General features: G+C 48.4%; 1 long non-coding RNA gene across 1 annotated transcript; it reads right to left on the bottom strand.

The window, feature by feature from the left end:
- Positions 1-13,546: 13,546 nt before the first annotated feature.
- On the bottom strand, positions 13,547-54,584 carry LOC141974308 (uncharacterized). Its single transcript, XR_012635725.1, has 4 exons — positions 54,424-54,584; positions 38,161-38,278; positions 18,223-18,291; positions 13,547-14,051 (listed from the first exon to the last, which is right to left on the bottom strand). It is a non-coding gene; the product is annotated as an uncharacterized LOC141974308 (long non-coding RNA).
- Positions 54,585-72,089: the final 17,505 nt, after the last annotated feature.

A 72,089-nucleotide genomic window follows, 5' to 3' on the forward strand; every position in this document is an offset into this window, starting at 1 on the left:
ATGTTGGAGAAGCAGCCATGGGAGGGATTTACACCTTCTTCAGGAACTAACATTCTGGACTTAGTAACCAACCTACAAAACACCCTCCGAAGCTCTTTAGCCCTTGCTAAAGAAAAACTACAGGATGCTCAAAAAGAGCAAAAAGCCTGGTATGATAAACATGCCAGAGAGCGTTCCTTCAAAGTAGGAGACCAGGTCATGGTCTTAAAGGCGCTCCAGGCCCATAAAATGGAAGCATCATGGGAAGGGCCATTCATGGTCCAGGAGCACCTGGGAGCTGTTAATTATCTCATAGCATTCTCCACCGCCAACTGAAAGCTTAAAGTGTACCATATTAATTCTCTAAAGCCATTTTATTCCGGAGAATTAAAGGTTTGTCAGTTTACAGCCCAGGGAGGAGATGACACTGAGTGGCCTGAAGGTGTCTACTACGAAGGGAAAAGTGCTGGTGGTGTGGAAGAGGTGAACCTCTCCATGACCCTTGGGCATATGCAGCGACAGCAGATCAAGGAGCTGTGCGCTAGCTATGCGCCGACGTTCTCAGCCACCCCAGGACTGACTGAATGGGCATACCACTCCATTGACACAGGTAATGCTCACCCAATTAAAGTCCAACCTTACCGGGTGTCTCTTCAAGCTAAAACTGCTATAGAACGAGAGATCCAGGATATGTTACAGATGGGTGTAATCCACCCCTCTGGCAGTGCATGGGCATCTCCAGTGGTTCTAGTTCCCAAACCAGATGGGGAGATACGTTTTTGCATGGACTACCGTAAGCTAAATGCTGTAACTCACCCACACAGCTATCCAATGCCACGCACAGATGAACTATTAGAGAAACTGGGACAGGCCCAGTTCATCTCTACCTTGGACTTAACCAAGGGGTACTGGCAGGTACCGCTAGATGAATCCACCAAGGAAAGATCAGCCTTCACCACACATGTCGGGCTGTAGAATTTAATGTACTCCCTTTCGGGCTGCGAAATGCACCTGCCACCTTCCAAAGACTTGTAGATAGTCTCCTAGCGAGATTAGGAGAATATGCAGTCGCCTACCTTGACGATGTGGCCATATTTTCGGATTCCTGGGCAGAACATCTGCAAAAAGTCTTTGAGCGCATAAGAGAGGCAGGACTAACTGTTAAGGCTAAGAAGTGTCAAATAGGCCTAAACAGAGTGACTTACCTTGGACACCAGGTGGGTCAAGGAACTATCAACCCCCTACAGGCCAAAGTGAAGGCTATCCAAAAGTGGCCTGTCCAAAAGTCAAAGAAACACGTTCAATCCTTCTTAGGCTTGGCCGGTTATTACAGGTGATTTGTACCTCAATCCAGCCAAATCGCCACCCCACTGACAGACCTAACCAAAAAGAAACAGCCAAATGCCGTTCAGTGGACCGAAGAGTGTCAGAAGACCTTTAACCAGCTTAAAGCGACACTCATGTCTGACCCTGTACTAAGGGCCCCAGACTTTGACAAACCGTTCCTAGTAACCACAGATGCGTGCGAGGGTGGTGTGGGAGCAGTTTTAATGCAGGAAGGACCGGATCAAGAATTCCACCCTGTAGTGTTTCTCAGCAAAAAACTGTCTGAGAGGGAAAGCAACTGGTCAGTCAGTGAAAAAGAATGTTACCCCATTGTCTACACTCTGGAAAAGCTACGCCCATATGTTTGGGGACAGGGTTTCCACCTGCAAATCGACCATGCTGCACTACGGTGGCTTCATACCACCACGGGAAATAACAAAAAACTTATTCGGTGGAGTTTAGCTCTCCAAGATTTTGATTTCGACATACAACACATCTCAGCAGCTTCTAACAAAGTGGCTGATGCACTCTCCCATGAAAGTGTCCCAGAATCAGCTGGTTAAAATCATCCTTTAGATGTGGAAAATATTGTTAGTCTTTATGTACTTGATAGTATATTTAGAGGTGCATGTGTCTTATTAACTCTGTTTTTTCCTAGAGCTCCAGGAAGAAATCCCAGCCAGCGTTTCACCCTAGCTGTGATTTGGGGGGGCGTGTCATAAATATAAAGGGAAGGGTAAACACCTTTAAAATCCCTCCTGGCCAGAGGAAATCTCCCCTCACCTGTAAAGGGTTAAGAAGCTAAAGGTAACCTCGCTGGCACCTGACCAAAATGACCAATGAGGAGACAAGATACTTTCAAAAGCTGGGAGGAGGGAGAAAAACAAAGGGTCTGTGTCTGTCTGTGTGATGCTTTTGCCGGGGACACAACAGGAATGGAGTCTTAGAATTTAATAAGTAATCTAGCTAGATGTGCGTTAGATTATGATTTCTTTAAATGGTTGAGAAATTAAGCTGTGCTGAATAGAATGGATATTCCTGTCTGTGTGTCTTTTTGTAACTTAAGGTTTTGCCTAGAGGGATTCTCTACGTTTTGAATCTAATTACCCTGTAAGGTATTTACCATCCTGATTTTACAGAGGTGATTCTTTTTTACTTTTTACTTCTATTAAAATCCTTCTTTTCAGAAACTGAATGCTTTTTCATTGTTCTTAAGATCCCAGGGTTTGGGTCTGTGGTCACCTATGCAAATTGGTGAGGATTTTTACCAAACCTTCCCCAGGAAGTGGGGTGCAAGCGTTGGGAGGATTTTGGGTGGAAAGACGTTTCCAAACAACGCTTTCCTAATAAATAAACCCAGATAAACGTTTGGTGGTGGCAGTGGAAGTCCAAGGGCAAAGGGTAAAATAGTTTGTACCTTGGGGAAGTTTTAACCTAAGCTGGTAAAAGTAAGCTTAGGAGGTTTTCATGCAGGTCCCCACATCTGTACCCTAGAGTTCAGAGTGGGGAAGAAACCTTGACAAAGGCTAACAGCATTTTGGGCTCTATAAGTAGGAGCATTGCCAGCAGATTGAGGGACGTGATCATTCCTCTCTATTCGGCATTGGTGACGCCTTATCTGGAGTACTGTGTACAGTTCTGGGCCCTACACTAAAGGAAGGATGTAGAAAAATTGGAAAGAGTCCAGCAAAGGGCAACAAAAATGATTAGGGTGCTGGAGCACATGATTTATGAGGAGAGGCTGAGGGAGCTGGGATTATTTAGTCTGCAGAAGAGAAGAATGAGGGGGGATTTGATAGCTGCTTTCAACTACCTGAAAGGGGGTTCCAAAGAGGATGGATCTAGACTGTTTTCAGTGGTAGCAGATGACAGAATGAGGAATAATGGTTTCAAATTGCAGTGCGGGAGATTTTGGTTGGATATTAGGAAAAAACTTTTTCAGTAGGAGGGTGGTGAAGCACTGGAATGCGTTACCTAGGGAGGTGGTAGAATCTCCTTCCTTTGAGGTTTTTAAGGTCGGGCTTGACAAAGCCCTGGCTGGGATGATTTAGTTGGGGCTTGGTCCTGCTTTGAGCCGGGGATTAGACTAGATGACCTCCTGAGATCCCTTCCAACCCTGATATTCTATGATTCTATGTTTACAGGCTTTCTAAATCTCAGCGACTAAGCGTGGCACCAACATAACTCACCTATAAATAGATGCAATCTGGGGAAAGCAAAGGTGGTTGTGATTCTTCAGCAGCATGTGCAGACACTCCCATCCCATGAGCCAGGGCCTGCCCCGCTCTTTTCCTTTTTATTTCTGTGTCTGACAAACCCCCTCCCTTGCTGTGACATGTTGAGCTTCTAAATGCAGGAGAAATGCTGCAGGTAACATTCTTCATCCAGTATATTTGTTTAAAGCAGCTGGGAGGGAATAAGTCTCTGACTAATTCAATACAAATAGGTGAATATTCTAAAGAATGCCATTATGGTGAAGAACAAATATTTAAATATCTGAGACACATGGAGCTAACATTAAAGTACAAGCAGTATTTCTGGGGGCAGCTCAAGGTGACTTGGCCCCACAAGGCCCATTCTGTTTGCACCAGGGGCTCCCTTAGCAAGGTTCCTGAATAAAATCCAGCATTTCTAGTCCCAAAGGGATGACCTTCTCTTCTCTGTAGGTCTTTATACAGTGGTCATCACCATAGTATCTCAGCGCCCTCCAATAATGCATTAAAGAACATGACTACACATGTAATGTGTTTGTTCTCTCATCCTCTCCCCAAGTGGAGAAATATGTGGAGTGGAGTGTCTTGTTTTGGTAGAGTTGATTTTTTTGCTTTGTGTGTGTGTGTTAACTGTACCTATTGCTATGTGTTTATATTAGAGAAGGCAAGGTCAAAGAAATGTGCCTTGCACTTGGAGTGGCAAGTGACGAGGTTTGTGATAGTCCTTAGTTCCCTGGGGCAATTCATTTCAGTCTCAAACCACCTCTGGAGAAGGTTCTGTCTCCTGCACTGATGAGCTTTATCCCTAGAGTTCCATTGTGCCAGAGGACCGAAGTTGTCAGTCATGACAGTATTTGTCCCAGAGTTTTAAATGGTCTTGTAAGTTTCCTGGCCCAGGCAATGGAATGCTTTGCAGATAAGGACGGGGCTTCCTGGTTGGACTACATCTCCCATGATGAGCCATGGGCAGGGACTCCCATGATGCAGCCTCTTCCCCTTTTCAGGAGGGGAGATCATGGGAGATGTTGACTGGAAGCCCAACCTATACAGGAGAATGAGAACATGAGGCACCAGAACTACAACTCCCATAATGCATTTCCAAATCAAAATACAACCACGCTGCATAAATCATGTGACATTTTTGGGCTGAACGTTTCCAGTTTTCAGCCAATATATTTCAGCATTCAAATTTTCACAGTAAAAATGAAATTTTCCACGGGGGGCAAAATATTCTGACCTGCTCTAATAACCTGTCTCAATCAGGTCCTCAGTGATATTCATAGCGTGGGTTAGCAAAGTAAACAGAGTTGCTCTATGAACTCCTGCATGGTGTATTGTGGGAGACCTTATGGGCACTGTACTTTCTGAGCACATGGACTGAAGTGGTATTAGTCCAGCAACTGTAAATTAAAATGAAATTAAAATTATGTTTTAATGTTACACAAATGTTACACACCCCTGTGTGGAGAATGGGAGGTATACATATTATTTTTACAAACATTACATGTTCCTCTGTTATCTGATTGTTATTCCACTGTTTGTTACATAGTTCAAAGGGTTAACTCCTACAAGAACTCACTGCAAGTCTCCAGGAAGACAGACATTGCTTTAGATAACTTTAGATAACTGGTACATAACTGACAATACAGGTGCCAGTCTCTGTCTATTTCTGACGATGCTGTGCCTAACATCCCTGGGGTGGAATAGGAGAGAGGGTCTGCAGGGAGGAAACCTGAAAAAAAGAACTCCAGGATAAATAAAAATCTGAGCCGTGAGCTCAGCAGGGGACAGGGTGTGTTTTTAGGGCACTGACATACACGGCTAGACCTTGTGGAATGGGTCTTAAACAGCTGAGCCTGCCTAGGTTTTGAGGGAAATGCTATGCTTTAGATAAGCCATATGTGTGTAGACCTTTTGTTGTTTTAACTCTTCTCTCTGATTGTGATGTCCTTATGGATAAATAAATAGCATTTTGTTTTGAAGAAGCTATTTTGAGTGAGTTACTGCATTTACCTACTTGTCACAACTCTCAAAGGGAAGTCTCTTTCAGGTGCCAGACCCAGTTGGACCTGCTGTGGAAATATGGGGGTAAACAGGGTGCTGTAGCCTGGGAACCCAACCCATGAATGGGAGAATCACAGGATTCCACCCTGACAGGAGTGAAGGTGCAGGAGCTGCCATGTGAAAGGCTGCACTTGAGAGAGACAAAAGAGGGCTCAACGGGGCGGTTAATCCTGGGACTGTGACACCCGATGACTCTCATTTTGGAAAGAGGAGGCTGTTGCAGGGCACGAGATGTGGTGGCAGGCATTTGGGCAGTGGCTAGTCGTTATGAGAAAGCAACAGCATTCATGCAGAAGTGGAGGAGTGGAAGGAGCTGCGGAATTGTGGGAAGGCTTTGGAGGACTAGAATCACTTGAGTGGTGCTAGCCTGCATCTACACTGCAGAGTGGCCATGTTAGCTGCAGACAAGTTGTGCTCACTTCTGTTTTAGCTAAAATCCCTCTTGGGTCAATCAACCTAAGTTGAGAGCACCACTGTGAATCAGAGTGAGGGTTTTTTTGTGTGTGCACAGGACTTGTGTTAGGGGCAACATTTGAGTTATAACTTGAGTTAACTTTGTAGTGAAGAAAAACACTGAGAGTGGAGAGAGGTGTCCCTAGCCTCTGTTTGCCAGAAGCTGGGAATGGGTGACAGAGGATGGATCACTTGATGATCACCTGTTCTGTTCATTCCCTCTGAAGCACTTGGCATTGGCCACTGTCAGAAGACAGGATACTGGGCTGGATGGACCTTTGGTCTGACCCAGTAGGGCCGTTCTAATGTTTGGCCCCAGGAGGCCAAACTGCAGCCGGAAAGATTTAATATTAATAACTGTGAGGGGAGTGGGAGAGGGAGCTGGTGATGTCTGCTGTGACCCTGGGCTCCAACTCATACAACTGTAGAGAACTGGGAGAAACTCCAGCTGATTGGAGGGTGGGGGAGACTGTGCAGGGCACAGGAGTGTCCAGTTGTGCATGTTGGCAAATACAGCCTGAGCTCCCCATTAGCACTGTTGGGCTCGCAGCTCCTGGGATCTTCTTAGGAAAAGGCATGGGAGTGGTGGGTGTGAGTCATCTGTCTGGTGCCCAGCAGCAGCTAAGCGAACCAAGAGATGGTTTGGGGACATTAGAAACAGGAGAGAGAGGAATAAACTTATTGTAGCACTGTGAAATCACACAGCTGGTGCTGCCGTTGGGCGCCTCACGCTACAAAAGACCTAGCGGAGAGAGTTGTCGTGAGAATGGTAGCAAAGAATCAGGGATCTGAGCAGAGCTGAGGATTATTTGGCCACCAGACAAGGAGGATGACAGAACATGATTTAAACAAGGCAGTTGAGATTCTGAACAGTCCAGCAAGCCCAGATGAGTCTCCCAGGCGAGTACTGTTCCTGGGTATGAGAACAAGGGGTCCTACCAGGTTCTTGGAGGGCAGTGAAAGAAGGAAATGCTGCTGCCCACAGCACAATGGTAGCCTGTGGCATCTGTTGCTGCTGGGACCATTGAGTTAAATGCAATGGCCAGATTAAAAAGTCCTGTATGATTTGCTGAGACCACTGAAGACAAGCCACTGGTGAACCATGAGTAAGAGGATGATACTTGCATCTCTCCCCCACAGTGCAGTCCACAGCAGAGACATCCTCGACCAAGAGGCCTCCATATCAGAGAGCGGAGCATTTACCACACACCCTGATGCTGTCACATCCTGTAAACGGCTGGGGCAGTACGTAGATGAGGGCCCTGCGGTGTGCTGCAGGTGTTTCTGATACTGGTGGTTTGAGAGGTGGTGCTCTCCCCTGGGAGTCAGTCCTGAACCAGGGCCCCATCAGCTGCCCCCGAAGAAGGGTAAGCAAGTCCTGGGCTCAGGTCTTGGCCATTTTTACCATAGACAATTACATTTGCCCTATAATGTCCACCTGCACTTTCTGTAGGCTGCCTGTAGAATTCATTGTCCTGTCCTGCTCTAGAGGATGAGGGTTGCTGGGGTCAGGTGTTGACAGTGATGTGGGGTTCAATAACAGAGCCCTACATACGGAGTTGCTAGAAGCAGTGTAATTCTTCTGATGCCAGCTACACATTACTCCAAGACAGCAGACCAGTAGTTAGAGACCCTGGGATTTTGGACCTGCTCCACACGGGCACAGTCAGCCGCAGATGGTTACAGGAGCTTTAAGCTGCCGAACAGATAACTGGACCTGCAGAAATTCCAGGAAGCCTGATCCTCCTGGAACATAGATCCTATTCACATCGTCTGTAACCTGAGAGCAGCTCTCCGGAGCTGGGATTAGCAAAAGTATTTGGCTTCACCTGCCCCGCTCATACAGAGCTCGTGGGCCAGTGCTAACCCAACTGCCTCTGCCAGTGCCCAGCACAGCGCAGGAAATGTGCTTCAATGCAATAGCTGTCTGCAGGCTCAGCTACGGGCACGTACTAGGGGGCAGGCTCTGCTCCTGTTCCTGTTCCTGAGGCTAACTCCCACTGAAGGCAAGAGAGGGTTTACCAGGAATTAACCCATTGTTTATAACCATGGTATAAAATCTTCCTTCCTCTCTCATCATGCAACATACACATGCTCTTGCAAAGACACACGTGTGCATTCCCGCACAGGCCTGCATGCACACATGCCTGTGCACATACACTCTCTCTCACTTCACTCCCTCACCTCGGCCCATCTCCTCCAAAATGCCGACGCAATGACCTGTTCACTTGCTCATCACTGGGGCTCTGCCCAGCCCCTCTGAATGCACCTCACACCCACACCTGCCTCACCTCAGCTTTGGCTCTCTGGACCACAGCAGATGTTGCTGGCTTTTGGAGAGAGGCTTCCTGCCCCTGCTCCAGCTCCCCAGACTCCCCTTAGGGTCTTTGGCTGGCTGCCGTGGTGCACACAGCCAATAGCTGAGACCTCTTAGCAAATCACCCCCACAGAAAACAGCCTGTTTGTGCAGCTCCTTTGCTCATTTCTCCTGCCGCTCCCTGGATTCTCCGATTTGAGTCTCACTGGAGTCTCTGCATAATTAACTTGGCTCATCTGATTTGCTCAGTTTGTTGCTCTCGCAGCAGCTTAACCGCCACATATCTAATCTGCTGCGAGGTAATTAACTGTTTATCTCCTAGCTAGTCGCTTATTCTCCATCTGATCATCTGCAGTCCTCACTGGCTGATTATCTGCCCTAGTCACCTAAAGAACGATCATTTGCTTAACTAGGTAATTCATTGCTTCCTCACCACCCTATCTGAGCCCATCATCACGCTCCTCAGCTGCCTTGCTCCTGCCCCATATTCACTTCCCATTTGCTTCTTTCCTTACCTCTCCCCTCCATGCCTTTCACTGCCTCATAGAATCATAGAATCCTAGAATATCAGGGTTGGAAGAGACCTCAGGAGGTCATCTAGTCCAACTCCCTGCTCAAAGCAGGACCAAAGCCAACTAAATCATCCCAGCCAGGCCTTTGTCAAGCCGGGCCTTAAAAACCTCTAAGGATGGAGATTCCACCACCCTAGGGAACCCATTCCAGTGCTGCACCACTCTCCTAGTGAAATAGTGTTTCCTAATATCCAATCTAGACCTCCCCCACTGCAACTTGAGACCACTGCACCTTGTTCTGTCATCCACTACCACTGAGAACAGTCTAAATCCATCCTCTTTGGAACCCCGCTCAGGTAGTTGAAGGCTGCTATCAAATCCCCCCTCACTCTTCTCTTCTGCAGACTAAATAACTCCAGTTCCCTCAGCCTCTCCTTGTAAGTCCTTCTCACCCCCTCCCTCATGCCACCTCAGCCTGTCCATACCTGGCTCCGCATTGTCCTCTGCATTCTCCTTTCAGCTGGTAGCATTTCCTCCAACCGTGGCCCTCCCTGTGGCATGTCATAGCCAATCACACCCTTCCCCCCTCCCATCGCATCCCTGGGACCCCACAATTTTCTGCCTCAACCCATTCCCCACCCCTTCTATTGCTCCCTGTGGAACGTTCACTCCACACCATTCAGACCCTTTGCACCTCTCTCCTTGCACTCACTGAAACCAGGACCGCTGCCCCACACTGCCTCTCCACCTGCTCTTCCTTAAGCAGTCTGTCCTTGCACATATCCTGCCTTGAGATATCCCCACAGGACCATTGGGGAGGTGTGGGACTTCTCCTGTCCTGGTGCTTCCAGTCTCCATTCCTTCTCCTCCTTTGAGCACCACACCATCCAAAACTTCTCTTCTCTGCCTCCACACAGCCATCAGCACTGTCCCCTGGACTCCTCCTCACCCATCTCTGAAGACCTAAGAACACAGAAACATAGGAACTGCCAGACTGGATCAGACCCAAGGTCCATCTAGTCCAGGACCCTGGCTCTGATATTGGCCAGCACCAGATGCTTCAGAGGAAGGTGCAAGAACCCTATGGTTAGTCGATCCCCCAGGGATAGTTTCCTCCTGACCCCACTAGCCAGAGGTCAGCTCACACCCTAAAGCAGGAGGGTTTAGATCCCTGCCAAAACTCTTGGTTATTTTAAATATTTATTAATATAAATCTGGATATTCATAAAATCATAGAAATGTAGGATTGGAAGGACCTCGATAGGTCGTCTAGTCCAGTCCCCTGCACTGAGTCAGGACTAAGTATTATCTAAACCATCCCAAGAATAGGTTTGCCTAACCTATTCTTAAAAACCTTCAATGCCAGAGATTCCACAACCTCCGTTGGTCATTTGTTCCAGTGCTTAACTACCCTACTAGTTCAGAAATGTTTCCTAATGTCTAACCTAAATCTCCCTTGCTGCAATTTAAGACCATTATTACTTGTCCTATCCTTATTGGTTAAAGAGAACAGTTTATCACCCTCCTCTTTATAACAATTTTTTGCATACTTGAAGACTGTTATGTCCCCCCTTGGTCTTCTCTTCTCCAGACTAAACAAACCCATTTTTTTCAATCTTTCCTCGTAGGTAATGTTTCCTAGACCTTTAATTATTTTTGTTGCTCTCCTCTGGACTTTCTCCAGTTTGTCCACATCTTTCCTGAATTGTGGCACCCTGAATTAGACACAGTACTCCAGATGAAGCTTTATCAGTTCTGAATGGAAGAATTACTTCTCGTGTCTTGCTGACAACACTCCTTCTAGTACATCCCAGACGGATAGTTGCTTTTTTTACAACAATATTACATTGTTAACTTTTATTCAGTTTGTGATCCACTCTGACCCCCAGATCCTTTTCTGCAGTACTCCTTCCTACGCAGTCATTGCCCATTTTGTATTTGTGCAATTGATTATTCCTTCGTAAGTGGAGTACTTTTCATTGAATTTCATCCTATTCATTTCAGACCATTTCTCCAGTTTGTCAAGATCATTTTGAATTTTAATCCTGTCCTCCAAAGTGCTTGCAACTCCTCCTAGTTTGGTATCTTCCTCAGACTTTATAAGTGTACTCTCTGTGCCATTATTCAAACGATTTATGAAGATTTTCAATAGAACCAGACCCAGGACAGATCCCTGTGGGACCCCACTTGATATGCCCTTCCAGCTTGATTGTGAACCATTGACAACTATTCTCTCAGTATGCTTTTCCAAACAGTTATGCACTCCCCTTATATTTAGTTCATATGGAGTGGGCTATATTTCACTAGTTTGTTTATGAGAAGGTCATGTAAGATAGCATCAAAAGCCTTATTAAAGTAGAGATATATCACATCTACTGATTTACCCCAACTGCAAGGCGGGTTACCCTGTCAAAGAAGGATACTAGGTTGGTTTGACATTATTTGTTCTTTACAAATCCATTTTAGCTGTTACTTATCACCTTATTATCGTCTCGGTGCTAACAAGTTAATTGTTTATTTGCTCCATGATGTTTCCGGGTACTGAAATTAAGCTGACTGGTCTATAATTTCCTGAGTTGTCCTTATGCCCCCTTTTATATTTGCCCTTTTTCTGTCCTCTGGGATCTCGCCTGTCCTCCACAAGTTCTGAAAGATAATTGCTAATGGCTCAGAGATCTCTTCAGCCAATTCCTTAAGTATTCTAGGATGTATTTCATCAGGTCCTGCCGACATGAAGACATCTGTCTTGTTTAAGGTCACGTGTATATGTACAGCACTACAGCAATACTGCAGTACATCTGGCGAAGATGCTCTGTGCCGATGGGTGAGAGCTCTCCGGTCAGCATAAAAAAACCCACCTCCATGCGTGGCAGAAGCTATGTCACTGGGAGAAACTCTCCCGCCCACTTAGCACTGTGCATACGAGCCCTTATATCAGTGTAACTTGTGTCTCTCAGGGGTTTTTCACATCCCTGAGCACCATAACCTATGCCAACATAGGCGATGTGCACACTACAGCCTTAGTAATTCTTGACTTGTTCTTTCCCTACTTTAGCCTCAGATCCTACCCCGTTTATACTGATGTTCACTATGTTAGTTGCGTGAGCACTGCTACACTTTTTGGTGAAAACTGAAACAATAAAAGCATTCAACAGTGCTGGGTTTTCTGTTATTGTCTTTCCCTCCTCATTGAGTCTTCCTCTTGTTTCTAATGTATTTGCAAAATGTTTTCTTGTTACCCTCTATGTCCCTAGCTAGTTTCATCTCGTGTTGTGCCTTGGCCTTTCTAATTTTGTCCCCACACGCATGTGTTTTTTTAATATATATTCATCTTTTGTAATTTGACCTAGTTTCCATTTTTTGTAGGACTCTTTTTTGAGTTTCAGATCATTGAAGATCTCCTGGTGAAGCGAGGGTAGCCTCTTACGATACTTCCCATCTTTCCTATGCATTAGGGTAGTTTGCTCTTGTGCCCTTAATAACGTCTCTTTAAAAACCTGCCAACGCTCCTGAACTTTTTTCCCTTAGACATACTTCCCTTGGGATCTTACTGGCCAGTTCTCTGAGTTTGCTGACGTCTGCCTTCTCGAAATTTATTGTCTTCATTCTGCTGTTTTCCTTTCTACCATTCCTTCGAATTGTGATCTCTTGTCATTTCATGATCACTTTCAGCCAAGATGTCTTCCACCTTCAAATTCTCAACCAGTTTTCCCCTATTCATTCGAATGAAATCTAGAACTGCCTCTCTCCTAGTTGCTTTCTTCATCTTTTGCAATAAAATGTTGTCTCCAGTGCCTCCCAAGAACTTGTTGGATAATCTGTGCCCGGCTGTATTATTTTCCCAACAGATATCTGGGGAGCTGAATTCCCTTATCACCACCAAGTCCTGTGCTTTGGATTATTTTGTTAGTTGTTTAAAAAAGCTGCATCCATTTTTCTTCCTGATTCAGTAGTCTATAGTAGACCCCTACCATGACATCAACCTTGTTTTTATCCTTTTATCCTCACCCAGAGACTGTCTCCCATCAAGTCTGTCTCCCACTTCTATCTCAACCTCAGTGAAAGCATATACATCTCTGATATACAAGGCAACACCTCCTCCTTTTCCCCTGCCTGTCCTTCCTAGGCAAGCTGTACCCTTCTCTCCCAATATTCCAGTCATATAAATTATCCCACCAAGTTTCTGTGATGTCAAATATATCATAATTGTGATTATACATAGTATTTCTAGTTTTTCCTGTTTATTTTCCATATTTCTTGCATTAGTATTAGACATTTGAGATGTTCATTAGATTTCCCCTCTATAATCCCTCTTGTATCTCCTTTGTCCCTGCTGTGGTTGTCCAGATTACCCACAGATTCTGACCATTCTCCCAGGTTTCCATGTTTTGGACTTACCTGCAGACTTTTGTCTCCTGGCTCCATCGAACCTAGTTTAAAGCTTGCCTCACTAAGTTAGCCTGTCTGTTATGTGATACACCATGGCCAGAAGGCAGCAGGAGAGTGTTTTTTTTTTTTAAGCAAAAAAGATGTTTTTATTTGCATAACACACTTACAAAACAAAAACAACAGCATATGTAATGTGTAACACAGCAACCAATCACAATTGTTTTCTCATTAGCTTCAGGGGAGGGAAGTGTTCAGGCTTGCCTGGGCCCAGGGCGGGGGGCTTCCTCGACTCTCGTGGTCTTCCACCCTTCCGAGTTACCTTGTGCCCAGAGCGAGGGGGCTTCATCGACTCTCAACGTCTGCCACCCCCTCGAGTTACCTGGCGCCACGCCCAGTGTCACCAACAATTCCCTCCTTTCAAAGCACCCAACAAGAGGGGCAGGCTGTGGGGTGGACAATCCGGGGCGGGGGCACGTGCACCCACGTGTGAAAGGACCCCTCTAAGGTGGTGGTGTCCGCAGCAGCAATGGCTGGGGCTGGGGTCCCTTACTCTCTCCCCCAATCAAAGGGTCAAACAAAGGGAACCGGACGGGGACACCGAGCAGAGAACCTTGGACAGGGCCCACCGCTCCTCAAAAGCATCAAGGGAGTCGGTGGACGCCGCCCAGAGGAACTCCGCCCGGATACGTGAATGGACCGAGGATCGGAAAACGGCCCCACAGTCACAGGAAACTCCATCGGCCAACCTCCTCTCTCTGGTTTTATCAGCAGGATAGTGTTAGAAGGGAGCCTTATTTCCTGTAGAGGGAAGAAAGTTTGCTATAGATTAATTAAAGCACCTGAAGCCAATTAGAGCACCTGAAGCCAGTCACCTGATAAAACCCCCCTGCTTCAATCAGACAAGGAGATGAGTTGCAGCAGAGTGGATTGGTGTTGGAGCAAAGAGCAGTTTGGAGGGAAGCCGAGAAGAGTTTGAAGAAGTGCTGTGGTGGGCTAAGAAGACCAAGACCCTAGGTAAAGGGACACCTGGTTTGTGCAGGGGGTGGGGGGGCAGGAAGCCCCACAAGCTGAAGGGCAGGAGAGGGAAGTAGCCCAGGGGAAGGAACTGCTAGTTCAAGCGGTTTACTGCTATCCCTAGGGCCCCTGGGCTGGGACCTGGAGTAGAGGGTGGGCCCGGGCCCCTCCCTCTCCACTCCCCTCCTCTAGGACACTAGTGGGGCAGTTAATACCCCAGTTCAGGGGCGAGAAACGGTGCCCTGAACCCTCCCCAAGAAGACAAAGTGCGAGACCCATCAAAGTAGTGCCGGCAATTTGCCACGGTACCCAAAAATACTCTTCCCCTTCCTTGACAGGTGGACCTCATCTCTGCTCAGCAGTTCTTCTTGGAACAGCATCCCATGGTTGAGGAAGCCAAAGCCCTCCCTGTGACACCATCCACACAGCTATGTATTTACCTCCAGGATGCCTCTGGGCCACTACCCTTGATCGGAAGGATCGATGAGAACACCACTCCCTAAGCCCTATAGTCACTTCTGATCTGCTCAGGGTCATACCTTGCAGTATCATTTTGCCCACATGGATGAGCAGCATGGGGTAGTTGTCAGAGGACCCGGTGATCCTAGGCAATCCTTCTATAATGTCCCAGATATGGGCCCTTGGCAGGCAGCACATCTCCTGTTGTGCCAGGCTAGGCCAGGACAGAAAATGGATGCCTCTGTCCCCCTTAAAATGGAGTCACTGACTACTAACAACCTTTGTTTCCTTTTGGGAGTGGTGGCCACAACCCTCCCAGCCTTGGGGGTATATGGCTTCTGCTCCTCCACCTTTTGGAGAGATTCTTCATCCCTTGTTACCAGGGCAGCAGATTAGTTTTTTTTATTTCTATGGATGCTGGGTTGGGAGCAGAGATGGAGCACTACCTGCTGCCAGGAGTAACCAGCAGTCAGCTTCCTCCCTGTGCAGGAGCGGTTTACTCCTCCCCTGGTGGTGCTACTCCCATGCGCTCAAGCTGGATTACTTCCTCAGCCTTGGAGGTCTCCATATGCAGGTTTTCAGTGAATTCCTTGTGTGCACAGAGGCTCCCCAGATCCACCTCCTCCCCTAGCTCTCCCACCTGCTTCCTGAGAGAATCTACCAGCAGGCACCTCTCACACTGGATGGTCTCCCCAGCCTGGCTTTCTATGATGGGGAAATGCAGGCCACAGTCTCTGCAAATCCACACCAGGACCTGGGTAGAGGCATCCATGGTCTGGTTCTCTGTCTGGACACAGGTGCAAGTGGAGGAGCCAGGAGCAGTGTTGGCATTGGCAATGAGGCCTGTCTGAACCATGATGATTTTATTCTTTCTCCCTCCTACAAACTCCATCTCCAACTCTCCTGTTTGCTGCCACCTGCTTGCTACCTCCCCTTGGTTGCTTAACGTTTGGCTTTTAAGCCTTTCTGTCCTATGTCAGCCCTGCCTCCTCAACACACAGGGGAAGGGTGATTACAAGTATGATTAAGGGTGATCAAAAATCAAGGGCTCAAAGGACAGGAGGTTAGAGCCTTGATAGTGCACACTCAACTAGCAGGCCTCTGGCCCCCACTCTCACATAGTCCCTAAACACACAGTCCCCAACAGACCAGACTGTAAACTTTAAGCAAGGCAAAAGGAAAAAAACAAAAACAAAAAACCACAAACAAGCATGCTCACTCACTCCAAGAATTTGTGCTCACTCCAAGAATTTGTGCTCACTCCTTCTTCACCCTAGAGACTAACAAATGTATTAGAGCATAAGCTTTCGTGGGCTACAGCCCACTTCATCGGATGCACAGAATGGAACATATAGTAAGAAGATATATATATATACATGTAAGCAGAGTCAGGATGAGCTCCACCCTGACATCTGGTGGTGAGGTGTGGCAAGTGTGGAAAAGAACTTCAGGGGCTGACCTCATTTGCATAGGCACACCCACCCCGCCTAGAATGAGGCCATAGCTGCCCAAATGGTCACTTTGGCTGCTGTGGGATCCCCAGTGTCTCTATTATTGGGGCAGGAGGAATAAATTGTTATTACCCTGATTATGGGAATCAAGGACAGTGGAACTGCACTTGGCCTTTTGTTATGATGGAGGGACTCACCATCAACTAAGTAGCACTCACTAGGCAAGGGACATGGGTTCCAAAACTGTGAATTGAGAGAGGCTGGGAATAGGTATTAATGCTTGGTGGTATAGACACACCCCCCCCCCCCTCGCCGGGTGAGGGCCTTACATGCTAATTGTACTGCCTCCTCTCTCCAGTGTGGAATATCAGAGCTAATTTTGATTCTATTAGGAGTCTAGTTACAGGCTGCTGAGCTGAATTCACTTTGGGCTAATGGTGTACCAGCACTGAGGCTCTCCTACTACAAGCTGAAATCACTGAGTGTTGTGTTAAGTAGTGGGGGAGCCTGAAGCTATATGGTAGAGCAGTTTGCGGGGCGGTGAGCGGAGCGGCTGGTAGAGAAGAGCAGTTTGTGGGACAGTGAGTGGAGTGGCTGGTGGAGCGGAGCCCCATGGAGAGGTGGGGCCATCAGTGTTGGACCATGTAAGATGCCCCTTAACCCCTCCCCCTCAATCTCTGCCCAGGTTGGGAGGTAAAACTCTGCAGATAAACTTTTGAACTCTGGGGCTGCCCTGACCAGGGACAGAGACTTTTGGGTCATTGGACTTTTGGGACTTTGGGTGATTTGGGGTTGCTGGACTCAAGAACCAAAGGGAAAGGATGTGCCCCAAATTTGCTTGGGGTGGGTTTTGCTCATGGGTTGTGTTATGAATCCTGTTGGTGGTGTTTCCCCAACATAATGCCACATTGTTTCTCTCTGTTATTAAAAGGCTTTTTGCTACACTCAGACTACAGTGCTTGCGAGAGGGGAAGTATTGCCTCTTGGAGGCGCCCAGCGGGGGTGGTATATATTTGTCCCAGGTCACTGGGTGGGGGCTCGAGCCGGTTTTGCATTGTGTTATTGGAATGTATCCCCTAGATACTGAACCCAGCCCTTGTTGCTGCCAACTCTGACAGGCAGAAGGGTTACATACATACATATAGCTATAGCTCATCTTCATTAATTAGCCTCTTACAGTTTGTATGGCAACTTCCACCTTCTCTGTATGTGTGTGTGTATATCTATATCTATATATAGATATATCTTCTTACAATATCTTCCATTCTGTGCATCTGATGAAGTGAGCTGTAGCCCACGAAAGCTTATGCTCTAATACATTTGTTAGTCTCTAGGGTGCCACAAGTACTCCTGTTCTTTTTTCAACCTTTAGTTACTGTTGTAATTATTCATGCCATTTCTGCTCCCAATGCCCAGTGTTGCCTGGAGGTCTTGGGCAGAATCTCATTCCCAGCCTCTGAAAGTGGCTTGAGGGGAGAAGCTGGCACATGCCCCTGGCTTTATCCTTGCCCCACCCAGCTATTAGTAACATGCAGGGAGCTGGCACATTCACCCTGGAGCCTGCTTGGATCCCTTCATCTAGTTGCAGATGTTTTTGCTGCACAGAATTTCCCCATCACTCTGACATCTCCGTGCGTCAAAATTGAGGGTCTTGTCACTGCCTTCAAAGTACAGCATGTCTCCGTCCCTGCAGTTCACCAGCCCTTGTCTCATTTCACATCATCCCTTCTGCTCCACCAACTACACCAGCCTTGTCTAAACATTTTTCAGTTTGTCACACAAATGGTTCCATGCCTTCTCCTATGCTGCCCCCAATGAATGGGATTTCCTCTCTGAGCTCATCTGTAAGACCACTGCCTTCTCCATGCCAAAGACCCTCCTTTCTTGGAGACTCATCTCTGTAGAATGCTGATGGGGGACCGACCTCGATCTATCCATCCCTATGCACATCCTTCTGTCTGTCTGTCTATCTACCCAACACATTGTGGGCACTACTGGAAATAAATAACAATCCCCATTTTATATATAGCTATACATCTACTTACATGGAGAAGAGAGTTCTTACAGCAGAGGTTCCTTAATCTAGCAGACAAAGGCAGAACAAGATCCAGTGGCTGGAATATGAAGTGTAACAAATTCTAATGAGAAATCAGGGGTCCATTCTTAGCAGAGAGGGTGATTAACCACTGGAACAATTTATCTAGGGACATGGTGGATAATCCATCACTTGGAATCTTTAAATCAAGCTGGATGTCTGTTTCTAAAAGATCTGCTCTAGCTCAATCAGAAGTTACAGGCTGATGCAGGAATCCCTGGGTGAAATTCTCTGGCCTGTATTAAGCAGGAGGTCAGAGTAGATTACCACAATGATCCTTTCTGGCCTTAAAATTGATGACTCTGTATAAATACATGTACACAAGCACATACACAGAGAGAAGCCAAGATGGTGTGGTACAAAGGTTGCATAAGCAAAACCTTTATCCCACCACTACGTAAATTCTGAAAATGCCACAATTCCAGAGAAAGTAGTTTTAGAATTGCTTTCCAGTTTAAAAACAATGGCATTGGGATGTTTTCCTGTCCCTCTGTCTGCAAAGCTGGGCTTCCTTTGCTACATAGAGGCCACAGAAAGAGAGAGCAATAAAACAATTAACATTTTTGAAACCTCTAAAAGAGAATGCAAGTAGCTTTGTCATGCAGAATAACGCTGTCATTTTAAGAGCCACTATCCTGGGAGCTTCCTGCTCTAGAGACAAACGCTGGGTGATCCCCCAGCAGGTAAGCTGGGAATCTCCCTTCCCATTGGTACAAAGTCCCTGTTTGTAACCCTAAAGGATAATGAGATCTGACCTCAGACCTTAAATCTGTCAGAAGTCCAGACTGGGTCTTACCCATCCTGGGCTTGAGGCCAGTGATATTCCGGGGAGAAATGTCACATTTGGGGGAGCAAGAAGGAGACATTTCTCTGGCACGTTGTTTTAACAAATGATAGCTGCTATTGGAAGGTGCCCAAGCGTTTGCAATGTTCAGACAAGTCTTGCACAGGCCTCCCAACTGTCGAACCTGGAATGCGGGGCAAATGGCTGAGATGTGGAATGCCTCTGTTTTGCTGTGCACCACGCAGTAGATCGAATATACTTCGACTTCACTAAAGCACACACGGCACCACAGGGAAAATTATTAGTTAAATTAGGGAAGATGGGGATCAGTACAAGCATTGTAAGGTGGCTAAGGAACTGGCTAAAGGGGAGAAGCCAACGGGTTGTACCGAAAGGTGAATTATCAGACTGGAGGGAGGTTGCTAGTGGAGTTCCTCAAGGATCAATCTTGGGATTAACCTTATTCAATATTTTTACTCAATGTCCTTGGCAAAAAGAGTAGGACGTGAGCTAATGAAATGTGCTGCTGATATGAAGTTTGGAGGCATCGTCAATCCAGAGGAGGATCGGAATATTACACAGAAGATTTGGAGGATCTTGATGACTGAAGTGACAGAAATGGCATGAAATTTAATAGTACAAAATGCAAGATCATGCACTTAGGGTCTAATAATAAGATTTTTTTGTGATAAGCTGTGGGCTCATCAGTTGGAAGTGACAAAGGAGGAGAGAAACCTGAGTGCATGGGTTGATCACAGGATGACTATGAACCACCAATATGTTGCTGCTGTGAAACAGGCAAATGTATTGCTAGGACGTATCAGGCGAGGCATTTCCAATAGAGATCTCTATCTCTATTAATGCCATTGTACAAGGTACTGGTAAGACCTCATTTGTAATACTGTGTACAATTCTGGTCACCCATGTTCAAGAAAGATGCATTTAAATAGGAACAGGTGCAGAGAAGAGCTACTAGGATGATCAGGGGAACAGAGAGCCTGTCTTATGAGAGGAGACTGGAAGATCTTGGCTTGTTCAGTGTAGGAGAAAGAAGGCTGAGAGGGGATAGGATTGCTCTCTATAAACATTAGGAGAGTAAATACCTGGGAGGCTGACGAGCTATTTAACCTACAGAACAATGCTGACAAAAGAACAAACAGATATAAACTGGCCATGAACAAATTCAGGCTGGCAATTAGAAGGTTTCTAATTATCAGAGGAGTGAGGTTCCGGAATAGCTGCCCAATAGGAGTTGTTGGGGCAAACAATTAATTTTAAGAAAGAGATGGACAAATTTATGAATGTGATTGTATGATGAGGCTGTGATGGTGGGGGCAGGGCTCAGCAGCTCTGGGACTCACTTCCTGTTTATGTCTTATGCTCCTAAAGCACATGCTTCAGGGTTTTGGTTGGCCACTGACAGAGGTCAGGAAGGAATTCTCTCCCTCAATGCATTCTGGGAGAGTTTTTTAATTTCCTTCCTCTGAAGCGTCAGGTATGGCCATAGCTGGAGATGGGACATTGGATGAGGAGGGCCAGGCTCTGAGGTGGCACCGAGCATTCTCCCTCTCAGGTGCTTCGCTGGCTGGTTCTTGCTCAGGGTCTAACGCTCACCATTGTGGGGTCAGGAAGGAATTTCCCCCCAGGTCAGTTTGGCAGTGAACCTGGCGGTTACTCACCTTCCTCTGCAGCATGTGGGTGAGGTTCACTTGCCAGGAGACCTGTGTTGCGAACTGGAGGGTTCAGGTCTCAGACCCAGCTGATGATCCGCAATGACAACCCTTACTTGTGCAAAGGATGGAATTTGTTTTTTCAAACTGATTTATTTAATTCACACAGTGAGAAAATAGCTTTCACCTCTTGCAAGCCCTTCCTTTTCACTTTGGGAGTGTCTTTGTTCCGGTGGTGATAGTGAACTTGATGTGAAAGCTAGTGGCTGTCCCTTTTGAAGGAGTGTTCCCCCAAGGCCTGTCTCACCGAAGAGGTATGGCTCTTTGTTTACTCTGTAGTATTTCAGCTTTCATATGTGTGATGGTAACATCATGTTCATACTGCATTGTCCTCAGGACTTTGCACACATCCAAGGAGCTTGGAGGAAATTTTGTCAGATAGTTTACCAGTCCTAATAACAGGTTTCAGAGTAACAGCCGTGTTAGTCTGTATTCGCAAAAAGAAAAGGAGTACTTGTGGCACCTTAGAGACTAACCAATTTATTTGAGCATGAGCTTTCGTGAGCTACAGCTCACTTCATCGGATGCATACTGTGGAAATTGCAGAAGACATTATATACACAGACACCATGAAACAATACCTCCTCCCACCCCACTCTCCTGCTGGTAATAGCTTATCTAAAGTGATCATCAAGTTGGGCCATTTCCAGCACAAATCCAGGTTTTCTCACCCTCCGCCCCCCCCCCCGACAAACTCACTCTCTTGCTGGTAATAGCCCATCCAAAGTGACCATTCTCTTCACAATGTGTATGATAATCAAGGTGGGCCATTTCCTGCAGAAATCCAGGTTCTCTCACCCCCTCACCCCCCTCCAAAAACCACACACACAAACTCACTCTCCTGCTGGTAATAGCTCATCCAAAGTGACCACTCTCCCTACAATGTGCATGATAATCAAGGTGGGCCATTTCCAGCACAAATCCAGGTTTTCTCACCCCCCTCCCCACACACTCACTCTCCTGCTGGCAGTAGCTCATCCAGTAATAGTCTTTGACCTGATCTAATAGCTCTAGCTGTGGGCATCTGCTATATTGCTTTTACCTTCTCAGGGTCAGGTCATAGCCCTTGGGAGGTCAGCCAGTGTCCCAGATGTGGTGCTGCAGTCAACTGCAATTTTATCTTTTAGATTTACTTCCCTGGTTCTTTCTAGCTGACAGATGAGGCTGTGGTCATGATCTTCCCTGACTTTTGCCATGCTGTCGCCGTGTCTGTACACCAGAATGTCACCAGTTGTGGCACTGATTTCTGTGAGTCTGGTTTGTACATCTTGCTGTGGCTGCTGGTATTCTTCTGCAGCAGGTTTGGTCCCAAAGGGCATCTTCAGCCATCTGTATCTACCTGCTGATGTCCTAAATGTGGCGAGGTGGCAGCTTTACTTATCCAGTAGCACCTTCCAATTATCATCTTTGGCATCAAATGCTGGGAATGGTTGTGTTTTTGCCAAATCAGGTCATATTTCTTCAATTGTAGGAATTTGGTCGTGGGCTCTTTTAAGTGGTTTGTTTAAGTTGCTTGGGTCTATGCAAATTCTCAGTGGCTGCCTCGCTGCTCATCCAACTTATGGGCTCTGTGAATTTAACAATGAGGCCTAGTTTTTCCATTGGCTTTATTGCCCCCATTAGTTTTTGTCTTAATGCAATGGGTATTTCTGCAATGCTTGTGCGGTCCTGGCTGAATCGTTTTCTCTGTTTCCAGGTGTAACATGCCTGGGAGACATCCCAGTCCTTCCAAAACATCCTGGTAATTTTTAGCAACTTTTCTGCAGGGATGTCACAGGATATTGTCTGATCGGGATATGGTTTTGCTTTTGCCTTTTTGTTTATTGTGTGACTCATTTGTCCCAGATTTAGAGTCATTAGGTTCATGAATTTACCTTATGTTTTAGCTGAAAGAGTGGCTTCTCTATTGTCTGTACTACCTGAAATTTCAGCCTTTATACTTTCACTTGGTATTCGGCTTGTCATTTACATTGCTTTAGTGGTATCATGACTGTATCATCATATAATTTTAATTTGGCTTTGCTCGGTTGCAATTTCACTTTCTTCTCTTGCATAATGTTGAGGAAATATTTGTAGCTTAACATATTCCCTGCCTATTTGGAATCCTAGTTGTTCTCAGGTGCTGTCTTGTCTTTGCAGGGACTACTTGTCTGAGCTTTACAATTCATTTATTTTTGCTATTTTGCACTGCATTAATCTCATATATGTGCTTGCTTCCTCAATAGGGAGCATTTGTTATTTTGTTTTTCTTGTCTGGAAGCTTTGGCATAACGATTTATCTTGCCAGAGTTATACAGTGACTCCATACACAGGGCATTTTCCATTATCATGTTTTTTCCACCCAGTACCCACAGGCCTTCCTTTGCATTTTGTTTGTTGCCTCTGCTTTATATTTGTGCACTGGCTTTTGCACACACTTTGGTGTATTTTTTCCCTGTATTTTCATGCTTTCTCTGTACTCTGTGGTGTATTATCTCTGTGCCTGCTTCGCTTATGCTCTGCATTTGGATGTGATTTTGTTCACTAGCTTTGGGAGAACATTCTCATTCCAGATCCTGCATCTTTCATCCCTATTACTAATCACAAATTAGTTCATCTTTTAAGTTTTGATAATTGCCCTGAGTCAACCATTTTACGCAGTTTGGCACTAGACTGATCTGTTGATTCTCCAGATTCTTGATCACACTTGTTGAAACAATACTTTTCATATATGACATTTTTGTGGGTTGAAAATGCTTTTGTAGCGCTTCTAGGATTTTACATGGGTCCTCCCAGTTGGCTGCCAACACATCCAGATGCTGTTGGAGCATGTGGCAATCTTTGCCCATTACAGCGAATAGGGTGGCTGCTCTTATTTTGTTTTCCTTTTTATCCTGCCCTGTTGCAATTTTGTAGTTTTCCCAGTGTGATCTAAAGAATGTCCAGTTGCTGAACACATCCCTCTTCACGTCCATCTGCTCAGGAATCTGGTATGCCACCAGGATTAAGATGAGGCTCTTTGTGTGGCTGTTGTTGTGGTGGTTGGTTTTTTCTTGTTGCAATAGTCGTAGTTTCTGCGTTCACACATCTGGAAGAGCCAACTCCCTGCTGACACCACGTTCAATATTCAAGCATGAAAAGAGAGAGCGCAGGCAGTGCAATACCAGGCGTGATCCATTCCTCCACATGTCCTGTCCTCTCTCCGCAAGCACTCTGGAAAGTAGCACTCTCTAAGATCCTGTACGTAACCATACTGTAACACCCCTTTAGAGAACCTGTTTGTCATAACAGCAGGGTGCACAGCTCCTGTGCGAAGGGGTCAGAAAGCAGCTGACTGAGAAAGCTTTGGAGGTAGCTAAAGCAATGGCAGCTGGAACAGGAGACACACATCAGCCACACTATCAGAGGCTCATTCACCTGCACATCTACCAATGTGATATATCATAGAATATCAGGGTTGGAAGGGACCTCAGGAGGTCATCTTGTCCAACCCCCTGCTCAAAGCAGGACTGATCCCCAATTAAATCATCCCGGCCAGGGCTTTGTCAAGCCTGACCTTAAAAACTTCTAAGGGAGGAGATTCCACCACCTCCCTAGGTAACGCATTCCAGTGTTTCACCACCCTCCGAGTGAAAAAGTTTTTCCTAATATCCAACCTAAACCTCCCGCACTGCAACTTGAGACCATTACTCCTTGTTCTGTCATCTGCTACCACTGAGAACAGTCTAGAACCATCCTCTTTGGAACCCCCTTTCAGGTAGTTGAAAGCAGCTATCAAATCCCCCCTCATTCTTCTCTTCCGTAGACTAAACATCCCCAGTTCCCTCAGCCTCTCCTCAGAAGTCATGTGTTCCAGACCCCTAATCATTTTTGTTGCCCTCCACTGGACTCTTTCCAATTTTTTCACATCCTTCTTGTAGTGTGGGGCCCAAAACTGGACATAGTACTCCAGATGAGGCCTCACCAATGTCGAATAGAGGGGAACGATCACGTCCCTCGATCTGCTGGCAATGCCCCTACTTATACATCCCAAAATGCCATTGGCCTTCTTGGCAAAAAGGGCACACTGTTGACTCATATCCAGCTTCTCGTCCACTGTAACCCCTAGGTCCTTTTCTGCAGAACTGCTGCCGAACCATTCGGTCCCTAGTCTGTAGGGGTGCATGGGATTCTTCCATCCTAAGTGCAGGACTCTGCACTTGTCCTTGTTGAACCTCATCAGATTTCTTTTGGCCCAATCCTCCAATTTGGCTAGGTCCCTCTGTATCCTATCCCTACCCTCCAGCGTATCTACCTCTCCTCCCAGTTTAGTGTCATCTGCAAACTTGCTGAGGGTGCAATCCACACCATCCTCCAGATCATTTATGAAGATATTGAACAAAAACGGCCCGAGGAACAACCCTTGGGGCACTCCACTTGATACCGGCTGCCAACTAAACATGGAGCCATTGATCACTACCCGTTGAGCCTGACAATCTAGCCAGCTTTCTATCCACCTTATAGTCCATTCATCCAGCCCATACTTCTTTAACTTGCTGGCAAGAATACTGTAGGAGACAGTGTCAAAAGCTTTGCTAAAGTCAAGGAACAACATGTCCACTGCTTTCCCTTCATCCACAGAACCAGTTATCTCGTCACAGAAGGCAATTAGATTAGTCAGGCATGACTTGCCCTTGGTGAATCCATGCTGACTGTTCCTGATCACTTTCCTCTCCTCTAAGTGCTTCAGAAGTGATTCCTTGAGGACCTGCTCCATGATTTTTCCAGGGACTGAGGTGAGGCTGACTGGCCTGTAATTCCCCAGATCCTCCTTCTTCCCTTTTTTAAAGATGGGCACTACATTAGCCTTTTTCCAGTCGTCCAGGACCTCCCCCGATCACCATGAGTTTTCAAAGATAATGGCCAATGGCTCTGCAATCACATCCGCCAACTCCTTTAGCACTCTCGGATGCAACACATCCGGCCCCATGGACTTGTGCACGTCCAGCTTTTCTAAATAGTCCCGAACCACTTCTTTCTCCACAGAGGGCTGGTCACCTTCTCCCCATGCTGTGCTGCCCAGTGCAGTAGTCTGGGAGCTGACCTTGTTCGTGAAGACAGAGGCAAAAAAAGCATTGAGTACATCCTCGGTCACTAGGTTGCCTCCCTCATTCAGTAAGGGGCCCACACTTTCCTTGACTTTCTTCTTGTTGCTAAGATACCTGAAGAAACCCTTCTTGTTACTCTTAACATCTCTTGCTAGCTGCAATTCCAGGTGTGATTTGGCCTTCCTCATTTCACTCCTGCAAGCCCAAGCAATATTTTTATACTCATCCCTGGTCATTTGTCCAATCTTCCACTTCTTGTAAGCTTCTTTTTTTGTATTTAAGATCAGCAAGGATTTCACTGTTAAGCCAAGCTGGTCGCCTGCCATATTTACTATTCTTTCTACACATCGGGATGGTTTGTCCCTGTAACCTCAATAAGGATTCTTTAAAATACAGCCAGTTCTCCTGGACTCCTTTCCCCCTCATGTTATTCTCCCAGGGGATCTTGCCCATCAGTTCCCTGAGGGAGTCAAAGTCTGCTTTTCTGAAGTCCAGGGTCTGTATTCTGCTGCTTTCCTTTCTTCCTTGTGTCAGGATCCTGAACTCGACTATCTCATGGTCACTGCCTCCCAGGTTCCCATCCACTTTTGCTTCCCCATCTAATTCTTCCCGGTTTGTGAGCAGCGGGTCAAGAAGAGCTCTGCCCCTAGTTGGTTCCTCCAGCACTTGCACCAGGAAATTGTCCCCTACATTTTCCAAAAACTTCCTGGATTGTCTGTGCACCGCTGTATTGCTCTCCGAGCAGATATCAGGGTGATTGAAGTCTCCCATGAGAACCAGGGCGTGCGATCTAGTAACTTCTGCGAGTTGCCGGAAGAAAGCCTCATCCAACTCATCCCCCTGGTCCGGTGGTCTATAGCAGGCTCCCACCACGACATCACCCTTGTTGCTCACACTTCTAAACTTATCCAGAGATTCTCAGGTTTTTCTGCAGTTTCATACTTGAGCTCTGAGCAGTCATACTTCTCTCTTACATACAGTGCAACTCCCCCACATTTTCTGCCCTGCCTGTCCTTCCTGAACAGCTTATATCCATCCATGACAGTACTCCAGTCATGTGAGTTATCCCACCAAGTCTCTGTTATTCCAATCACATCATAATTCCTTGACTTTGCCATCATCTGCCAGCAATGCCCCTCTGCCATGTACATTGGCCAAACTGGACAGTCTCTACGTAAAAGAATAAATGGACACAAATCAGATGTCAAGAATTATAACACTTAAAAACCAGTCGGAGAACACTTCAATCTCTTTGGTCACTCGATTACAGACCTAAAAGTGGCAATTCTTCAACAAAAAAACGTCAAAAACAGACTCCAACGAGAGACTGGTGAATTGGAATTAATTTGCAAACTGGATAGAATTAATTTAGGCTTGAATAAAGACTGGGAGTGGATGTGTCATTACACAAAGTAAAACTATTTCCCCTTGTTTATCTCCCCCCCCCCCACTGTTCCTCACATGTTCTTGTCACCTGCTGGAAATGGCCCACCTTGATTATCACTAAAAAAGGTTCCACCCCCCCAGTAATAGCTCACCTTACCTGATCACTCTTGTTACAGTGTGTATGGTAACACCCATTGTTTCATGTTCTCTGTGTATAGAAAATCTCCCCATTGTATTTTCCACTACATGCATCCGATGAAGTGAGCTGTAGCTCACAAAAGCTTATGCTTAAATAAATTTGTTAGTCTCTAAGGTGCCACAAGTCCTACTTTTCTTTTTGCAGATACAGACTAACATGGCTGCTACTCTGAAACAGCTGGGCTTGTGCCCAATGGCCAGTGCCTCAGAGAGCTGCCAATCAAAGAGCCAGGGTGTCCTGGTTCCGGCCCATGATGGGGAGCCCTGAGTGTGGGGCATCTTCAGAGGAGGGATTTTTACAGATCCAGCCAGAAAAAGGGAATGCGAGCAAGGCAGCCGCTATATCCGTTAGCATGTGAGGGGATTCCAGAGTGACGGGAATACTGAGCTCTGTGTGATGGATTTGCAGTGGCTTGTGATGGTTGATTAATACGAAATGCACTTCATGTTTGTCTGATTACAGGAAAGGTGTTTACTGTATGAACACATGGAGTTAATTCATACAGGGGGCTGTCGCAGCAGGCAGGACAGAGTACAATGGCTTCCAATGACCATCCATCTGCCAACACTTAAGAGACAATGCCTGGACAATTGGCTTCGATGTTTCAACCTCTGACCCTGGTGAGCCCACCAAATTAGTGTGTCAAGAGGGCCCAAGCCTGTGAACTCCAGAGAACAAAGAGCCCTTCTGGATTTAAAAGGACACAATCTCTCAAGCCAGGGGAGAGACAGTTACAGGGCACAGGCTGACTCAGGTCCCCTGAGGTTAGGGGGGTTTGGTCAGATAGACTTGCCTAGGCCTTTAGGTAAGATAGATATGGGTAGACCTGTTGTTCTGAGATTCTTTTCTCTTAAATGCTTTGTTCCTATGGTTAAATAAACAACACTTCTGCTTTGAGTAGTCTGGTTTGGATGACTATATTCCACTAGTTAAAGCTCCTAAAGGGAAGAGCCACAGGCTCTGGCCCAGTTGGACCTGCAGGGTAAGCATGGTGGGTACACAGTGTATTGTAACTGGTCTGACAGTAGGGGATTTGCAGGATTCCACCTCAGAGAGGTGAAGACATGAGGCCTGAGACCTGCAGGGGGAGTGGGGGGGTGGGTGCACTTGGAGATACCAGAGAGGGGTCAGAGGTATAGCGAGCCCTAAAGAGTGACAATGAGCCACAGATAAGAAAAAAACCCTGGAGTTAGGAGGCAATGGAGGCCCTGTGTACCTGTTACTAAAAAGCAGATAAGGAAATACTTGGAAAAAAATCCATGTAAATGGCTGGGTCTGGGTGAAATACTGTGGGCTCGAAGGTGATGGGAATTAGCTGGTTAATGTAGTGAACATCATCAAATCAGCATCCTCATCAAACATGCATAGTCTACTGGGGCCCATTGCACCAACCAGAGTGACAATAGTTGATGGTACCGCACCAAACATTGTGTAATGAAGTTCCCAGATCTGGCTCAATCTTGCAAATCCACACATCTCTGGAGCGGCCCTGACCCAGGTAGGGTCAGGCATGCACCCCTTCATGCATTGATGGAGAGTTTCAAAAAGGGTGACCAGACAGCAAATGTGAAAAATAGGGACAGAGGGTGGAGGGTAATAGGAGCTTATATAAGAAAAAGACCCAAAAATCGGGACTGTCCCTATAAAATCGGGATATTTGGTCACCCTAGTTTCAGAGCACAGTGTGCTGGGGTGTTTTTGTCCATCTTGGTGAATGGCCGAAGGGCATGTAATGTCACTTTTGAAGAGAGTGAGCGATTGAAGGAAGGCCAGATCTCTGTGAGATTGTGACATTTTGCATAAAATAAAACACCTTATGCTCAGGATTTGGTGCTGACAGCACATGTGGAATACCTCTGCTCCAACTCATCTATAAGAGGCTCCAGATTTCTGATCCATATAGCAATACAGGAGTACACAGGTTTGATAGATCCTGAATTTTGTTTCAGCACAAAGATGTTTTTGCATCCATAAGCACGACATAGACTTTATACAGGAGGTAGTGAGACCTATTTGTTGAAAAAGTCCCATTTGCTGTAACTGTTTGAAGTCTGCTTGCAGCCTAGGTAGATCAACTTTTCAACATTCTCCATGGGACTCAATCCCACCTGCACTGGGAGTTCTGGTGGCCCAGCTTCAAGGTTCTGGACCTTGGTCTTTTGCCATGAGACATTCAGTTCCATAGTGCAGGCCATGTCTTGGAGATCTTGCAGTGTGGGACTGAAATTGTCTGACTTCCCCACAAGCAAGGCAGCGTCATTGGCATAGTCTTGGTCAGTAAACACTTCACCGCAATCAGGTTTTCACTGTTGGGCAGTCAACAGTGGACCCTATCCTAACCCACTGGCTTCTTGGTGAGCTGCACTGAGAATTTAACTACCTGCTACATCAGGAATATATCAACATCAAATCAGATCTGGATTCAGACCATAGATCAGCACTTTGGCTCCCACTGACAGGAGTTGGTTTTCCAGATGTTCTGCTAAATCTGTTGTGCAATTTTTACACCAGTACTGGTGTGAGAGTGTGCATTGGTCGTGACTTTCGCTGCATTGCAACACAACCTCAGGTGTGTGGCTAGAATGAATTCTCATCCTGGCACTATTGTGTCAAGCTATTGCTTTGACATGAAGACTTCCCACTCCACATACCAGAATGTACTGAACCATTGCAGATCATTTTTCAAAATTTATTAGAAACTTGAGAATTGCCAGAGGGCAGAAAAAGGACAGGTAGCACCATCTTCAATGAAGGCAGGTAAGCTCCTTGCCTGAGGAAGCAGATATCTCCTTCCAGCCATCTCCTCCAGGGTAACCTCACTTGTACTTGATTGAATCTCAGCCTGGATTGCTGCTCCCCAACCCCTGGTCTCAATTCTGGCAATGCACTGGGTAAGCAGCTCATCTGCAGCTATGGGGTCGGATGCAACAGACATGAAGGGCTGGGTGTCTCCATAGCTCATAACTGCCTCACTGTCTCACAGACTCAAAGAGAATCTGAGGAGAAACTAGCAAAAGACACAAAAACTAAACAGCAAAAAATATTTTTTAAGTTCATAAGAAGCAGGAAGCATGTCAAACAATCAGTGGGGCCGCTGGACAACCGAGGAGCTAAGGAAGACAAGGCCATTGAGGAGAAGCTAAATGAATTATTTGCATCAGTCTTCAATGCAGAGGATGTGAGGGAGAGTTCCACACCTGAATTATTCTTTTTAAGTGAAAAATATGAGGAACTGTCACAGATTGAGGTGTGAATAGAGAAGGTTTTGGAACAAACTGATAAATTAAACAGTAATAAGTCACCAGAACCAGATGGTATTCACCCAAGAGCTCTGTAGGAACTCAAATATGAAACTGCAGAACTACTAACTGTGGTATGTAACCTATCACTTAAACCAGATCTTGTGTCAGATGAATGAGGGATAGCTAATGTGACACAGATTTTTTTTAAAAGGCTCCAAATGTGATCCTGGCAATTACAGGCCAGCAAGCCTAACTTCAATACCAGGCAAATTGGTTGAAATGATAGTAAAAACCAGAATGATCAGACACATAGATGAACACGATTTGTTGGTGGAACAGTCAACATGGCTTTTGTAAAGGGAAATCATGCCTCACCAATCTATTAGAATTCTTTGAGGGGCTCAACAAACATGTGGACAAGAGTGTCCCAGTGGATACAGTGTACTTGGACTTTCAGAAAACCATTGACAAGATCCCTCACCAAAGGCTCTTAAGCAAAGTAAGCAGTCATGGGATAAGAGGGAAGGTCCTTTCATGGATCAGTAACTGGTTAAAAGATAGGAAACAAAGGATAGGAATAAATGGTCAGTTTTCAGACCGGAGAGAGGTAAATAGCAGGGTCCCCCAAAGAGCTGTACTGGGACCAGTGCTGTTCAACATATTCATAAATGAGCTGGGAAAAAAAGTAAACAGTGAGGTGGCAAAATTTGCAGATGCTACGAAATTACTCAAGACAGTTAAATCCAAATCAGACTGTGAAGAGTTACAAAGGGATCTCACAAAACTGGGTGACTGGGCAACAAAATGGGACATGAAATTCAATGCTGGTAAATGCAAAGTAATACACATTGGAAAACATAATCCCAAATATACATACAAAATGATGGGGTCTAAATTAGCTGTTACCACTCAAGAAAGAGATCTTGGAGTAATTGTGGATAGCTCTCTGAAAACATCTGCTTAACATCCAGCGGCAGTCAAAAACGGTAACAGTATGTTAGGAACCATTAGTTCCAGGTGAGCCTTGAGTGGGCCTGACTGTTATAAAAAGCCAGTCAGCTGTGAACCAGCTGAGCGGTGAACAGCGGAGAGGCTAACAGAGGGAGTTTGCCTGGGAGTTCGCCTGGGGAGAGCCCACTGAGGCTTTCATTTTGCAGGCTTCTCTAAGTAAGTTACTACAACACCTGAGGAAGCTCTTAGAAGGAAAGTAATATGGATGGTGAGTGTTCAGCTGTTGTTACCTGCACAGGATGTGCCATGTTTGTCTTTCTTACACAGGACAGAAGCAACTTTGTCTGTACAAAGTGCAAGCTGGTCTCCATATTGGAAGAGAAGGTTCAAGGTCTGGAGAAAGAAGTATCAACCCTGCGTTGCATAAGAGAAACTGAAGATTTCCTGGACAGACGTCAGGATATGCTTCTACAGACACAATATTCTGAAGATTCAGAGCAGGCTGCGCAGAGGGGACAGGAGGACGGTGAATAAATTTGGCAGCATGTGACCTCCAGAAGAAGAAAGGGGAGCGTCCATGTACCAGCAACGCAGATACAGGTAAGTAACTGTTTTCATGTTCTCTCCACAGGTACTAATGCGGAGAGTGGACCAGATGATACATCTGAGGGAAGGGAACAGAAGGAGACTCTGCCAATTGGAAGGCATGAGATGCACTGTCCTAGGGTTGGGGGTTCCATGACCACCGCTCCCAAGAGAAGAAGGCAGGTGGTGGTGGTCGGGGACTCTCTCCTCAGGGGGACTGAGTCATCTATCTGCCGCCCTGACCGGGAAAACCGAGAAGTCTGCTGCTTGCCAGGAGCTAGGATTCACGATGTGACGGAGAGACTGCCGAGACTCATCAAGCCCTCAGATCACTACTCCTTCCTGCTTCTCCACGTGGGCACCAATGATACTGCCAAGAATGATCTTGAGCATATCACTGCAGACTATGTGGCTCTGGGAAGAAGGATAAAGGAGTTTGAGGCGCAAGTGGTATTCTCATCCAAGAAGTATGGGCTGGATGAATGGACTATAAGGTGGATAGAAAGCTGGCTAGATTGTCGGGCTCAACAGGTAGTGATCAGTGGCTCCATGTCTAGTTGGCAGCTGGTATCAAGTGGAGTGCCCCAAGGGGTCCTGGGGCCGGTTTTGTTCAATATCTTCATTAATGATGGTGTGGACTGCACCCTCAGCAAGTTTGCAGATGTCACTAAACTGGGAGGAGAGGTAGATACGCTGGAGGGTAGAGATAGGATACAGAGGGCCCTAGACAAATTAGAGGATTGGGCCAAAAGAAATCTGATGAGGTTCAACAAGGACAAGTGCAGAGTCCTGCACTTAGGACGGAAGAATCCCATGCACCGCTACAGACGAGGGACCGAATGGCTAGGCAGCAGTTCTGCAGAAAAGGACCTAGGGGTTACAGTGGACAAGAACCTGGATATGAGTCAACAGTGTGCCCTTGTTGCCAAGAAGGCTAATGACATTTTGGGCTGTATAAGTAGGGGCATTGCCAGCAGATCGAGGGACGTGATCATTCCCCTCTATTCGACATTGGTGAGGCTTCATCTGGAGTAATGTGTCCAGTTTTGGGCCCCACACTACAAGAAGGATGTAGACAAATTGGAAAGCGTCCAGTGGAGGGCAACAAAAATTATTAGGGGACTGGAACACATGGCTTATGAGGAGAGGCTGAGGGAACTGGGATTGTTTAGTCTGCAGAAGAGAAGAATGAGGGGGGATTTGATAGCTACTTTCAACTACCTGAAAGGGGGTTCCAAAGAGGATGGATCTAGACTGTTCTCAGTGGTAGCAGATAACAGAACAAGGAGTAATGGTCTCAAGTTGCAGTGGGGGAGGTTTAGGTTGGATATTAGGAAAAACTTTTTCACTCGGAGGGTGGTGAAGCACTGGAATGTGTTACATAGGGAGGTGGTGGAATCTCCTTCCTTAGAGGTTTTTAAGGTCAGGCTTGACAAAGCCCTGGCTGGGATAATTTAGCTGGCAATTGGTCCTGCTTTGAGCAGGGGATTGGACTAGACGACCTCCTGAGTTCCCTTCCAACCCTGATGTTCTATGATTCTGTGATTAGGAAAGGGATAGATAATAAGACAGACAGAAAACATCATAATGCCACTATATAAATCCATGGCATGCCCACACCTGGAACATGGCATGCAGTTCTTGTCATCTTAGGAAATTTATATTAGAAATGGAAAAAGTACAGAGAAGGGCAACAAAAATGATTAGGTGTCTGAAACAGCTTCCGCATGAGAAAAGATTAAAAAGACTGGGACTTTTCATTTTGGGAAAGAGGTGACTAAGAGGTGATATGATAGAGGTCTATAAATCATGAATGGTGTGGAGAAAGTGAATAAGGAAGTGTTATTTACCCTTCCATATAACATAAGACCCAATGAAATTAAGAGGCAGCAGGTTTAAAATGAATAAAAGGAAGTACTTCTTTACACAATGTCCAGACAACCATTGTCAGGGGATGGTGTGAAGGCCAAAACTATAACTGGGTTCAGAAAAGAATTAGATAGGTTCATGGATGACAGGTCTATCAATGGCTGTTAGCTAAGAGGATCAGGGACTTCACTTGACCCCGTGCTCTGGGTGTCCCTAAGCCTCTGACTGCCAGATGCTAGGACTGGATGACAGGATGGATCACTCAATGATTGACCTGTTCTGTTCATTCCCTCTGAAGCACCTGGCACTGGCCACTGTCAGAAGACAGGTTACTGGGCTAGATGGACCACTGGTCTGACGCAGCAAGGCCATTCTTATGCTTTGTCTCCCCTACTGTCCTCACATTGAACAGGCGAGGTGACAGGACAGGCTCCTGTGTCCTGTGACATCTTGCATGGGAGAGTTCTCAGCGCAGATGAGCACTAATCCAGCACTGCTCTCTGCAAGGACAGAACAGAACCATTCAGCTCCATCCATCCATCCGTCCACCCACCCACCCACAGCAGAGACATCTGCGAGGGGTCTCATAGCCTCTTTACCATGTGAGAACAATGTAGTCGGTACACAGGACAGTAACATCAGCAACAGCCTTGCTGTGTGACGATACCAAAGTGCAATTGCCTCTCCCCCTCCGAGGGCAGGCATAGACAGTTACCGAGGCATAACTGTACAGTTCTTCCTGCATTCTGGTTGACTGGAGGGGTCTGATTTGCATGAATTCTCTAGTGTTTTTTTGACAACCATACAATATGTGAATCCCTGTACTCTGATTAGCCAACAACCATAATGCGACTAGTGCCAGGATTATCACTGCAGGATTTTCAATAGTCAGTATGCAAATCTTTCTACACTGATTGGCTACCGTAATCTTTCTGCTCTGATTTGCTCCTGTACTCAGCATTTTCAAGCTGTTTGTTGTCAACAAAGAGGCTACCCCAGGGTCTCCCACCAACCCTTCGCCCTCACGAGCTGAGGAGAGAGCATCTCCTGTCACAGCCAGGGGGCTGTGGCCCTCACTGAACTTCCACAACTGTGCTGCCCCCTCTAGGAGGTTCTGGACTGGCCAGGCCTGCTCCTGGCAGCAGCCACTCCATTGGGAAGGCTTGGGTCCCTGCTGGGCTGGGACAGTGGGGTCCTGTGCGGACTGGGACTGACACCTTGTTTGGCCCCAATGTGGTAACTAATGCTGGCTTTCTTGCTCTAGTGCATCCACACCAGGCAGCCCCCTGGTGTGGATGCACTAGAGCAGGGAGGCTCCTGCTGGCCTGACACCGCTTCACACCCCGCTTGATACTGGGGAAGGAGACGAGAGGAGGGTGCGTGAGGGAGGGTCTGGGGACTGAGTGGGGGAAGGGAAAAGAGAGAAAGGGATGAAGGTAGAGAGAGGAGGAGAGGGAAGGGAGGAGTGAAGAATGGGAAGGAGGAGGGGGAGGGGATAAAACTGCTCTCTTCCTGACACTAAGAGCTCTGTGGGTAAATCCCACCTGGAAGAGAAGTGCTGGAGGCCGGTGCACTTTGCAGACAGTTCACACAGGATCCCAGGGTCCGGAGCCTTGTGTTGGGGAAGACAAAGCAACCCTAAGCTCTATCCCAGTCACATGCCTGCCACCCACTGCTCCCTCAGTAACTGCCATGTGCCACGCCATGGGAACCCGCGGGCTGCTGAATGCCCTCTGCGAGCTTCCTTGGATCTGGGAGATAATCTCTGGTGTGTCCTTGGTGCGGGAGGGGGACAGGCTATGTCTCTACCTGCCGCAGCTAAATTGGGGCGGGCGCGGTGCCACTGCCATGAAGCAAGCAGAGAATGTGTCATTGTTTGCTGAGGGCGTTAGCCTGTCACCAGGATAATCCCCAAGTTCAACAGCTCCCTGCATGCAGGCCCAGGAGCTCCCATCCCACCCACACCGACTTTCCCAGGACCCTCCTCCTCTGTCTCTCTCCTGCCCATTCTCAGCTTGTGATGCATCTGCTGCTCCATGAGGTGAACTGGAAAGTTAGACATCAAATTAGGGCCGATAGTGACCGTGAATGCTGCCTTGCTGGCCTCTGCCCTGGGGCTGACGCTCATAGGTAAAGGCCAGGTGAGTTTTCTCCAAGGGATTAGGGCAGGGGGTACCTGCTCTAGCCCAGTCCACGTCGGCTTTGATCTATGAATGGGCTCTCGGCGTGTCTGCTCATTTTTCTTCAGTAACTCAGGACATCTCTGGGCACATACTGTCTATTCCCAATATTGCTGGTGGCAATCACTGCACAGACTAATTGCTGTTTCACTTGGAAAGCTCCAGACATTGCCCCGCAGTGTTAACATTACAGCCCCACACAGGGCAACACTGCACTGGGCGTAGCAAACAGGGCCTCTTGAAAAGAACAGGGGAATTTTCCATTCTCCCGGGGACACCAGGCAGAGGCCAGTGCTCAGACACTATGGTGATGGGCATGTCCCAAAGGCACAGTGCAGATGGGGAGTGGAGCCAGTGGCAGACAGAGGGGGCAGTTGGGAGGTACTTGAGCTAGGAGTAGTGGCTGGTGCAGTTTGGGAAGTCGGCAAAGTACAGTCAGATGCTGGGCAGCGGTTTGGGTGCTGTGAGCAGAGGGTTGACCTAAGTGGGAGGTTTGTAGGCCATGGTGACTCGGCTGGTGGCACGTAAGCGTCCCACGGCAGACTGACTCTTTAGGCTAGTGAGAGAGGCTGGGCAGCTCTCTCACCCCCGGGGGGCTAGGGACAAGCCAGATGGGTCCTGTAGCCGGAGGGCTGGCTGCAACTGTCTTCACATGTGGGGGCCCAGACACAGCACTGCGAAGGAAATGAGCAGAGAACAAGCACATGGGATCCCACGGAGGCACATGCAAAGAAAAGAACAATCCAGTGTTCACACACAGACTGGGGTGCTGACTAGGCCATCATATCACAGAGACAGGCCTGGGGGGGCCAGACTGGGTGGCAACTGCATGTGAGACAACAATGGGACACCACTGCAAAACAGGCAGCTGACTGGCTGAGTTGTATTAACAACACCATCTGCTGTCATTTGCCATCCACCTTGGGCTGTGAGACCGATCCAGGTGGTACTCGATTATTCGATGCAAGGAGGCTACCTCCTATGTGGATTTCCATGGTGGTGATGGTTGGTCTGTGAGAAGAACACTGACATGGCTGCACCATCAGGTCTCTTGCCTGGTCCCTAGAATCATTGATTTTATCTCCTTTCCCTTCCCTCATATGATAAGTCCCTTTATGAACATAAGAATGGCCATACTGGATCAGACCCAAATGTCCATCTAGCCCAATATCCTGTCTTCCAAGAGTGGCCAATGCCAGGTGCCCCAGAGAGAATTAACAGAACAGGTAATCATCGAGTGATCCATCCCCTGTCGCCCATTCCCAGCTTCTGGCAAACACAGGCTAGGAACACCATTTCTGCCCATCCTGGCTAATAACCATTGATGCACTTATCCTCCATGAACTCATCTAGTTCTTTTTTGAACCCTGTTATAGTCTTGGCCTTCAAAACATCCTCTGACAAGGAGTTCCACAGGTAGACTGTGCATTGTGTGAAGAAATACTTCCTTTTGTTTGTTTTTGATAGCAAGTGGGAATTGCCCAACTTGTTTAATTAATTATTATTTGTAAAGGGCCCAATCAAACGTTGGGTCCTCACTGTGCTGGGCACTGTACAGATACACATGAAAAAACAGTCCATGCCCCACAATGCTTCTAGAACATCATTCTCTCTTGGCATTTGACAAGCAGCAGAGCACCTTGTTCTGGCTGGAAGGCGGCTTGGCACCTCTGGGCGCCTTCCATCCCAGCAGCCTAACCCTTTTCACAGGTGAACGAATTGAGCCTTTGAACGAGAGCCAGGCTGCTACTGCAAATAAAGCACCACAAACAGTCGTGGTTTGGAACGCGTTTGCTCCAACACATGCTCCAGAGAATGAGTGTTACTTGACAGATGCTCACAAATCCACACGGTACATTCTCTCTCTGAAAGCAGATCTCAAAATATGTAACTTACCAAGAACAGGTGGAGTTTGGATTTTGGCTTGGAGATGTCTTCCAGAAAAATTCCATTTGAGATCAATGCAGTTGGGTAGGAGCCAAAGTCACCCATCCGGGACCAGATGCGACACTATCTGATTGGAGAACAATTCAGAAAAGGCCAGAATTTTCCATTAGTTGGGACACTTTGTGATGAGACGTGGCAAACATAATCAAAGGAATTGTGAAATGTTTGCCAACTTCCACTGCCAGCCTATGAGGAAGGCAGTGGTGGGGAAAAGGCAGCACTGAGAGGATAAGGCCCAAAATTTCCCAAAGTTACTACTAATTTTGGGTGCTGCCGCCTCTGGGTGCTGGTCTGTCTGTCCCAGTTCCAGCCTTGTCCTATCTGGGCACTGGTCTGTCTGTCCAGCTCCTCTCTTTAGCCAGCCTCTTCTTCCTCCCCCCACCCCCCTGCCACCTTGGATATGACACCTCAGCAATCCCCCTCAAGCTAAACCCCTAGCTAACCATGCTCCCAACACCCCATCCCCTCATGCCATAACCATCACTGTGTGCTGACCAGCTCTCACTCATTGCCCCCCAGCACCCTTGCCCCATGGCAATAATTGCAGATGACACCTTCCTACTTTCTTCTCAATCACACTAACTTTTGAAGTTTCCTTCCTTTCTTGATAGATTTGACTTTGACCGCCCCCCCAGTCCAAACTGTTGCCCCAGGAGCAGGGGAAGGAGGCCAGTTAGATAAACAGGAACTAATTAGGTCCAGAGCCATCTCTGGAGGGGTCCATCTTCTCCAGCTGCTTCCAGACAGGAGGTCACTCACTGCAGGGTCATCTCCACTGGGCTGGGTCAACAAACTTCTCCCCAGACAGAGGCAATAAGCAGAGTCCCATGTGCGGTCTCTGCCAAGTCCATCCCACCCCCAGAGCTCAGGGCACCCCACAGCCCTGGGGTGAGGGGAGCTGGGCTCTGTGTAACCCCAGGGGTATCAATGCTGGTACTGGGGGGAGGGGGGACTAACCTGGGATCCTGGGGGCCATGGGGCTGCCCTGTCCCAGTGCACAGCAGCCATGGCACAAAGGGGCATTTCCACCGAAGGCCCCAGGGGCTGGCTCTCAAGCCCACAGCGCTGCTGTCAGGGCTGTACAGTATCCAGCCCTGCCCCACGGGGGACGTGTGACCTTGTGACTCTGCACAAATCCCAAATTAATTAATCCCAGGGACGCTGGGGCAGCATGAACAGCCCGTTTGATCTGATCCCTGCCGTTTTTTCCTGGGGACTCAGAGGGATTAGTGCAGGCGAGAACAGTGAAACACAAGGGGCTCAGCTTTCAGGACCGCCTCCCAGCCAACACGCTCCTGTTCTTATGAGCAGCTTTAGCAGCACTAATCCATAATGTCTCCTAGTGTGATCAGTGCGAGACTCACTCTCACGCCTGCTCGTGTGCATGGACACCCCACACATGCCTGCATGCACCGACACCCCTCCACACTCACCTGTACTCACCCCATGTAACCCAGCACACTGACACCACACACCTGTATGCGCTCACACACGAGTGCACTGACACCTCCCCCACATACACTCACACCCCATGCCCACCTGCTCGGGCTGCCACCCCCCCCACACCTGTGTACACTCACACCCCTGCATGTACGGACACCCCCCTCACACCTGCCTGGACTCACACACCACACATGCCCATGTGCACTCACGCCCCCCCACACACCGTGAGCTGACCCCCCCCATGCCTGTCTGCGTACACTAACATCCCACACATATCCACATGCTCTGTGCGTGCACTCACCCCTCACATTCACACCCCAGACCCGCCTGCATGTGCTGCCACCCTCCACCCGCCCGCGTACACTCACAGCCCTGCGTGCACTCATGCCCCACATACTGTCAGCACCATACATCCACAAAGCCCCACACCTGAACAGACAGCACAGCACATGCCTGCATGTACTCACCCTACGTGTGCCCATTGCCATTCACCTCTGACCCCACACATACCTGGGTGCTATTGCACATGCCAAAGACATCTTTGGGGCATCTCCAAGGGGAAAGCTGTGGGTTCTGAGTGATTCTCACTTCCTGGCCATTGTTCACACTTAAATTGACCTCCCACAATTGCAGAAAGCATTGGCTTGGCTGGCTATGTTGGTCCCCAGTGAGAACCAGCCTGGGGGACTGGTCTTACCCCAACCAAGCTGTGCGCGTTTGAGTTATTAACATTCGAACACTTCCTGATGGGAACTCGATCAGGTCCCGGGTAGGGACTGGCAATTGGAGATCCCTCCCCAGCCCCCAGATAGGCTTCCATTAGGGATGGGTAGGCTTTGCATCCTTGTCATTGTAAAAAGCCTCCAGAATGTAAACTGATTGGGAGTGTCCCCAGTCCACTCCTAGCTCCCTCAGGTTATTACTGCACTCACTCTTTGTTGGCATTGCTCTCACTTCCCCCGGCGTAACGGAGAGCAGAGTGAGCCGCGATGACTCTACAGCATTGGTGACTTTGTCCCATTCGTGGTGATTCCTGTGAGTGGCCCTTTCCTTCCCTGCATGCCAGAGGCCCCACCCCAGCTGCCGCCTGCACATGTAGCCCTGCTGCCAGAGAAGAGGTTAGGACAGAATCCAGTCCCACTCAGATTCCTGCTTGTGGCTTCTCCAACTTCCTGGGCCCTGCTGCTTCCCCCAGCTGGGAGTGTGGGAGGGAGTCCTGAGTGGCAAGGTTCTCCACCATGAGAGTTTCCCTTTTCCCACCAGCACAGGGTGGAGAAGCAGCACTCCCCACTTCCAGGCCATTTCTTCTTCTTCTAGCATTCACAGTGTTTGCCGAGCCACCCCATAGCAACGAAGGGCCCAAAGGCCACCATGAAATCTAGTCAGCTGATGCTCGTTGACAACACATGCCATTGATGGACGGAGGCCACACTGACACAGTGGGTCATCGCCCAGATCCCATGTGTAGAGGTTGGCTGCGCATATTCCTTGGCCAGTTCAGAGCCTTTTCAGAAGAGTCCAAAGATGACGAGGCAGGTAAAATCCTGGCAGTTGAACAGTGGAATCACCAACAAGGAAACCATTCCAAACATCGTCAGCCAACCACTCATCGCTGCTGACAGATTAGAATCGGGCAGTTGAGACTACAGTGGACTCCTTGACACAAATCATGCTCTGGAGTGACTGAAAATGTCCATGTGCCATGGGAGACCTGGATGGGCATGTGGCTTTTACACCAGTCTGGCTGCAGACTCTCTGAAATGAATGTGTGGAGGGGAATGTGTTGCTCAGAACCGGTAGCCATGGGATAGGAGTGGGACTCAGGGTGCCTATGATGATGCACATGCGAGTTCAATTCGACATTGTCCAATTTAGTGTGAGGTGAACGATGCCACAGAGGGGCACAGTATTCCACAGAGGAATAGCACAGTGCCAGAGACCAGGTACGAAGTGTCTGGGTGTCTGCACCCCATGTCGAACCGGTTAATTTGCTGATTCGATTATGCCTGGTCCTGACTTTGGCAGCAGTCTTTTTAAGATGGTTATGGAAAATCAAAGAGCAGTCCAGTGTGACACAAAGGTAGACCAGTTTGCCTCATGTTTCAGTCGTTTTCCTTTGAGGAAGATGTCTTACTCACATTCAGCACTTGCATTGTGGAGGTTGAAGACACTTGAAACTGTCTTGGCCACACTTAGTTGGAGGTGCCAACTGCTACAGGAGGCTGCCATCTTGTCCAGGTTGGCATTCAAGATGTTTTCCAATTCAGTGAAAGACTAAGACTGTGTATCACAGCAGATGCCATCTGCATAAACTTGCGTGACTGAGTCTGTGGCAGGTCATTTGTGTAGAGATTGAAGAGGGTGGGCGCAAGCATGGAGCCTCGGGAGAAGCCCTTGAATTGTCTTCTCCATACACTTGTGGTTCTGTCTCACATGTGTGCAGGAAACCACTGAAGTAGAAGTTCAACAATGTCCACCACCCATGCTAGGTGAGCTCTTGACAGTTTTACCAGAAACGTACTGGTAAACAGTTTTACTTCCATGCCACCAATGAAAAACATCTATGGCCAGTAGGGTTAAGGAGAATATGAAGGAAATTTTTAAAAACATCAGGAACAAAATAAAATTAAATTAAATTAAAAAAAACCCTATCGATATAGATCCAATACTTGACTAGGATGATATAATAATATTATGATACAGAAAAGGCAGAAGAATTCAATAAATATTTCTGTTCTGTATTTGGAAAGAAGCAGGATGAGGTAGGAACATCTTAGTGATCATGAAACAGAAGGGAGGATGTTAAGCAGCAACTATTAAACGTTTTTCAGTCTGCAGGACCTGATAAGTTGCACCCAAGAGTATTAAAAGAATTGGCTGAGCTCTCTGGATGATTAAAGTTGCTTTTTAAACACTTTTTAGTGCATTGGGGAAGTTTCAAAGGACTGAACAAAGCTAATGTCATGCTAATATTTAAAAGAGGAAATGGGATGACCTGGGTAACTAGAGGACAATTAGCCAGACATTAATCATGGGCAAAATCAGGGAAAGGCTGACATAGGATGCCATCAGTAAATAATTAAATGATGGTAGCATAAATAAGGCTAATAAACATGATTTTATGGAAAATAGGTATTCTCAAACAAACCTGCGACAGGGTTTGAAGAGATCACAAGTTTGATTGATAAAGGCAGCTAAGTATAGATTTCTGTAAGGCATTTGACTTAGTCTTGCATGACACTATGATAAAAAATTCAACATAGTCAACAAAGACAATATTAAATTGATTGAAACTAATTAACTGATAGGTCGCAAAAAGCAAATGTAAATGTGGAATTGTCACCCGATGGGGGTGTTTCAATATAATTATTAATGATCTGAAAGAGTCATAGAATCATAGAATATCAGGGTTGGAAGGGACCTCAGGAGGTCATCTAGTCCAACCCCCTGCTCAAAGCAGGACCAATCCCCAACTAAATCAAATGTAAAATGATTACTGGTAAAGTTTGCAGACAACACAAACTTTGGTGGAGTGGTAGGATGGGGACAGATCTGTGCCTAGATGTTACTGCAATACAAACAAATAAATAAATAATAAAAGTTCTACAGACTGACCTGGATCACTTGGTAAGCTGGGCTTATTTGAACATGTGTTTTAATACAAACAAATGCAAGGTCATATATCTTGGAATAAAGAACTTCAGTCACATTTGCAGGATGGGGACTGTATCCTGGAAAGTAGTGACACTTAAAAGGATTTAGGCATCAGGGGACATAACCAACTGAACTTGAGCTCCCCAGGTGACACTGTAGCTAAGAGGGAAATGTGATCCTCAGATGTGTAAGCAGGGGAATCTCATATAGGAGTAGGGAGGGGGTATTACCTCTGTATATGGCATTGGTGAGATCATTACTGGAAACTGTCTCTAGTTCTGGTGTCCGTACTTCAAAACAAATGTTGAAAAACTGGAAAGGGTTCAGAAAAGAGCTACAGGAATGCAGTGAGGTCTGGAACACCTGCCTTACAACAAGAGAGGCCCAAGACGCTCAATGTATTTAATTTATCCAAGACGTGACTTAATCACGGTCTGGGAGTGTTACGCTTATAAGAAGCACATGGGATCTTTTTCAGGGGAAAAGGCAATAAGCTGCATTTATTGCAAATACAACAATTAGCATATGCATTCAATCACACACACACACACACTCTCTCTCTCTCTCTCTCTCTCTCTGTCTCTCTCCTGCCAGTCGATGTTATAGTTACTAATCCAGAGTCCAGATCAATCTAGGGGCCAGCTAGGTTGATCATGGGTGGAGAGGAGCCGGGTTCTGTCGGTCATGACACGATGCTCTGGGGAAGTCTTGGCAGGACGAACCCAAAGTTTCATGACAAGGCCCCCTGTTGATCTAGTGATTTTCCTTCCTTGGGACCAATGAGTTCTGCACTGTCATGCTGTAATCAATCATCATTTGATGAGTGCTTGTTTTCTTACATTGTTTTTCTTATTTTGTATTTTGTTTTTTATTAGTTTCTTAGGGAGTTACCCCATGCTGGTTTTGATCACAGTTATCTTGTCCCCATTGATAGGTGCCTGTCTCATTTTTAGAGTCGTCAATCTGACCTCCTCTGACATCTCAATAGGGGCGTGTTGCAATCTCCTGGTGCCTCCAGTCTGTCCTCAATTCCTCCCTAGAACATTTGGTCTGGAAATGGCCTTTACACTTATCTTTGGACACACATATTCCTTATTCACACACAAATCAGGATTGATTTACACAGATCATTTGAACAGGAACATCAATTTGCAGTGCAGAAGAAAACCGTTGTATTTCTTTACTTATTTCAAAATACTAAACCTATAACAAAGTAGTGCCCTAAAGGTCTGTCACTGCCTTGAAATCAGCTTCAGACACAAGATTCTGGCTGATGCATCTTTACCAATGGCACACTAGGCCATTCCTGTCTGCTTTCAGAAAGGGTGGCTGGCAGGATATAATCAAATCATACATCAATGCGTTTAATGCATGCTACACAAAATTCTTTATCCTTCGTTCTAAATTATACAAAATACGAACATAAAATCCTACTACTACATAAGCACTAATATGGGGCAGAGATTTCTGAGAGAAGATGGCTCTTTAATCTATCAGAAAAAGGCAGGAAAGATTCAGCAGCGGGAAGCTGAAGCTAGACAAATCCAGACTAGAAATAAGGTGTACATTTCTAAGAGGGGGTTAATTAACCATTGGAACAACTTACCTAGGGATTAAACAACTTCATAGATTTTAAGGCCAGAAGGAACCATTGTGATCATCTGGTCTGACCTGCATACCCCAGGCCCGTAGGACTGCCCTGAATTAACTCCTGCTTCAAGCCCAATAGTTGTGATTGATCTAGAACATAGAACATCCAATGCCAATTTAAACATTCCCAGTGAGGAAGAATCCACCACTGGCTTGGTAAACTGCTCCAATGATTAATTATTCTCACTGTCAAAAAATTGTACTTGCAATGCAGTAGCTTCTCCATAACTGGGCGTCTTTAAATCAGTGCTGGGGGTCTTTCTAATAGATCTGCTGTTGCTCAAACAGAAATGACCGGCGGGATGCAGAACTCACGGGGTGAGAGTCTCTGGCCTGCTAAAATCAAGAAGTAGGTCACCAGCAGCAGCACACTGTAGAGCCCAGCCTGCTCCAGGCAGCGGGGCTCTGCCTCCCTTCAAGCGATTTTCATGTTTGTCAGTAACATGTTGTATGTGAAAGGATACGAAAGGGCCTGGGTGCACTCAGCTTTAATGCAGGATTAAATTAACATTGGAGTGCATGGTCTACAAAGAGCTGCAAACCTTCCTTGGGAGCTCTTGTCCCAGCCCTATTGCGATGTGGGAATGTCAAGGCAACATATAGGTCCCACTAGCCTTAGATATGGTGGGCAGTTAGAAGGGGCCTGATTCAGCTGTTACACTGTGGGAGACCCTGGGAAACCAGTCAGGTGGAATCTATTTTATTCAGCCTTGTGCTCTGCTGGCTTCACTTGTGGAACATGTAACTCCTGCTGCATTTGTGGCCATGCTAGTCCTGTGAGCACAAGGCCAGCAGGGGCTGGAATCGCTGGGAGCTCCACCAACTTTGGGGAGGGCTGAAGAGTGTGTATTAGAGCAGCGACAAGCTCCAGGATTTTTCCTGGCATGGCATAAACCACCCTTCCATAAGGTCTAAGCATGGCTGGGTCCACATCCAACAGAGGCTGAGCTATTGCAGCTGACTGAGACATAGCCCTTCCTGGGAACCAGATCACGTTGGTGGTGCCCTGGGTGTTGGAAGCTCCACCCGGAGTGTCAGCAGAGCTGCTAATGCTCAAAGAGTCACCAGAGAATTCTCCTCAACAGTTGTAGGGTCATGAGCATGACAAACAGTGTGTGTTCCCCACTAAAAGAAAGCCAAGGAAATTCCTCCAGAAAAATTGTAGCCAACAGAGCTTGGGATCGGGATGGAATTGGTGTGATTCCAGCAGCAGATTTTTATACTAATGCAAAATCTTCAGCTCTCCTCTCTTCCCTGCCCACTGGAAGATACAGCATGGTGCATGTGTAACGTCGTGTGTGTGATCAGAGCTAAAACCCTCATAGTCTTTATGTCTATACCTTCTTCTGTGGACTAAACAACATGGTGCAAACAGTGAATCCAAGATTCTAAATAAATCATATCCTCTTCACGTTTACCGTTCCTTGTGTGTGCCCCCACCCCCAGCTTTAAATCGGCATTGGACAATGTTAATAAAACAATAGCTACTGGCTACAGAAATGTAAAAAAATTCTTTCATATGAAGGGGTCATTCAGAGGTCAAAGCGAAGACAAAAGTTGATGGGATGCTACTCACCATGTACTTACCGTGCCCTTTCCTGGGGATTCCTCTTTTGCCCCCTTCCTCTGCCCTTTGTGGAAGCTGGCCCCCATTCCCGTTCCCTGCTAGCTTCTCTGACCTCCTGCCCCCTGTCATGGTGGCTACCTCCCCACTATCCCTTTTCACTCCCAAGGTGGCTGACTTGGAGCCATGGGGATGCAATGAGGAGTCATGGGATGGAATTAAGAAAGAGGACGTGTAGATTTGGAAAAAAATCAGGGAAAGCTCTACTGGTGAGGAGTTGGTAGAGGTGGAGAGGGCTCCCAAGGGAAGGGATGAATGCCCCATCACTGGAGTCATTTAAAACCAGACTGTGAGAGGTAACAGGCTAGAGTCTAGGACTAGGCCTGCACTGGCCAAGGGTAAAGGACTAGATGACCTAATAGGTCCTTCCCATCTCTAGCTTCTAGGGAAACCAGACACACGAGAGATGCACAAGTCGGTTGCTTCTGTTAAACTGAACAGCAGTGAGATAACCAGCTATGGGTGGGGTTTTCAAAAGGGCCAAGGGCTCGAGAAGCCCAAACCCTAGTGAAAGTCAGTGAGGTTTGTGCTCCTGCATCCTACAAGGGCTTCTGACAATTGCACACAATGCTGATGTTCCACTCTTTGTCCTTATGCACCAGAATAAACCCACCAGGAGGGTGAATTGGCACCGTTTGTCAAGAGAGTCTTTGCCTGTTTTACTACGAGTTTGCATTGTTAGAGTAACTCTTCTGCCAGGTGGAGTCGGCAGCGATGAGGGCTGGGTTCAATATCAAGGGGTTCCTTTTTAACAATACAACACAGAACCGGCTCGAGCCCCCAGCCACTAACCTGGGAAAATCACACACCACCGGGGTGCATCTACAGGCAATACTTCCCCTCTCGCAAGCACTGAGTATGAGTGTATAAAAGAGGAAAAGTAACCTGGCATTAATTTGGGAAAACACCGCAAATATGATTCAGAAGCACATGAGCATGACCCACCCCCAAGTACATTGGGCAGTGCCTTTGCCTCAGGTTCTCATTGCAAGGTCCAACAAACAAAAGTCCAACAAAAATTCTTTCAACGTGCCACTCCTCTCTCCCTCCACCGCACCCCACTCACAGCTGCTGTCCTTGGTCAGCAAAGACCCCGAGTTCAGAGATGCATTCACGTGAGTTCACTTCCCACTTGGGCAGAGCAACCGAGCAATGCCTCAGGTGCCATTTGGCCATCCACTCGCTCCGCTATCACCCGGATGCTCTGCCGGCCGCTTGCTTGCTCCGTTGGCCGTTAGCTCGCCCCACCGCTTCGTCAGCTGCTCACTCCGCTATTGCCTTCTCTACTGCAATCTATGGGATGTCTTGAGGTCCCACCACTTAACACAGCTCTCAGTGATTTCAGCTGTTTAGTGGGGGAGCCTCAGGCTGGGCAATCTCTTTCACCAGAAACACTGTCCCACAGGAGGTCTAATGCTTAGACCTGCTTATCAGCGATGTCAGCTCTAGTGATACACCACACAAAAGACTGTCAACTGAGTCTTAATCAGCTCTGTCATTAACCAGTCTAGAGAGGGAGGGTTAAAGGGTGTCTGGAACCTTAGGCAGAGCCAACACCACCAGGGAGAAACACCTCTCCCCACTCCCTCTCATCTCCACTGGGCTATGGCATCCCTACCCCCTGCTTGGCGAGCGCAGTTCACAGCTTGCCATCAAGAGCACATAACAAATTAACTGCACCAGGCTCACCAGAAACATAGAGGAGACCCAGACTCTGGTCTCAAGAGCGAACAGGCCAAAAAGACCTAGAGAGGGGAGAGATGGGGGAAGCGATACAGCCCCCCAACAAAATGAGCACAGAGATAAGTGGGATGTGGCTGATCAGCTACCTGTGTGGTGGTGGTGTTTTCCAAGTTAAACACACGCAGGCCATGTCTACACTACGGGCAGTACAGCAGCCCTGCTACGGTGCTGCAGCTGTCTCCCTGGAGCATGGTAGTGTAGATGCTTCCTGCAGTGCCTGAAGAGGGGTTTCCACTGCTTTTGGTGACCCACCATACTCCCCGCGGCGTAGCTAGGTTGATGGAAGAATTCTTCTGTTGACCTACCTGCATCTACACTGGGGGTAAGGTCAGCTTAACTATGGCACTCTGGGGAGTGAAAAATTCACACCCCTGAGCATCATCGCTATGTCCACCTACCTTTTAAGTGTAAACTAGGCCTAAGTTCCCCATCACACCCCATTGCAATGGCCAGTACCCATGTCAGTGTCCTAATGCCCCACCCTGCAACCCCTTTCCTCCACAGAAAGGAGCCAATCACATACCATAACTACATGAACTAGCTAAGCAGATGGTTTAGGTCCTGATCCAACACTTAACCACATGCTTAACATTAAGCCCACGAATAATGCCAGTGGATTGGATTTAGTCACCTCGGTTCCTGTAGAGAGCTCAGAAGAAGCATGTCTTGAGGAGGGATTTAGCTGAGAAGCGGGGTGGGGCTTTACAGAGTGGGGTGCAATTCATCCACAGGGTGCAGCAGTGATGGTAGGGAGAGGAATGGACACATGGCTGGCATCACTGGTGGAGCAGAGGGCTGGGGACAAGGAAGGATAAGGGGCAAGATGGGGTGGGAGTCAGGAAGGCGAGCTGAAATGGAGAGTAGGGAGCCAGTGCGGGGATTGGAGGAGCCAATAAGATGGTCCAAACAACAGACAGGAAAGATGATTTCTGAAGCGCTGCTGCGTATGGACTGGAGGTGGGCAGTGAGTGGGGGGAGGGGCTACAGTAGCCAAGACAGGAGGTGTGGAGGCCTCAGTGGGAGATTTGTGTTGAGGGCTAGAGTGAAAAGGGCAGCTCTGAGTAATGTTGTGGAGGGTGAAGCAACATGATTTGGATACTGCCTGAAGGCAGGGGCAGAGGGACAACAGAGAGGAGGGTCTCTGCCTAGGGCACCAGTGACTCACTGGTAACCCTACAGCTGGTGTGGGCACGGCCAGGGCCAGTGAGTTTGTGTGTGTTCAGAAGTGGCCTGCAGAACAAAGGAGCTGGACAGTCACTGACACATCCAAGTGGTGTTTTGTTTTGTTTCATTTAGAAATTTTCAAAAATTTCTAATGGAAAATTTTCCATTCTAAATTCTGTGCAGGAAAAGGTGGGTGTTTCTCCCAGCTCTTCTGTTGATGGACTGTCCAGAGTGATGGAGAACTGCAGAGCTTTGGGGATGCCGCTGGCAGTTGGGTTGCTGCTTTATGTCCAAAATAAGTTGATTATGCACGTAAACGTGAATCAGTGACATCCCCTCACTGACTTTGTGGGGCCTGGTGTCTATACACAGCAGGGCAATGTCCAGACTAGAAACCAGCTGGGGTTAACCACAACCAGCTTGCCTTGTCTACACTGGGTGCAAAGTCCTGTTTAAAGTGTTCCCCGACACATTTCAAAGCATGGCCCATTTTCCTAGGCCAGACAAGACCTAGGAGTGAAGGCACTTGAGAAACCAACTCTGCTCAGCTCCTCCCACCCAGCAGAGAGAGAAACAGCTGCAGCTTTCCTAGGAATTTTCCTGGGTACTTAGTGCTGAAGGCTGGCAAGAAAGGGTTAAAGTGTTTTCAGTTAGGCAGTGCCCAACAAACAAAAGGGATGTGGTAATCCCGGCTGCCACAGAGTGAAGAGTTCACTTGATATGCTACTTTACACGGATTCTCACAGACTCTGGGATTAAACCGGACACACTCTGAGGTCCAGGTTTTTTAGCGCGGGCTCCAACCCAGCCTGCCACATTCACTTCATATTTGGGAGCATTTTCTCTGAAAATCCTGCTGACAGATGAAGAGCAGGAAGAGAGCCAGTTTCCCATGGAACAATAACTCCATGCAGACTGTGTTGCCCGGTGCCCAACCTGGGCTCGGGTGGGGGCTGGCCAGGATATCGGCTGGAGTAACATCTCTGGGCCCAGGCCAAGGCACAGGTGCTGTCAGCCAGGATGCTCCTCCTGGTCAGTGCAGCAGGGATTCACTTTAGACCTGGCTCCAAGCCAGGCTTCAGGGCTCAGCATTTCACTGCATTAACAAGTTATGTGCTAAGGAGTTTCATGGAGCTCAGGAAAGAGGTCTGCTGAGTTCACCAAACAAAATTGCAAGGAACATGGGAGGCAACCCAGGCCTGGCCCAGAATGTCGCAGACAAGCCGCCCTACCAGGCAGCGTTAAATCCCCAAATTACCCTGGCGCAAGGCTAAAGTTAACGGACTCATGTAACCATCCAGACGCCACAAAATGGATGAGTCCAGCAGCTGAGATGTGCACTGGGACCCGAGTTCTCATTCCCACAATGCACTCACATCACATTAGCATTGTGGCAGGGCTAGAGGCCAACCAGGCTGGGCCCCAGTGTGCAAGAGGGAAGGATAGTCCTTGCCCCAATCAGCTTGCAATCTATTTCTGATTACTAGCTGGAATGTTAAGTGTAGCATCATTAAGCACTATTGTGACTTGATTATTAATGATTAATTAACACACGCACAGTTCTAGCACACTGTTGTACCCTGGTGCTCTGCAGGTTGAGGGTTAGTTCCCCTACTCCCTGCTCCTTTGTCCCTTCCATGCAGTGAGGTGTCAGGATGACTAGTTACCAGGAGGGCCGTGTCTGAGAAGTGGCTGTTTCAGGAAACTTCTTCCTGAACTGGTGCATCTCACAATGTGGCACGATTTGGGCTCAGCCTGCTATCTGTGGAATGGAGTCAAGTTATCGTGGTCACTCCATGGGGCACATCCTATCCCCGACCTATACACCTTCCAGCCTTGGCTCCATCAGCAGACACAGCCCCATTGTACAGCAAGTGGCAAAGGGAAGGGGAAGCAGCTGAAAGAGCTGGACCAAAGGGAAGCTGGGCATGGGGAGACATGCTGGGGCTTTCAGTGCAGCTTAAATGACTTAGCTGCCCAAGTCTGACTGATGTTCAACAGGATCTGGGCTCCCGCCTTCCCTGGGCTCTTTGGAAAGACCCAGCTAAAGCTGAGGGACATGCAGTGACCTGCAGTTTGAGTGGCAGCCCCTGCAGGATGTTGCGCATGTGATGTGCTCCTGTCTGTGTGCCCTGCACCATCTGCCTCAGTGTACTCTGGGGTCAGGCTCAGGCAAGGCCAGCTGCAGTCGCCTGCTGGAGGGGACAAGTCATGAACCGCATTTACTGGGTCCACGGCAGGGACAAGTATCCATCGTTGCCTGTTGATGATAAAAGGAGGAATTTCTGCCCATTAGTGCATCCAGGAGCAGTGATGACATCAGAGGGACTAGGCACCACCTTAACCACTGGGAAGAGTTGTAGATTCCAAGGCTAGAAGGACCTTTGTGATCATCTACTCTGATGTCCTGCAGAGCCCAGGCCAGAGCCCCTCCCCCAGTAATCCCTGCTTCCAGCCCAGAACTGCTGGCTGAGCCCTTCATGGTTTTAAAGGCTCCAAGTGAGGGAAACTCCCCCAGGCCCCTAGGCAAGTTGTTCCAGTGGCTGATCACCCTCCCGGTTAAAAATGTGCACCTTGTTTTAAAGGGTTAGAAAACATGCTCTATAGTGATAGGCTCAAGGAGCTCCATCTATTCAGCTTAAAGAGAAGGTGAATGAGTGACTTGATCACAGTCTGTCAGTATCTACATGGGGAACAAATATTTAATAACGGGCTCTTCAGTCTAGCAGAGAAAGAATGCCGCCCAACTGCTGGAAGCTGAAGCTAGACAAATTCAGACTGGAAATAAGGCATACATTTGACAGTGAGGGTAATTAGCCATTAGAACAATTTACCCAGGGTCATGGTGGATTCTCCCTCACTGACAATTTTTAAGTCAAGATTGGCTGTTTTTCTAAAAAGATCTGCTCTAGGAATAATTTTGGGGGGATCTTTGGCCTGTGGTATACAGGAGGTCACAATGGTCCCTTCTGGCCTTGGAATCTATTACTCTGTGTCTCTGGGCTGTAACTGCAGTTTCCTCTTGCCCCAGATATTAAAACAGGGTGGATTTTCAGAGGATTTTCCTGTGTGTTTGAAGAATGTTAAAACCCCCTCCTCGCTAGCTGCACTACCTGCTAAGCAGGGTAGAAAGCATGTACTACCATTTTCCAATCACTTCTACACTTATTGTTAAATTCCTCCCTCCCTCCCCTCAAATCTAAGTCAGCAGTTCTCATTAAGGAATGATTTCCATGCAGATGAGCAGGTTTCTCACTGAAGCTGTTTAGGTGGGAGCCAGGACAAAGTGAGCATGGGAAGAAATGTTTCAGAAATGGAACCTGTGTTTTACACCCTTACAAAGGGCTGAAGGGATTTTACTCAAATTTGCAAAATCAAAACCCAGCTTCTTTCAGGCTGAAAAACCATTTTGTCCCCAAATCAGGTTTGCAAACTGCTCTGAATATGAGAAGCTAGGTATTTCTAATGGAACCAGTTTTGCAACCTTAGCTGTAGCCTTCAATACCGAGTGAACACTGTAATCATAGCAACGACACTACCATCATCACTGACCATTTTGATCTCCAGAGTGGTGCTCGCTGATTCACAGGGGGAATAGGAAGGTCTGGGTTTTACGGGATCTCTTTTTCTCTAGATCTTTGGAGCATGGTACATAGCCTGGCATTGGGTTACTGTGTGGTGCCTCCAGACATCGTATATCCCCACAGTGGTCATAGCCAGAAAAAGAGACATAAGAAGGTGACGAGAACCACGTTTATATAGAAGAAAAGCTCCCTGGTTTTCTCAGGCTGCCTTCACTCACGGGGCACAAAGGAGATCCTGAAGAAGTACCAAGAAATGCTCTTGTTCATGTTCCCCACACGCAGAACCCTGCAAAAACCATAACATATCAAGGCCTTTCTTCCAAAGCAAATCCACTCTACACTGAGCATGCCCAGCACCAGGAATTAATACAGGGAAGACATATGGCCTGTGCTATGCAGGAGGTCAGACTAGACAGTGGTTCCTTCTGGCCCTAAAGATCTGTGAAGCTAGACACTGGCTTCCTCATGGAGCATGGAAAGGCCTGAAACTGACACATGAGAAATACAACCTCCACTCCCAAATAAAATCACTCTCAGGTCCTCCCAGCACCAGCAAGCAGGGCCCATGAGACACACAGCCCCTTGAAACACAAATAGCTCCCCACGCAGCAGAGGAAAGGGGGACTTGGGGTCAAAGAACTATGGCTCAGGAGAGCTAGATTCAGTTCCCTGCTCTTCCCTGGGGAAACTCACACAAGACCAGAGGATTAAATGGTCCTTTTGAAAATCCCACCCTATCGGCTTCCTTAGGCATCTAAATATCTTTAGCCTCTGGCCCTCAGTCTCTCTGGGCCAGATCTCGACAGGTATTTATGTGCCTATTTCCCCCTGAAATCAATGGACGTTAGGCACCTAAATACCTTGTAAAATCAGGGACCCAATGCCTTAGTTCCCAACCTGTAAACAGGGTAATGGTGCTTCTGTCGCTCCACCGGGGAGCTGAGGGTACAGCAGGCAAGTGCCTAGACAGACAAACACTAGGCCCAAACCCAACAAGCTAGTTTAATGCCTGCTATTGGGGGAAACCAACCAAACTCCCAGCTAGCTTGGTTCAGTTTCCTGTGGAGACAGTTTGGTAGCAGAGGGGCTGCTGCAGGCAGATGCCCAAGGGCCAGGCCTGAGAGCAGAGCAGGTCAGTGATATGCCCCTACCCCACCTGAACTTCAGGCAGCTTCGGCTCTAAAACTAGGTCCGCTTGGGGCTATGCAATATAGCGAGCCTGTGCTGGCCCCCCACATCTCGGCCCCCCAGAACTCAGAGCAAGGCTGGATTAGGTTAGCGCCCAGCAGTGAACTCCATGGCTCAGGCCCATGTCACCTGGGAACAGAACCCAAGAGGCACGACACCCACCATAACCTTCCACAGATCCTGCTCTGCAATGAATGTGAAAAGGGCGACGCAGAGCGTTGCCGCTGCTGAGGTCGATGGGATGCAGGAGCGGGGCCCTTCCACCAGCAGCCGCCTCCCCGTGCAGTAAGCTCTCCCCACGCAGCAGCCTCCCTCACCGTTTGCTGCTCCTCTCTTCATTCCAGTCAAATATGTCTCTGGTTACTGGGTTACTGAAGCAATGAGTTGTAAAATGCAACAAACCACCTGCCCTGCCCCCCTCCCTTCCTCCCTCTGCCTTGAGCCAGGCCTTCCCCCTTCCCATTTCACTAGTATCACCATTTCCTCCTCCTGTCCTCTGGCAACTTCCCTCTCTTCCCTGAGGCTCCCCTCCCTACCATGTCTTCCCATCCCCCCCTACTCCTCAGGTCTGCTGCTCAGTCTCTCCTCCTGTCCCCCATGGCGGTCTCTCTCCTCTTGCCCCACTGCAGAGCTGGGACTTGGAGGGATAAATGGGCAGCAGGGAGGGAAGGAACAATGGGAGGGAGACTCTGGTGACTCCTAGCAAAGCAGGACCCCTTTCAATAGGGCCACCCCTGGGGGCAGCCAGGGAGCACTCCAGGGAGGACTGGAAAAAAGCAGGATTTGAAAGGAACCCACAAGGACACCCAGGGTTTCCCCAGCTCAGAACAGGCCTAAGGGATTGGATCAGCTCCTAGCAGCAGGGCCACAGACAGAGGTAGGGATCAGAAATGCCCCCATGCAGCGCTTGTGCGCAATCAGATGCACTGCATGATCCCGGGGTTGCAGACAGCGCCTCTCTGTGTCCATTGAGGCCGCTGCGGGGGTGGGGAGGGGAGCGGGGATTCACTCCCAGCTGGAGCAGATGTTTTTGTATTTTGGACGGGCCCCAGCAGCAGCTCTGCTGGCAGAGACTGTCTGGGAGATGCACTGACTCGCCCTTGGTGGGGAGTGCCAGTCAGCTCCAGGGCCCCGCAGAGCCACTTGAGCTGCTGCATACCGTCCCTGCCAGCCAACCGGGCACCCTGCGCTGGCACGACAGCAGCCAGGCTCCACAGCATCAGTGCCGCATCCGCAGGCAGGTGAGTGAGTTGGATCCCCCCTCTGGCACCTCATGTCTGTCTGTGTTCACAGCACAGGCTCTTTGCCCAACTGTCGCACTGGGGCGAGGGGTGGACACAGGGTAAAGGGCAGGGGGAACTGGGCCCAGCAGAGGGGAGGCACCCCGCCCACCCAGTTAGAGCATTGCTCACATCATCACCAATGACTGCTGTTCAGGAACAAGGAAACTTTCTATCTCCAGGGCAAAACTCTGTGCAGAGGACAGAGCCCTGTGGAGCCATCTCAAACGTCCCCACCTCTCGCTCCAGCTGCCAGGCGCGGCTCTGCCTTCGCTGATATGCGCACAGCAGTGTGGACCATGTAAACAAAACCCTACCAAAACAAACCACTCCACTGCACAGACAATTCTTCCCTTGGGGAGAGGAGAGAGAACGAACCACCCAGGACAGACACTCATCACAACACGCCTTGGCTCTGGAGATGAGGATGGGATAAGAACCCGGGCAGAACAGACGAGAGCACTGCTGGGTCCCAGCACCGGGGAACAGAGAGAGCAGCAGCACCCAGCTTCTGACACCCTCTGCTCCGTTTCGGAGGGAGCTGGGAACAGCTGTGGGACAATGGCCTAACAGCTGTGTGCGTTTCACGCTGTGTAATGCACCAGAACCAGGGCAGCCCTACTGACTCCAAGGGGCTGTTGTCATGTTTGCTACTATGGTAACAGTTCAAAGAGAGAGAGACCCACCCAGAGGGAGAGACAAGACCTGGTGCTGGCCGATGGCTGGCCCCGGCAAGGGGAGAAGGGGTACAAGGTGCAGAGGGACTGGGCGTGTCTGCCACCCTCGTGCACCCTATGTGCAAGGAATGCTCTCGGCCAGTGCTGTTCTCTGCAGTAGCCACCATGACCCCAGAGCGGGTGGGAAGAGCCTGGGAGCCTGGCCAGTGGAACTGAGCCAATGCAGCAGAGAGCCTACAGACGGAGGATATTCTTCCTGTGGCCGCCTGCGCTCTCTGGAGGGAGTCCTGCTGAACTAACTCATCTGTGCTGCATGGCCTCTCCACAGCGACCTAGCTGGCTGCAGCTCCATGTGTGGCATGTAGCAAATTATTTAATGAGTTATTTTGCATATTTGTAAATAATTTGCATAGAGCCATAAATGCACTTTAGGGCTTTGTGGCAGGTAAAAGGAGTTGGCCCGACTGCTCCAGGGAATGAAGTGCTCTAGTTAGCCACAGGGCATCAGCAGCACAGCATGGGTGACATCCCCCCACTGGGCCCCATACATGGTCCCTCTGGGCAACAGGAGCACAACTCCCCTCCTCCCAGAGTGGCCATTATGCCCTTGCCACCCCCCATTCCCCTATCCTGAGTCAGCCAGTGCCCATCTGCCACAAGTGTTACCACCTGGCAGATATTTGACCAGCCTGGCTGGGTTTTTTAATGGCTTTGCCAGTTGCCAGAAAAATAATTTAATCTGCCGGGATTTTTTTTACATGGGTCTAAAGATTTGCATTATCACCGCAGTGTGCTGGGATAGCTAATAGTAAAGGTTTCTGTGTCCAGCTAAAGACGCTGCAGGGTTCCCACTTCCACAGTTTAAGCAATAACAGAGCAATACTGTTGAAAATATAGCAGCTGCCTGGTCACCAACACGCAAGTGCACCGTGCGAGTGTGTAAGAGGGTTCGAGTCAAGCAAGAGCGAGGAGACGTGCGAGGCACATTAAATAATGGAAGATGAGGGCGATCGGGCGAGTGATCCTACTACACCCCCGAAAAAAGGCTTGCATCACAAATTGCACATTCAGTGACAACTGGCTAAATGAAACAGATTACAAAGACTGGCTGGCAAAATGTGCTGACAAAACAAATGCCCGTTTGTTATCAATCTTATCTGCATGGTTTTCTCTCTAGATACTATAAGTGGCTGTTGAAGCGGTGGAGTGGGGGGTGTTGTGGTGGGCTTGCCTTATAGGGAGGGAGGTGCTGGGTTTTTTTGCATTTCAAAGGTGGTAATGCTACGTTCCACCTCTGTCCCTGCTGCTCCCACAGAGCTCTTGGCTGGGAAGTGAGGGACGGCCTGAATCACAGAATCATAGAATATCAGGGTTGGAAGGGACCTCAGGAGGTCATCTAGTCCAACCCCCTGCTCAAAGCAGGACCTAATCCGCAACTAAATCATCCCAGCCAGGGCTTTGTCAAGCCTGACCTTAAAAACTTCTAAGGAAGGAGATTCCACCACCTCCCTAGGTAACCCATTCCAGTGCTTCACCACCCTCCTAGTGAAAAAGTGTTTCCTAATATCCAACCTAAACCTCCCCCACTGCAACTTGAGACCATTACTCCTTATTCTGTCATCAGCTACCACTGAGAACAGTCTAGATCTATCCTCTTTGGAACCCCCTTTCAGGTAGTTGAAAGCAGCTATCAAATCCCCCCTCATTCTTCTCTTCTGCAGACTAAATAATCCAAGTTCCCCCAGCCTCTCCCCATAAATCATGTGTCTCCAGTCCCATAATCATTTTTCTTGCCCTCCGCTGGACTCTCTCCAATTTGTCCACATCCTTCTTGTAGTGTGGGGCCCAAAACTGAACACAGTACTCTGGATGAGGCCTCACCAATGTCGAATAGAGAGGAACGATCACGTCCCTCGATCTGCTGGCGATGATCCTACTTATACAGCCCAAAATGCCATTAGCCATCTTGGCAACAAGGGCACACTGTTGACTCATATCCAGGTTCTTGTCCACTGTAACCCCTAGGTCCTTTTCTGCAGAACTGCTGCCTAGCCATTCGGTCCCTAGTCTGTAGCAGTGCATGGGATTCTTCCGTCCTAAGTGCAGGACTCTGCACTTGTCCTTGTTGAACCTCATCAGATTTCTTTTGGCCCAATCCTCTAATTTGTCTAGGTCCCTGTGTCCCAAAGTCCGTTTCTCAGTAGTTGCTGCTCCCTTCCCCTCCCTCACCAAACACCTGGAAGTTCCCCTCCCCACTCAGGCCTGGGGCATCACTCCCCATAGTAGGCAGGAGCAGTGGGGACAGCAGGAGGCGCGGGAGCCCTGGAGACTCCTTGAGAGCAGTGGCAGTAGCCATGGGAGGAAGGGGAACCCTGAAGCTGAGAAAAGGTGGAGGGGCTTATTCCCTCATGCCTAGGGATCATGCCCCAGCTCACTGCCCCAGGTCTGGGGGAGGAGAGGAGAGGTGAGGTGGAGCTGAAGACCCTAGGGAAGCCCCTCCAGAGTTTCAAGTGTTTCCCCTGCCTATATTTGGGCTTTCCATTTAGTCAATCCCACACTGCTGGGGGTGGGAGTTGGCTGGGCTGGACCAGCAGGAGGGGAAGGGCAGGGATCCCTTTCTGAAAGGGGACTCAGCAGCAATATGGATGGGAGTGCAGCATCTCCCCTTAGTGGCCCTCTGTAGCCAGAATGTGGGGGTTGGAGCACCGAGAGGTGTAGGAGGATCTGGAGGGCTGGAGCATCAGGCTGTCAGGGGGTTAGGAGCCAGGAACACAGCGTCAGGGGGTAGCAGCTGGCTCAGGGACTGGGGGTGGGGGTCCTCTCCATCTGGGCACAGCTCACTGGAGCTACTGCAGCTCCCCCCCCAGGTCCGCCCCCCCAATAATACATCACACTGCTCTGCAGGAGTGCAGGACAGCAAAGGGAAATCAGGAGCGTCCCAGAAGATGGGTGGCACCAGGCAGGCTGGTCTGCCCTTCCCCTGCCTTAGGACACAGGCCACGCTTGGACCTCAGCATGCAAGCGCCAGCACTCAGTGCCCGGTGACAATCTGAATGCAAGACAGAGCACACTCCTCCCCAATTCGTGGACTGAGGTTTGGCATCATGTGTAGCAGGAGGAGGAGATGGGGATTAAGGCTCACGTTTCCACCTTGATCCCTCCCCTCAGCCTGAAAGAGAGCTCCGTGTTCCCCACACTCTGGGGAAAGCGGCAGGCTTTGGCCACCTATTACAGCAAGAGTCACTCCGTGGTGCTAGGGAAGTTCTTTTCCTAGCGCGTGCATGCTGGCCAGCCTGTGACAACATGCTGCAGGGCTGTCAGCATGTGATTGGTTCTTCTGGGGGAGATGTGGCAAGCAGTGGGAGAGTGTGTCGACTCCCACTTGGGAAGAGGTGAGGTGTGTTTCCTTCCCCCATTGCCCTTGGGTTTAATTACATCTCAAATCGCCATCTTATACCCCTTTCCCCCTTTCCAGCATCTACAGTTCCCACAGCGGTTGCTTTATACCCAGCTGGGGGTTTCCCACCCTTCACCAGGTAGCAGGAATTTGTCAGCACTTTTACCAGCCAGGGACTCCCTCATTCCAGGGGAGCTCTGACACTGCACCATAGGGCTGTGCCTAGCTGGGTTCTGGCCCTCAGCATTTCCTAGCTGTACCAGGGGCTCACCACTCCCAGCAGATTCTGGGCCTCAGCCCCTTTTAGCTGTGCCACAGACACATTCAGCACTGACTCAGTTTCCCCAGCCTGGGGAGACAGTGAGCTTATCCCCTCAGCCACTGAATCTGACAATGTGGGGTTCGTACCTGAGCCCTCAGGGGTTTAACCCTGTTACATCAGTACAGAAAACACCACACCAAGAAAAATAACCTCCCATAACCGGAATCCCCAAACAATCTTTGGTGTCCACATTGACTCAGGCTACCAGCAGTGTGATGGGGCCCACCTACCCACCTCTGTTTGTCTGCCAGCACCTGGTCCGGCACAACCTTACGTCCTTCCTCTTCAGTCCCATGGGTGTGACTTAACCTTCTTCTGCCTGTGTGTGTGATAGAATCATAGAATATCAGGGTTGGAAGGGACCTCAGGAGGTCATCTAGTCCAACCCCCTGCTCAAAGCAGGACCAAGCCCCAATTTTTGCCCCAGATCCCTAAATGGCCCCCTCAAGGATTGAACTCACAACCCTGGGTTTAGCAGGCTAGTGCTCAAACCGCTGAGCTACCCCTTCTGGTCAGCCAGCTTCTGTAGCTCCAGCTCTGCCTCCCTACTCTGATACCGGCCTCCAGCTCCATCGAACGCTCCTCTGTTAGCAGGCTTTGCCACTCAAGCCTCCACCGCTTGGCACCTCTCACCATTGCTGCTGGATCATCTGGGGACCTGTCTTCTTTGTCTCCTGCATGCCCAGTAGGGAAAAAGGACCCGCCCCTGGCCCCTGGTTTGGAGCAGGAGCCCCATCCTGCCTCATGGCATGACAGCAGCATGGCCACCAGCTCCAATTGCTTCTGCTCAGCAGCTGACAGACCTCGCTGTGCCCACAGCTCTGCTAACTGCTTCTGGGTAAGCTCAGACATTTCTCTGCTCAAACAGCCTTTTCTGCTGCTTGATTCATCTTATACTTCCCTTAATTCTATTTTCCTTACCTCAAATAGACAAACAAAACAACAAGAAAAGGAGGACTTGTGGCACCTTAGAGACTAACCAATTTATTTGAGCATGAGCTTTCGTGAGCTACAGCTCACTTCATCGGATGCATACTGTGGAAATTGCAGAAGACATTATATACACAGACACCATGAAACAATACCTCCTCCCACCCCATTCTCCTGCTGGTAATAGCTTATCTAAAGTGATCATCAAGTTGGGCCATTTCCAGCACAAATCCAGGTTTTCTCACCCTCCGCCCCCCCACAGACAAACTCACTCTCTTGCTGGTAATAGCCCATCCAAAGTGACCACTCTCTTCACAATGTGTATGATAATCAAGGTGGGCCATTTCCTGCAGAAATCCAGGTTCTCTCATCCCCTCACCCCCCTCCAAAAACCACACACACACAAACTCACTCTCCTGCTGGTAATAGCCTATCCAAAGTGACCACTCTCCTTACAACCCATTTCCAGCACAAATACAGGTTTTCTCACTCCCCCACCCCCATACACACACAAACTCACTCTCCTGCTGGTAATAGCTCATCTGAAGTGACCACTCCCCCTACAATGTGCATGATAATCAAGGTGGGCCATTTCCAGCACAAATCTAGGTTTTCTCACCACCCCCCGCCCCCAACACACACACAAACTCACTCTCCTGCTGGCAATAGCTCATCCAAACTGACCACTCTCCCCACACTGTGCATGACAATCAAAGTGGGCCACTTCCAGCATAAATCCAAGTTTAACCAGAACGTCGGGGGGGGCGGGGGGGGGGGGAAACAAGGGGAAATAGGCTACCTTGCATAATGACTTAGCCACTCCCAGTCTCTATTTAAGCCTAAATTAATAGTATCCAATTTGCAAATGAATTCCAATTCAGCAGTTTCTCGCTGGACTCTGGATTTGAAGTTTTTTTGTTGTAAGATAGCGACCTTCATGTCTCTGATTGCGTGACCAGAGAGATTGAAGTGTTCTCCGACTGGTTTATGAATGTTATAATTCTTGACATCTGATTTGTGTCCATTTATTCTTTTACGAAGAGACTGTCCAGTTTGACCAATGTACATGGCAGAGGGGCATTGCTGGCACATGATGGCATATATCACATTGGTGGATGTGCAGGTGAACGAGCCTCTGATAGTGTGGCTGATGTTATTAGGCCCTGTGATGGTGTCCCCTGAATAGATATGTGGGCACAGTTGGCAACGGGCTTTGTTGCAAGGATAGGTTCCTGGGTTAGTGGTTCTGTTGTGTGGTATGTGGTTGTTGGTGAGTATTCGCTTCAGGTTGGGGGGTTGTCTGTAGGCAAGGACTGGCCTTTCTCCCAAGATTTGTGAGAGTGTTGGGTCATCCTTCAGGATAGGTTGTAGATCCTTAATAATGCGTTGGAGGGGTTTTAGTTGGGGGCTGAAGGTGACGGCTAGTGGCGTTCTGTTATTTTCTTTGTTAGGCCTGTCCTGTAGTAGGTGACTTCTGGGAACTCTTCTGGCTCTATCAATCTGTTTCTTCACTTCCGCAGGTGGGTATTGTAGTTGTAAGAATGCTTGATAGAGATCTTGTAGGTGTTTGTCTCTGTCTGAGGGATTGGAGCAAATGCGGTTGTATCGCAGAGCTTGGCTGTAGACGATGGATCGTGTGGTGTGGTCAGGGTGAAAGCTGGAGGCATGTAGGTAGGAATAGCGGTCAGTAGGTTTCCAGTATAGGGTGGTGTTTATGTGACCATTGTTTATTAGCACTGTAGTGTCCAGGAAGTGGATCTCTTGTGTGGACTGGACCAGGCTGACGTTGATGGTGGGGTGGAAATTGTTGAAATCATGGTGGAATTCCTCAAGGGCTTCTTTTCCATGGGTCCAGATGATGAAGATGTCATCAATATAGCGCAAGTAGAGTAGGGGCGTTAGGGGACGAGAGCTGAGGAAGCGTTGTTCTAAATCAGCCATAAAAATGTTGGCATACTGTGGGGCCATGCGGGTACCCATAGCAGTGCCGCTGATCTGAAGGTATACATTGTCCCCAAATGTAAAATAGTTATGGGTAAGGACAAAGTCACAAAGTTCAGCCACCAGGTTAGCCGTGACATTTTCGGGGATAGTGTTCTTGATGGCTTGTAGTCCATCTTTGTGTGGAATGTTGATGTAGAGGGCTTCTACATCCATTGTGGCCAGGATGGTGTTATCAGGAAGATCACCGATGGATTGTAGTTTCCTCAGGAAGTCAGTGGTATCTCGAAGGTAGCTGGGAGTGCTGGTAGCGTAGGGCCTGAGGAGGGAGTCTACATAGCCAGACAATCCTGCTGTCAGGGTGCCAATGCCTGAGATGATGGGGCGCCCAGGATTTCCAGGTTTATGGATCTTGGGTAGCAGATAGAATATCCCAGGTCGGGGTTCCAGGGGTGTGTCTGTGCGGATTTGATCTTGTGCTTTTTCAGGAAGTTTCTTGAGCAAATGCTGTAGTTGCTTTTGGTAACTCTCAGTGGGCTCATAGGGTAATGGCTTGTAGAAAGTGGTGTTGGAGAGCTGCCGAGCAGCCTCTTGTTCATATTCCGACCTATTCATGATGACAACAGCACCTCCTTTGTCAGCCTTTTTGATTATGATGTCAGAGTTGTTTCTGAGGCTGTGGATGGCATTGTGTTCTGCACGGCTGAGGTTATGGGGCAAGTGATGCTGCTTTTCCACAATTTCAGCCCGAGCACGTCGGCGGAAGCACTCTATGTAGAAGTCCAGTCTGCTGTTTCGACCTTCAGGAGGAGTCCACCTAGAATCCTTCTTTTTGTAATGTTGGTCGGGAGGCCTCTGTGGATTAGTATGTTGTTCAGAGGTATTTTGGAAATATTCCTTGAGTCGGAGACGTCGAAAATAGGATTCTAGGTCACCACAGAACTGTATCATGTTCATGGGGGTGGAGGGGCAGAAGGAGAGGCCCCGAGATAGGACAGCTGCTTCTGCTGGGCTGAGAGTATAGTTGGATAGGTTAACAATATTGCTGGGTGGGTTGAGGGGACCATTGCTGTGGCCCCTTGTGGCATGTAGTAGTTTAGAAAGTTTAGTGTCCTTTTTCTTTTGTAGAGAAGCAAAGTGTGTGTTGTAAATGGCTTGTCTAGTTTTAGTAAAATCCAGCCACGAGGAAGTTTGTGTGGAAGGTTGGTTTTTTATGAGAGTATCCAGTTTTGAGAGCTCATTCTTAATCTTTCCCTGTTTGCTGTAGAGGATGTTGATCAGGTGATTCCGCAGTTTCTTTGAGAGCATGTGGCACAAGCTGTCAGCACAGTCTGTGTGGTATGTAGATTGTAATGGATTTTTTACCTTCAGTCCTTTTGGTACGATGTCCATCTGTTTGTATTTGGAAAGGAAGATACCAGCACTCCCAGCTACCTTCGAGATACCACTGACTTCCTGAGGAAACTACAATCCATCGGTGATCTTCCTGATAACACCATCCTGGCCACAATGGATGTAGAAGCCCTCTACACCAACATTCCACACAAAGATGGACTACAAGCCGTCAAGAACACTATCCCCGAAAATGTCACGGCTAACCTGGTGGCTGAACTTTGTGACTTTGTCCTTACCCATAACTATTTTACATTTGGGGACAATGTATACCTTCAGATCAGCGGCACTGCTATGGGTACCCGCATGGCCCCACAGGATGCCAACATTTTTATGGCTGATTTAGAACAACGCTTCCTCAGCTCTCGTCCCCTAACGCCCCTACTCTACTTGCGCTATATTGATGACATCTTCATCATCTGGACCCATGGAAAAGAAGCCCTTGAGGAATTCCACCATGATTTCAACAATTTCCATCCCACCATCAACATCAGCCTGGTCCAGTCCACACAAGAGATCCACTTCCTGGACACTACAGTGCTAATAAACAATGGTCACATAAACACCACCCTATACCGGAAACCTACTGACCGCTATTCCTACCTACATGCCTCCAGCTTTCACCCTGACCACACCACACGATCCATCGTCTACAGCCAAGCTCTGCGATACAACCGCATTTGCTCCAATCCCTCAGACAGAGACAAACACCTACAAGATCTCTATCAAGCATTCTTACAACTACAATACCCACCTGCGGAAGTGAAGAAACAGATTGATAGAGCCAGAAGAGTTCCCAGAAGTCACCTACTACAGGACAGGCCTAACAAAGAAAATAACAGAACGCCACTAGCCGTCACCTTCAGCCCCCAACTAAAACCCCTCCAACGCATTATTAAGGATCTACAACCTATCCTGAAGGATGACCCAACACTCTCACAAATCTTGGGAGAAAGGCCAGTCCTTGCCTACAGACAACCCCCCAACCTGAAGCGAATACTCACCAACAACCACATACCACACAACAGAACCACTAACCCAGGAACCTATCCTTGCAACAAAGCCCGTTGCCAACTGTGCCCACATATCTATTCAGGGGACACCATCACAGGGCCTAATAACATCAGCCACACTATCAGAGGCTCGTTCACCTGCACATCCACCAATGTGATATATGCCATCATGTGCCAGCAATGCCCCTCTGCCATGTACATTGGTCAAACTGGACAGTCTCTTCGTAAAAGAATAAATGGACACAAATCAGATGTCAAGAATTATAACATTCATAAACCAGTCGGAGAACACTTCAATCTCTCTGGTCACGCAATCAGAGACATGAAGGTCGCTATCTTACAACAAAAAAACTTCAAATCCAGAGTCCAGCGAGAAACTGCTGAATTGGAATTCATTTGCAAATTGGATACTATTAATTTAGGCTTAAATAGAGACTGGGAGTGGCTAAGTCATTATGCAAGGTAGCCTATTTCCCCTTGTTTCCCCCCCTCCCGCCCCCCCCGACGTTCTGGTTAAACTTGGATTTATGCTGGAAGTGGCCCACTTTGATTGTCATGCACAGTGTGGGGAGAGTGGTCAGTTTGGATGAGCTATTGCCAGCAGGAGAGTGAGTTTGTGTGTGTGTTGGGGGCGGGGGGTGGTGAGAAAACCTAGATTTGTGCTGGAAATGGCCCACCTTGATTATCATGCACATTGTAGGGGGAGTGGTCACTTCAGATGAGCTATTACCAGCAGGAGAGTGAGTTTGTGTGTGTATGGGGGTGGGGGAGTGAGAAAACCTGTATTTGTGCTGGAAATGGGTTGTAAGGAGAGTGGTCACTTTGGATAGGCTATTACCAGCAGGAGAGTGAGTTTGTGTGTGTGTGGTTTTTGGAGGGGGGTGAGGGGATGAGAGAACCTGGATTTCTGCAGGAAATGGCCCACCTTGATTATCATACACATTGTGAAGAGAGTGGTCACTTTGGATGGGCTATTACCAGCAAGAGAGTGAGTTTGTCTGTGGGGGGGCGGAGGGTGAGAAAACCTGGATTTGTGCTGGAAATGGCCCAACTTGATGATCACTTTAGATAAGCTATTACCAGCAGGAGAATGGGGTGGGAGGAGGTATTGTTTCATGGTGTCTGTGTATATAATGTCTTCTGCAATTTCCACAGTATGCATCCGATGAAGTGAGCTGTAGCTCACGAAAGCTCATGCTCAAATAAATTGGTTAGTCTCTAAGGTGCCACAAGTCCTCCTTTTCTTTTTGCGAATACAGACTAACACGGCTGTTACTCTGAAAACAACAAGCTGGCCTTCTCTTGGTTTGTTCCCAACCTTCTCCCTTGGGAGTCTCTCAGGATCTTGCGTGCCAATGCTTGGAGGGTGATCCTGAGCTAACCAGCAAACTGGGTGTAAACTCAGCCACACGGCACCATTGGGAGGGTCCTCTGGGTACCCAGGCCTGTGAGTCCCCTTGTCACCACCCTGCCTCCAGGGAGAGAAGACTTGCTGGTGCTTAACTGGCTGCCAGCTCTGACACCACCAGCCCAGTAGCCACCCAAGCACTCACCTCTGGGCTCTGTCAGCCCTCGCTCTGCCAGTCAGGTTACCATAGATTCACCCCAGTCCCCAAGTCCCTTTGAAGCATCCCCTGTAGTGTCCCGCCCCTTATTCACTGAAATACCAGGGCTGTTGTTCCCAAGGGACCAATGAACATGCCAGCTTGTCTGATTCAACTCAGGATCAGCTCCTTATACAACACCACAGCGCTGAGTGAAACCAATCATAAGTGTATCAGACACCAAGATGTAAGAGATGGTGATTAAGGACAATGGAAATAGAAAGGTTACATCTAAAACAAGATAAAATCACAATTTCTAGAGACTAAACTTAAACTGCTTTACACAAAAGGTTAGCCCCGCTCACCCCAAACATCCTTTGCAGACTTTCCAGCAAGCCTGGTTGACATCCCATCTTCAGGAATGTAATCACACTGTCTGGTTACTTCCTAGGTGCAGGATAAAGGGATGTCTCCTTGCCTTCTCTCAGGGGCCTGGGGTAGGGTGTGAGCAGCTCAAGGTCAGATTTCCAGGCTGAGGTCAGTACCAGAGGACAGTACTTGTGGCAGAGGTCCAGAGCCAGGTTCAGAATCCACATCAGAACCAAAGTCAATGCCTAGAGCAGTCGGTCATAGCAGCACACGAGGAAACCACATTGTTGCCCGGACAGTTTCAGGTCCCTGTGGGCTTATATGGGTTCATGGGGGAGGAGAGGAGCCTCCAAGTCGGCTGCTGGGTCTCTCGGTTAGGACTTCCCATAGCGTGTGAAGGTGTTTGTTACCTGCTGACATGGGTTCAAATGCTACCAAGCCTTCTGCTTACATCCCCCAAAGTTCATCATCTAGCCTCAGTGACAGCACAACCTCTCTTGCTTGTTTTTCCTGTTGATTTCACATTCTCCTATTGACTCCTAATGGCTTCCATTGTATTGGTTTACAATGCTGAATTTACATTTTGACAGAGAGGGAGAGGGAGAGGAATTATTTGGAGAGGGAGAGGAATTATTTAAGTTCAGTACCAATGTGGACACAAGAACAAATGGATATAAACTGGCCATCGGGAAGTTTAGACTTGAAATTAGACGAAGGTTTCTAACCATCAGAGGAGTGAAGTTCTGGAATAGCCTTCCAAGGGAAGCAGTGGGGGCAAAAGACCTATCTGGCTTCAAGATTAAAATCGATAAGTTTATGGAGGAGATGGTATGATGGGATAACAGGATTTTGGCAATTAATTGATCTTTAACTATTCATGGTAAATAGGCCCAATGGCCTGTGATGGGATGTTAGATGGGGTGGGATCTGAGTTACTACAGAGAATTCTTTCCTGGGTATAAAGAAAAAGAGGACTTGTGGCACCTTAGAGACTAACACATTTATTTGAGCATAAGCTGCAACTCTGAAACCTTCCCTGGGTATCTGGCTGGTGAATCTTGCCCACATGCTCAGGGTTCAGCTGATCGCCATATTTGGGGTTGGGAAGGAATTTTCCTCCAGGGCAGATTGGAAGAGGCCCTGGGGGTTTTTTGCCTTCTTTTGTAGCATGGGGCACGGGTCACTTGCTGGAGGATTCTCTGCACCTTAACATCTTTAAACCATGATTTGAGGACTTCAGTAGTTCAGACATAGGTGAGAGGTTTATTGCAGGAGTGGATGGCTGAGATTCTGTGGCCTGCATTGTGCAGGAGGTCAGACTAGATGATCATAATGGTCCCTTCTGACCTTAATATCTATGAATCTATATCTTTCTTTGCTCCTGTCTGGAAGAAAACCTCTTTTCCTCCTTGGTTGATAACGGACTGTAAACATATTCAGTACATATACACACCTCCTTAAATATCATCCGTACATACATCTCACGAGTGTGTAGATTAGCATGACATAAGCTTTTATTAGAGACCTCTCATGACCTTCTTTGGTGAACCAGAATGTCCATGCCAAACTCAGGAGATAACTGTAACCTCTGTGCACCACCACTGTGCCCCTTTGCCTGCTGGCATTAAGAGGTTCTTGCATCACAGTGATCTACCTGGATCACTTCAGCTAGAGTCATTTCTTGGGGCAGAGTAGCTCCCTGGGAACCAGGCACCAGTGTCTGGGCTAAGATTCCTGACAGGGGTTTGCTGGTGTGCTGTTCATGACACCTCCGTGGCAGGGCTGGCAACTCTAGTGTAAACAATAAATGAGATACTCTAAGCAACTACCCAAACTCCACAGCATTGATTTATCCTTCAGTGGGGAAACATACCTGCAGGTCCCCAACATCTGCTCCAGCTTGGCAGAGAGTCCCAACTCTGTCCCTCTTGAAATGAGATGAGGGTTGGATGGCCTCAGTACAGGTCCTTCTCATAGCACTGAGGCTTCTGAGCCAGTTTACTCGGCTGCAGCTTTCCTCTATTGAGATGCGATTGGTGCTGGTGGTCCTGTTACTGACGCTTCAGCAGAAGAGGAACATGGCTGCATTTGCATCCCACATCTGCCTCTCTAGAAGTAAAGAAACATTCCATCTTGGTGTCCTGCATTGGGCTCGGGCCACTGGCCAGTAATTTATCTCCCGCTCTCACTTATTCTATGTCAAGGCAGGGAATGTATCTAAGCAGGGTTAAGGTTATAAACATGGCACTTACCTGCCCCTTCGGAGCCCATAGGAGACGCTGTCATGGTAGGAACTCCAAAATAAGGCCTTTTGAAGTTCAGGTTTCCCAGACATCCTGCACTCTGCCCCCTTCCTCTGGCCATTGTCCAGCTAATGGAGGAGACATGGGGTACAGCAAGGGTATCAAAATATGACAGAGACAGGAATGTCTCGTCACTGACCACATGGGCCAGTGGATGGGTGTGTTGGCTGCTCTGCCTCCTGGGAGACGCACTCTGGCATTGGCCGCTGAGGTGTATAGCTGGATGATCTGACTTGTGTCTGTAGCGCGGGACCTCAGGACCATGGGGAGGAAGTGGAGTGAGAGAGAGAGAGACATTTGGGTTTGTAGCTGACTGGGGTAGGCTGGGTCTTGGGCTCCTAGTGATGTGGTGGATGTGGAGGGGCTGTCTTTGGACCCCCTGAAGGTGCTGTAGAGCAGCAGGATGGGCTATGGGTCTGCAGGGCACAGAGGGTGAGATATATTGTCACCATGTTCCTAGTGTACACCAACAGGCACAGTGCCCTGTAGGGTCAGCATTATGGGGACATGCCTGCAGCATGATCCTGGCAGAGAGCAGGATTGGGGGTATGGTGCCCACATGGCAGGGGCACTCCATGGCACCTTGCAGGGGGATTGGGTATGGCACCTCACTCAGGAGGGGATAGTGTCCGTTGGGTATTTCTGAGCTCCCTAAGTCAGGGTGAGCATGTCCAGTGAGGTGTGTGGCACAGGAAGCCGTGCAGTGGCACGTGCCAGCGCGAGGGCCCAGCATTGCTCGCTGGTGTCACCGCAGGGCTGTGGTATGAAGATGAGGAGCCATGTCCCTGCCAAGTGACCCTATTGTGCTGGCTGGGGGTGGAATGGTGGCAGCACCCAGGCTACAGGGAACTGCCCTGCGCCAGCAGAGCTGGCAGGTGCTTTGCCATGTGGGAAGCTTTAGTTTCGCACCAGCACTGGGGGCTCTGCAGGAGCCTGGGAGCCAAAAAATATCTCCAAGAGGATGAAAATAGCCTAGCAAGGGTCTGTCCTGGGACAGAGACCAGCCCTGGAAACAGCAGGGAATGAATCAAAGGATTCTGGGGTGTCAGTGTGAGGGGTTCTACAGAGAGAGGGGAGCTGGGATGTGTGCGTGCGTGAAGACAACTGCCTCAGGGTGGGAGGGGGTACCTGTGGGGAGGGAGCGGTATCTCTATGCACAGGGCTTGTCTGTGGGTGGTGTAGGTCTCAGGGCAGGGCTGTCTGTGTGGGAATGTATAAGCCATGTGCCTTTATTCTCCCTCGTTCTCGGGCTCTAAAGTTAAGCAGCCCCACACACACAGCCGCCCCTAATGACATTAGTGAGCAAGGCGTGGCACCCAGAGCTGTGCCTTGCAGGCTGGCTGGTGGAATGCAGGGCTGAGTCCCCTGCCTCCCACACTGAAGCCTGGGCAATTCAGTCTGCAGTGCAGTACAAGACCCTGGGGAAAGCTGGTCCTGGGGAGGGCCGTGCCCCATGGAGCATGCCTGCCAGCTCTTGCTTAGCCAGCTCCCCTGCCTTGTGCGTCCTGCCCAGAACAGCTGCTGCAGGAGCAGTGGCATTGCGGGAAGCTTCATGCAGATCCAGGGAGGAAGTGGGATTTTAGCTTGCTCTGCCAAAGGAGGTCACTGCACAGGGTCATTGGGCAGGACTTGACCTAGCCGAGATCAGTATCACCACAGGATCTCTGGGACAGCTGGCAGATTCTGGCTGCCGGGAGCTGATTGAGGGGAACCACTCAAGTCACCTCACAGGAAAGATGCCTTCCTTGGAGTGAGGATGGAGATGGCTCTAGGAGATTCCTTCCCCTACCAATTCCCTTCTGAGCTCTCCCTGTTGGCCTCTGTTTTCTCTTGTCTTGTGGATCCACAAGACAAGAGAAAACAGAGGCCAACACCTGGGGGACGGGACCTCCCGATGCTCATGGTGGATTTAAAAACAGCCAGTGCCGGAGAATCAAGACTGGATGTTCTTCTACAAGATGTGCTGTAGTTCCAACAGGAATTGATCCAGGGAATTCTCTGGTCTGAGTTATATAGGAGTTCAGATCAGATGATCAGTTGTCCCTTCCAGCCTTAGAATCCATGAACCTCCCCAGCCAGCCTGCCCTGTCCTAACAGCAGCATCAACCTGTCACACCTGGGAACCTCTGCCTGGCTAGCAGGATGCAGGAGAATGGCTGGGAGCGGAGAATGGCTGGGAGCAGACATGGACCACGCTCTACGGGTCAGAGGCTGCAGGGCACAAGAGCCAGGTGCCGGGTAGAGGTGACAAAGCAAGAGGGTTGAGAACTGCATCTTGGAGCACAGAGGGGACAGAGAGACCCATGGGACACAGAGCAGGAAGGAGAGCTGTGAGAGCTGATCTAAGTGCTGTTATGAACAGAGAGATCCAAAGCAAAGCCTGGGACAAAGGAGTTTCTTCTCTTCTTTTGTCCTGGTGCCTGTCACACACCCAGGGGATGCTGCACCACCTTAGAAGGAGCATTCAAATGACCCCAGCCAAGAATGGGCCACCACTCTGCAACTTTGATCCAACCAAGGTCATTTGGCAGAAGGAAACACCAGCCACACAGGAGAGGTCGAAAAAGCCAGGAAAAAGTCAGATCCAGGATTCTCTGAACAGAAAGGCCTGGATCTGAGTCCTACAGCCAGTCAATAGGGGTTGCTGGTGATGAACCTCA

The sequence above is a fragment of the Natator depressus genome, chromosome 18, assembly GCF_965152275.1.
Source record: "Natator depressus isolate rNatDep1 chromosome 18, rNatDep2.hap1, whole genome shotgun sequence".
Taxonomy (NCBI): domain Eukaryota; kingdom Metazoa; phylum Chordata; order Testudines; family Cheloniidae; genus Natator; species Natator depressus.